The 72,089-nt window shown below is 42.8% G+C and overlaps 1 protein-coding gene across 2 annotated transcripts; it reads right to left on the bottom strand.

The window, feature by feature from the left end:
- Positions 1 to 44,357: 44,357 nt before the first annotated feature.
- LOC123401107 (nuclear-pore anchor) lies at positions 44,358 to 67,060 on the bottom strand. Of its 2 annotated transcripts, none has more exons than XM_045094830.1 (48): positions 66,588 to 67,060; positions 66,355 to 66,501; positions 65,521 to 65,619; positions 65,172 to 65,300; positions 65,003 to 65,095; positions 64,836 to 64,901; positions 63,289 to 63,378; positions 63,115 to 63,192; positions 62,866 to 63,008; positions 62,338 to 62,446; positions 62,146 to 62,238; positions 61,399 to 61,447; positions 61,167 to 61,270; positions 61,033 to 61,101; positions 59,550 to 59,684; positions 59,285 to 59,389; positions 59,046 to 59,159; positions 58,858 to 58,936; positions 58,681 to 58,724; positions 58,518 to 58,591; positions 57,947 to 58,049; positions 57,552 to 57,686; positions 57,380 to 57,478; positions 56,820 to 56,861; positions 56,694 to 56,747; positions 56,330 to 56,509; positions 56,216 to 56,257; positions 55,210 to 55,254; positions 54,876 to 54,959; positions 54,691 to 54,765; positions 54,423 to 54,607; positions 54,236 to 54,338; positions 52,052 to 52,168; positions 50,990 to 51,082; positions 50,549 to 50,701; positions 50,417 to 50,470; positions 49,764 to 49,877; positions 49,578 to 49,655; positions 49,296 to 49,445; positions 48,126 to 48,197; positions 47,400 to 47,546; positions 47,265 to 47,318; positions 47,087 to 47,174; positions 46,944 to 47,011; positions 46,769 to 46,876; positions 46,431 to 46,493; positions 46,099 to 46,270; positions 44,358 to 45,837 (listed from the first exon to the last, which is right to left on the bottom strand). In XM_045094830.1, the coding sequence occupies exons 1-48, from the start codon at positions 66,891 to 66,893 to the stop codon at positions 44,567 to 44,569; spliced, it is 6,075 nt and encodes a 2,024-aa protein (XP_044950765.1). In that variant the 5' UTR covers positions 66,894 to 67,060; the 3' UTR covers positions 44,358 to 44,566. The 2 variants fall into 2 exon arrangements, with proteins under 2 accessions (XP_044950765.1, XP_044950766.1); XM_045094831.1 differs by having other exon boundaries at positions 46,944 to 47,008.
- Positions 67,061 to 72,089: the final 5,029 nt, after the last annotated feature.

The raw sequence follows: 72,089 nt of genomic DNA, 5'->3' as shown, positions 1-72,089 counted from the left end.
TATTCTGATTCAGACTATGCTGGTGACCGTGTGGATCGCAAGTCAACCTCTGGCACATGCCATTTCCTCGGAAGATCACTAGTTTGCTGGTCCTCAAAGAAGCAGAACTGCGTATCACTCTCCACTGCCGAAGCTGAGTACATTGCTGCTGGTTCTTGCTGTGCTCAATTGCTATGGATGAAGCAAACCCTCAAAGACTACGGCATCAACATGAAGAATGTGCCTCTCTACTGTGACAATGAGAGTGCTATCAAGATTGCATACAACCCAGTACAGCACTCGAAGACCAAGCACATCCAGATTCGTCATCATTTTCTTCGGGACCATGTCCTCAAGGGCAATATCCTCATCGACCATGTGAAGACTGATGATCAACTGGCAGATATCTTCACTAAGCCCTTGGATGAGAAAAGGTTTTGCAAGTTGCGGTGTGAGCTAAATATCTTAGAGTCTTCAAATGTTTTGTAAAAACATGCACACATCCTAACACTTATGCAAAGTTGATGACTTAGATGTGCAACACGTGATGAATCAATTTTCTTCAACTGATGAAGAATGTCACTCTGAATGTGAAGAAATTAACGAAGAAATTGATTCTCAGGGCCCTACGACAATTGTACGCGGCGTCTGTAATCAACATTCTTATATGGTGGGTCACGCCACCGCCCAATGTGAAATTCCTCAAGTTGATTTTCTTCAAATGATCAATTTCCTCAAAATGTGGTTTTCTTCAAAACAGCTATTCTTCAGTGTGATGATTTATCACAAAATCTTCAAAATCACTTGATGACTTTCATTTGACTAGATAGACTGTGATTTCAAGTCCTCAACAGCATTCACTTATTGCTATTTCTTCAAGTTGATATTTTTGCTAAGTGAATGTGATCGGACCCTACATTCCCTCTATGCTATACTCATTCAGTCTATTCAATTCTTCATATGCGTTCTACTTGAAACTTTGTTCAAAATCCTCACTGCGTCCGTGTCAGCTGATGATTTTGTGACGAAAGTCTTCAAATCTTCAAAAATTGTTTCTTTAATACACAGTAACTGAACCCCACTTCCCACGATCGGATAACCACGATCTCCACTATATCCACCACACTATTCGGGAGCTACACGTGTCCTGCGGAGACGTAGAGGCAGGGGCGGTTTGGTCCGAAATTTTCGCGCTAACAGTAACTTTTGGCTATAAATATGTCCTTATCCCCCTCGGCATACTCTTCTTCGCTCCATCGCTCTCCTGCCACAGCATACACCACCGAACCATAGCGCCATCGCTGGTAGTCTCGTCGCCGGTGAGGAAGAGCTTCACTGCCTCAACTTCTCCGTCGCCGGAACCACGCCGGAGTCGGACCATCTTCGTCCGCCGCCGCTGTAGACGTCCTCTGTCGCCGGGTTAGGGTGCATTGGACACGCGACCGAAGAACTTCTCCACACACACCTTTCTGTGTTCTTCGTGCGCACCTTCCAGGGTAAATAAATCCCATTTTTACAGCAAGTTAGATCTAAAATTTTACATCTTCTATGTGAAATATGTTTTTCCTCAAGAAACGATAAGCACTTGATTCCTCAAACACTGCCTATCACCACATCATTGATGAACTATGCTAAGCATCCAAGATTTTCACGAGATTCCTCAATTGTGCGAATTTTCGGATCTATACAACTGTGGAACCCAAGAACAGTATGCTTAGGCAAATTCCTCAACCACTGGTTATATTCCTCAAACTGTCAAACTTTTTCATTTTCCTCAAATCTAAGAACGCATATGACCTCTCCAAATTCCTCGCAACTATACTTTGTTCACAGGTACACACATGTCAGCTGATGAATCTCTCGGTTCTCATCACATTAACTCATTTGCAGTGTTTCTGGAAGAAACTCTTCAAGACTCATCAGAATCCTCAAGAGTTCAAACTCATCAGCAAAATCCTCAACTGAAGAAAATGGAGGATGACAGAAAACAGAAGGGAGGAAAGAAACTTGAGCAAAACACAGCTGTGGATATCCCTGAGGATATTTACTTGGACCATTGCACGCCTGATGAAAATGAGAAAATGGTCAAGAGAAAAATACGGCTACAGAAGATAGAACGCCGATGGGCAAAGGAATGGAAGGAATACGGGTTTGTGACTCCCAAGTATGCGAAGAAATTCGCTCTGAAGCCCCCTTGCAGACGGGCCCCACTTGAGGATCATCAAGTAGCACATCCCTCAAGCTTCAAGACCATTGATGACTATCTAGATGAGAAGGAAAAGCATCTGGCTAAGCTCAAGAAGCAGGCAGAAGCTGCAGTGAGGGAATTCAATGAATCCTCGGCTGCTGCCTCAGGTGCTGCTACTTCCTCTGCCGCAGAAACCTTAGGCTCAGAAATTCCTCAAATGCAGTCTGTGCCATCAAAGCCAAGGGCTCCAAAGCCTCAACAGAAGTCTGCTCAGGCCTCAGTCACAAAACCCTCAGCTCCAAAACCCTCAGCACCAAAACCTTCAACACCAAAACCATCAGCACCAAAGCCCTAAGTACCAATCTCCTCAGTACCAAAATCCTCAGCTCCACCTCCAAAGCCTCAAGTGAAATCAGTACAGAAGCAGGTCATGAAGCCTACGACCGCCAGCTCCAGCTCCACACTCCCAGCTGCAACCAGCTCGGAGACAAAGTCTTCAACACCTCCTGCGAAGACTTTGGTAACTGCTGAACGTGCAACTCTGCCCAGCCCCAGCAAAATCATCACCGTCCCGTCTACATCGGATGACAGTGATGAATATGATGATCAAACCCTGCAAGCCATCATCAGAAACAAGCAGGAAAGAGTAGCTCAAGCATTAGGCAGTGCCATTCCTCTGGCCATGGACCCCAAGGTCCTCCTTGACTACATCAACATCTGGTATGAGGACCCAGACACTCTGCTTGATGATTTGAAACTTCCCCCTCGCATCAGCCACATGGTGGCCACTTTCATAAATGAAGCCAAGTGGAAAGAACAGCAGGCCAGGCAGACCAAAGTTGCAAAGATTAAAAAGGAGAAATTCCTAAGGCAGAATCTCCTCAAATTGACTCCTGATGCACTGGTATCAACACAAGAAGAGCTGAAGAAATTGACTGACAAGTACGCCAAGTTGTCATATCGTAAAAGCCTCAAGAGCAATTTCATCAAGCTGGCCACTAGTGTTGTTGATGACTACAACAAGAGAGCCGCACCCCCAGCACCAACTCCTCAGCCCTTGATTGAGGAGCCAACTGATGAATCTCCTCATGATGAGGAAACTCCTCAAGCTGAGGAAGTACACCAAGAGCGCCGTGTTGATGAACCGGCTATTGAAGAAATCATCATGGAAACTCCAGCTGATAAATTTGCTGCAGCTGATGAGACTGCCCCTGACCCAGTTGCTTCACCAAAGCAAGCTGATGACTCTGTTCCAACTGGTTCCTCAATACCAGCTGAAGAATCTGTCAAGAAAACCCCTTCACCAAAAGCTTCAACAGTGAAGAAGATGACTCCTTCTGCATCAGTCGTGAAAAAAACCAGGGCTGCTGAGAAGGAAGCCAAGAAGAGAATGGCCTCCTCAGCAGAAGAAGAAACAGAGGCAAAGCGCCAGAAACACTTGAAGAATCTGCTCCTCTGGACCCTGTGCCCCTGAATGTCGCTCCTTCCTATGAAATGATCATCATTGATGATCCAGCGAAAAAGGCAGATGAGGAAATGAAAGATGTCGCCTCTGAGGAACACACTGATGAGGAAATTCAGATAGACGACAGTCCTCAACCTTTCAATCCTCAAACAGACAATGTTCAAGCATCAGCTGCACCAGCTGATGAAACTGCCTGTGTCGCCAAGCCAGCTGAGGAAGAACAAACTGAAAATCCTCAAGCTGATGAAATTCAACACTCTGAGCAGAATCCTCAAGATGAGGAACAGGCTGATCCAACTCCTCCAACCGAGCAAGAAGCAGAAATTCCTCAGCCTGAAGCACAGCCAGAGCCATCTCCTCAGCCTGACGCCCAGCAAGCACCATCTCCTCAGCCTGAAGTACCAGCTGCTGAAATTCCTCACCCTGAGGAAAATGCTGAAGAGAATGCACCTGCCCAAGACAATGCATTCGTCGTGCTCAACCCAGAGACTGCTATTGTTGTCTCCCCTCCTATTCCTCAGCAAAATCTTCAGCCAGTTCAGCGTCAGCCATTCTCCAAGCGTCCAAAGTTTCAAAAGGAAAATTTCTTTGAAGAACGCATGTACTTCATCGGAGAGAACCCCTATGACAAGCCTCAAATGAGGCATCTGAAGTTTTGGACTAGGACTCAGATGAACTACTATGCCTCTGTGCTCTGTGGACGAAACAAGATATTCCAGCACAGGCATATTCCTCATGTTGAGCTTGAAGCAATACCGTGCCTGGAGCCAGTCCTCAGTGTACTCCATGATGCAGGTTTACTCCCAATGTGCTCAGACATATCTGACTGGAACAGTGAGTTAATTGTTTAGTTCTATGCCACTCTTCACATATCTGGCAACCCTGAAGACATCAACACATGGGTGTTTGATTGGATGTCCCAAAACACTCACTACAAGGCTCCTGCTACTGAACTCCTCAGAGAACTGCCAGTACCAATTCCCTCAGATGAGGCTGTGAAGCTTTATGGCGAGCGTGAGCTGCCAAATGGAATGATGGAAGTCCTCATGAAGCCTTTGGCTGAAGGAAAATCTCCAAGAACAACCTTCCTCGTCCACGAGCTCAAGTACACACCCAGGTTTGTCTACAGAATCCTCTGCAGTGTGCTCGCGCCGATCAAAGGCCATGACGATGAAGAAGATGTTGTAGGCCTCATGAAGAATATCCTCTTCAACATCATTCATGGTATTCCTATCAACATCCATGATTTCTTCTTGAGGACTTTGGCCGACAATGCTATGTGTCCTTATGATCACAAGATATATGCCCCATGGATAATGAGATTCATCAGGACAAGGACTGGCATCAACTTTCTCGCTGAGTGCCAAAACTATGTTGGTTATATGCCTCCTATCCGGGTCAACAAGAAGACTTTCGAGTCCATTGAAGGCAAAGGAAAATCTGTGATTGAAGAAGGCAGTAGGCCCCTTGATGGCCAGTTCAGAGAGCCAGAAGCTTATTCTTCATGGGATGATACTGAGACTCGTCCAGCAAGCCCCGTTCCTCCTCGCGTGCTGAATACCAGAGAGCTCCTCCTCAGTCTTCACCAGAAGGTGGATCGCAACCACAAATGGGTCAAACGTCAGTTTGGTGCCATTGTGAAAACCCTCACTGAAACACAGAACTCTGTGAAGCTCAACCATCACTATCTGCATGAGGTTTTGGATTGCACTTGGGCTACACTTGCACATCTGCAAACTCAGACTGAGCTTGAAGAAATGGACTTTGAGCGAGACTTTGAATGGTCGTGGCCTCCCAAGAAGAAGTTTAGGCCTATTCCAGTGCAAGACCTTGAAGATAGCTCCTTTTCTTCATTCCGCACTGCTGAATCTGATGAAGAACAGCTCGACACTGCTACCGGTCCAAGGAAGAAGACTACCCCCAAGAAGCATCATGGCTCTTCCTCAACCGCCAAGGAGTGAAGTCTTCACGGGCGTTAGTCCTCAGTTTGTCCCTTTTTGTCACTTGATGACAAAGGGGGAGAAACTTGAGAGTTAGTCTTCAAGCGGGATATTTTTGGGGCTAATGAACTATATTTAAGTTACAAACTCTTGGCTCTTCTGAAGTTTTTATGTAATGAGTTGTAACTTAAGCCCGATGGTACTCTAACGCTTTTGAACGTTTTTCTTCGCATGCTTATTCCTCAAGTTTTAATGCACGCATGCTGGAATTCGTCAGATACCATCTCTCATCATGCATTTTCATTTTCTTCAAATGATATGTTATATGTATGCATGATTTACAAGACTCACGGGGAGATCTCCATGATATAAATCATCAATGTGCATTTGTTGTAAAAAGCAAAATCCTCAAGATATGCACATCTTCAGGGGGAGTCTCTCTGAATCTTGATTTCAAATTCCTCAAAATGAGTATTTACACTTCATATTTTTTATCCCTGTTGAAGACTTAACCTAATTCTCATCAACCACCAAAAAGGGGGAGATTGTAAGTGCATCTAGTGCCCCTTAGTGATTTTGGTGGTTTGAAGACTTATAGGTTAAGTATCTAATGTGTTTGTGAGTGTACACAGGATCTATAAGTCATTGAGGAGTTTGAGATATTTGAAGAATATCGACCCCTAAAAATATATGTCTTCAGTTGAAGAAACTAGTCTGAAGCTGAAGAAATGAATCGCGAGGAATCTGCGATGAAATTGATATTCCTCATGGGGATACTGATATTGAGAAGTCCGGTGGTTCCTGAAGAAAATCACTCTGAAGAATTGAAGCATGAAGATTTACACTTTCTGTTTTACTTTCTTCGCATTCGAGTAATAGGAACACCGTACTGTTAAAGGGGGTCGAAGTTACACTATGGAATGAATTTCCTCATGATGCTCAACCCAAGCCTAATCCTACCAAAAGCCTCAAGTGAGGAATATGAGTGACATGAGGACTCTCACAGTTGAGGGTTCCGACCGTTTCGATAGCCACGCCAAGTCACTGGTCTTATCCACTCCAACGGTCATATTATTTAAGGGCATTAGTGTCAAATCATGTCGGGATGCTCCCAGGCTATAAATAGCCACCCCCCACAACCACTAGCTGGTTGGCTGCTCCGTTAGAAACTGACACTTGTCAAAAGAGCAACCCAAATTCCTCAGAACCTTCGAGAGTAATTCATCAGTGAGGAAATACACCACCCACAGAAACCACAAACCAAACCTAGTGATTGAGCATCACTGAAGAAGTTGTTCCTGTGTGGGACTGAAGCCTTTTACCTTTGAGGACTGTGCATCCTCCAGACGGTTAGGCGTCATGGTCTAGAGCTTTCCAGCAGTCAATTGTGGATCGCCGGGTGACCAAGTTTGTGAGGGTTTGGAAGTCTGCCCTGAAGACTTACCACGAGTGTTGGGCGAGGACTGTGTGTGCTTAGCTCAAGGAGAATACGGTAGGGACTGTGTGTCCCGGGACTGGGTGTCCTTTGGTTTCAATACCAAGCCGCTCCAAACCAGATGTACGACTGTCACAACAGTTGGAACTGGGTCATCAACGACTGTCTTCACTGAGCAACGGGTTCTAATTCCTCAACTCCTTACTTTCCTTGTATTATGTGTTGATGACTTTCACTTCGACTGTTTGAAGAATTTGTTGAATACTTTCTCTGAATTTCCTCAACCCCAAATTCTTCACGCTAGTTAATCATGATCTGTATTCTGCGTGCCTGCTCACAGTGCAATCTGTTTTCACATTCTTCACTGTGAAAAACTGCTGTTGTGAAACTTTGCACATCTGATTCTTTACTGTTTCCGCTGTAAGTTAGTCATCAGTGAGGAATTTCCACAAAAGGAATTTCCTCAGTGATGAAATTCTAAAAATCTCCTATTCACCCCCCTCTAGTCGATATAACGCACTTTCAACCTCTCCGTCTCTCTTGCTGGATCAAGAAGGCTGAGATCATCGTCGAGCTGTACGTGTGCTGAACGCGGAGGTGCGGGACGGATCGTGGGACGGTTCGTGGGACGGTTCGCGGGGCGGATCGAGGGACGTGAGGATGTTCCACTACATCAACCGCTTTCACTAACGCTTCTGCTGTGCGATCTACAAGGGTACGTAGATCGGAAATTCCCTCTCGTAGATGGACATCACCATGATAGGTCTTCGTGCGCGTAGGAAAAATTTTGTTTCCCATGCGACGTTCCCCAACAGTGGCATCATGAGCTAGGTTCATGCGTAGATGTAATCTCGAGTAGAACACAAAAGTTTTTGTGGGCGGTGATGTGCATTTTGCTGCCCTCCTTAGTCTTTTCTTGATTCTGCGGTATTGTTGGATCGAAGCGGCTCGGAGCGACATTACTCGTACGCTTACGAGAGACTGGTTTCATCGCTACGAGTAACTCCATTGCTCAAAGATGACCGGCGAGTGTCGGTTTCTCCAACTTTAGTTGAATCGGATTTGACCGAGGAGGTCCTTGGATGAGGTTAAATAGCAATTCATATATCTCCGTTGTGGTGTTTGTGTAAGTAAGATGCAATCCAACTAGATACCCATGGTCACCACGTAAAACATGCAACAACAATTAGAGGCGTCTAACTTGATTTTGCAGGGTATGCTTGTGATGTGATATGGCCAACGATGTGAGGTGATATATTGGATGTATGAGATGATCATGTTGTAATAGTTAATATCGACTTGCACGTCGATGGTACGGCAACCGGCAGGAGCCATAGGGTTGTCTTTAAACTAACGTTTGTGCTTGCAGATGTGTTTACTATATTGCTAGGACGTAGCTTTAGTAGTAATAGCATGAGTAGCACGACAACCCCGATGGCGACACGTTGATGGAGATCATGATGATGGAGATCATGGTGTGACGCTGGTGACAAGAAGATTGTGCCGGTGCTTTGGTGATGGAGATCAAGAAGCACATGATGATGGCCATATCATGTCACTTATGAATTGCATGTGATGTTAATCCTTTATGCACCTTATCTTGCTTAGAACGACGGTAGCATTATGAGGTGATCTCTCAGTAAAATTTCAAGACGAAATTGTGTTCTCCCCGACTGTGCACCGTTCGACAGTTCTTCGTTTCGAGACACCACGTGATGATCGGGTGTGATAGACTCAACGTTCACATACAACGGGTGCAAAACAGTTGCACACGCGGAACACTCGGGTTAAGCTTGACGACCCTAGCATGTGCAGACATGGCCTCGGAACACATGAGACCGAAAGGTCGAGCATGAATCGTATAGTTGATATGATTAGCATAGAGATGCTTACCACTGAAACTATTCTCGACTCACGTGATGATCGGACTTGAGATAGTGGATTTGGATCATGTACCACTCAAATGACTAGAGAGATGTACTTTTTGAGTGGGAGTTCTTAAGTAATATGATTAATTGAACTAATTGTCATGAACATAGTCTAATGGTCTTTGCGAATTATGATGTAGCTTGCGCTATAGCTCTACTATTTTTTATATGTTCCTAGAGAAAATTTAGTTGAAAGTTGATAGTAGCAAACTTTGCAGACTGAGTCCGTAAAACCGAGGATTGTCCTCGTTGCTGCGTAGAAGGATTATGTCCTTAATGCACCACTCGGTGTGCTGCACCTCGAGCGTCGTCTGTAGATGTTGTGAACATCCGACATACACGTTTCTGATGACTACACGATAGTTCAGTACAAAATACTTAATGGCTTAGAAGCAAGGCGCCGAAGACATTTTGAAACGTCACGAAACATGAGAGATGTTCTAAAGAGATGAAATTGTGATTTCATGCTTGTGCCCTTGTTAAGAGGTATGAGACCTCCGACAAGATTCTTTGTCCACGAAGTAAAGGAGAAAAGCTCAATCATTGAGCGTGTGCTCAGATTATATGAGTACGACAATCGCTTGAATCAAGTGGGAGTTGATCTTCCACATAAGATAGTGATGGTTCTCCAAAGTCACTGCCACCAAGCTGTGAGATCTTCGTGATGAACTATAACATATCAAGGATAGATACAATGATCCTTGAGCAATTCGCGATGTTTGACACTGCGAGAGTAGAAATCAAGAAGGAGCATCAATAGTTGATGGTTAGTAAAACCACTAAGTTTCGAGAAAGGCAAGGGCTAGAAGGGATACTTCATGAAACGGCAAAGCAGTTGCTGCATTAATGAAGAGACCCCAGATTAAACCCAAGCCCGGGACTAAGTGCTTCTGTTATGAGGGGAACGGTCACTGAGGCGGAGCAACTCTAGATACTTGGTAGATAAGAAGGTTGGCAAAAGTCGAAAGAAGTATATTTGATATACATGATGTTGATGTGTACTTTACTAGTACTCCTAGTAGCACGAGGGTATTGGATACAGGTTCGGTTGCTAAGTGATTAGTAACACGAAATGAAAGCTACGGCATAAACGGAGACTAGCTAAAGGCGAGGTGACGATACGTGTTGGAAGTGTTTCCAAGGTTGATATGATCAAACGTCGCACGCTCCCTCTACCATCGGGATTGGTGTTAAACCTAAATAATTGTTATTTGGTGCTTGCGTTAAGCATGAACATGATTGGATCGTGTTTATTGCAATACGATTATTCATTTAAATAGAATAATGGTTACTCTATTTTCTTGAATAATCACCTTCAATGGTTTATTGAATCTCGATCGTAGTGTCACACATGTTCATGATATTGGTGCCAAAAGATAAGAGATAATGATGATAGTGCCACTTACTTGTGGCACTGCCGCTTGAGTCATGTTGGTATAAATTGCATGAAGAGGCTCCATGCTTATGGATCTTTATACTCACTTGATTTTGAATCACTAGTGACATGCAAATCATACCACATGAGCAAGGCCTTGTTTTCATTGAGATGAAACAAGATAGTAACTTGTTGGAAGTGATACATTTTGATGTATGCAGTCCAATGGGTGTTGAGGCACGTAGTGGATATCATTATGTTCTTACTTCAATGACGATTTGAGTAGATACAAGAGTATTTACTTAATGAATCACAAGTCTGAAATATTGAAAAGTTCAATTCTGTTTCGGAGTGAAGTTCGTCGTAACAAAAGGATAAACTGCCTACGAGATGATCATAGAAATGAATATCTAAGTTACGAGCTTTGGTACGCAGTTAAGACAATGTGGAAATTGTTTCGCAGTTCATGCCACCTGGAACATCATAGTGTGATGATGTGTCTGAACGTCATAGCCACGCACTATTTGGTATGGTGCATGCTATGATGTCTCTTATCGAATTACCACTATCGTTTATGGGTTATGCATTAGATACAACCGCATTCACTTTAAATAGGGCATCGCGTATTTCCGTTGAGATGACACAATATAGACTCAGGTTTAGAGAAATATAAATTGTTGTTTCTTGAAAGTTTGGCGCTTCGACGCTTATGTGAAAAAGTTTCAGTCTGATAAGCTCGAACCCAAAACGGATAAATGCATCTTCATAAGATATCCAAAACAGTTGGATACATCTCCTATCTCAGATCCGGAAGCAAAGTGTTTGTTTCTAGAAACGGGTTCTTTCTTGAGGAAAGGTTTCTCTCGAAAGAATTGAGTGGGAGGGTGATAGAACTTGATGAGGTTATTGAACCATCACTTCGACTAGTGTGTAGCAGGGCACAGGAAGTTGTTCCTGTGGCGCCTACACCAATTGAAGTGGAAGATGATGATGGTGATCATTGAGCTTCGGATCAAGTTACTACAAACCTCGTAGGTCGACAAGGTTGCGTACTACTACAGAGTGATATGGTAACCCTGTCTTGGAGGTCATGTTGTTGAACAATAATGAACCTACGAGCTGTGGAGAAGCAATGGCGGGCCCGGATTCCGACAAATGGCTGGAGGCCATGAAATCCGAGAGAGGATCCATGTATGAAAACAAAGTGTAGACTTTGGAAGAACTACTTGATGGTCGTAGGACTATTGAGTAAAGATGGATCATTAAAAGGAAGACAAACGACGATGGTGATAAGTCACTATTAAGAAAAGCTCTACTTGTCGCAAAGATGTTTCCGACATGATCAAACAGTTGACTATGGTGAGACTTTCTCACTCGTAGCGATGCTAAAAGTCTGTTAGAATTATGTTAGTAGTTGTTGCATTATTTTTGAAATATTACACATAGGATGTCAAAACATTGTTTCCTCGACGGTTTCCTTGAGCAAACATTGTATGTGATACAACCAGAAGGTTTTGTCGATCCTAAATATATTAACAAGTATGCAAGCTCCAGCGATCCTTCAATGGACTGGTGCAAGCATCTCGGAGTTGGAATATACACTTTGATGAGATGATCAAAGATTTTGGGTTTGTACAAGGTTTATGAGAAACTTGTATTTCCAAAGAAGTGAGTGGGAGCACTATAGAATTTCTGATAAGTATATGTGGTTGACATATTGTTGATCAGAAGTAATGTAGAATTTCTGTGAAGCATAAAAGGTTGTTTGAAAGGAGTTTTTCAAAGGAATACCTGGATTGAGCTACTTGAACGTTGAGCATCAAGATCTATGGAGATAGATCAAAACGCTTAATAGAAGTTTCAACAAGATGCATGCCTTGACAAGTTTTTGAAGGAATTCAAAATAGATCAGCAAAGAAGGAGTTCTTGACTCTGTTGTAAGGTGTGAATTTGAGTAATACTCAAAACCCGACCACGGCAGAATAAAGAGAATAGACGAAGGTCGTCTTCTGTGCCTTAGCCGTAGACTCTAAAGTATGCCATGCTGAGTACCGCACCTGATGTGTGTCTTGCAGCAAGTCTGTTAAGAGGTACACAGAGTGATCCAGGATTGAATCACTGATCAGCGGTCAAAGTTATCCTTAGTAACTAAATAGACTAAGGAATTTTTCTCGATTATGGAGGTGGTTAAAGAGTTCGTCGTAAAGGGTTACGTCGATGCAAGCTTTGACACTAATACGAATAACTATGAGTAGTGAAACGGATTCGTATAGTAGAGTAGATATTTGGAGCATTTCCGAATAGAACGTAGTAGCAGCATCTATAAGATGACATAAAGATTTGTAAAGAATGCACGGATCTGAAAGTTTCAGAACCGTTGACTAAAACCTCTCTCACGAGCAAGACGTGATCAGACCCTAGAACTATATGGGTGTTGGATTCGTTGAAATCACATGGTGATGTGAACTAGATTATTGACTCTAGTGCAAGTGGGAGACTGTTGGAAATATGCCCTAGAGGCAATAATAATTAGTTATTATTATATTTCTTTGTTCATGATAATCGTTTATTATCCATGCTATAATTGTATTGATTGGAAACACAATACTTGTGTGGATACATAGACAAAACACTGTCCCTAGTAAGCCTCTAGTTGACTAGCTCGGTGATCAAAGATGGTCAAGGTTTCCTGGCCATAGGCAAGTGTTGTTACTTGATAACGGGATCACATCATTAGGAGAATCATGTGATGGACTAGACCCAAACTAATAGATGTAGCATGTTGATCGTGTCATTTTGTTGCTACTGTTTTCTGCGTGTCAAGTATTTGTTCCTATGACCATGAGATCATATAACTCACTGACACCGGAGGAATGCTTTGTGTGTATCAAATGTCGCAACATAACTGGGTGACTATAAAGATGCTCTACAGGTATCTCCGAAGGTGTTCGTTGAGTTAGTATGGATCAAGACTGGGATTTGTCACTCCGTATGACGGAGAGGTATCTCGGGGCCCACTCGGTAATACAACATCACACACAAGCCTTGCAAGCAATGTGACTTAGTGTAAGTTGCGGGATCTTGTATTACGGAACGAGTAAAGAGACTTGCCGGTAAACGAGATTGAAATAGGTATGCGGATACTGACGATCGAATCTCAGGCAAGTAACATACCGAAGGACAAAGGGAATGACATACGGGATTATATGAATCCTTGGCACTGAGGTTCAAACGATAAGATCTTCGTAGAATATGTAGGATCCAATATGGGCATCCAGGTCCCGCTATTGGATATTGATCGAGGAGTCTCTCGGGTCATGTCTACATAGTTCTCGAACCCGCAGGGTCTGCACACTTAAGGTTCAACATTGTTTTATGCGTATTTGAGTTATATGGTTGGTTACCGAATGTTGTCCGGAGTCCCGGATGAGATCACGGACGTCACGAGGGTTTCTGGAATGGTCCGGAAACGAAGATTGATATATAGGATGACCTCATTTGGTTACCGGAAGGTTTTCGTGCATTACCGGAAAAGTTTCGGGCTCATCGGTAGTGTACTGGGAGTGCCGGGAGGGGTGCCGGGGACCATCACGAGGGGTGTCACGCCCCAAGGGGTATCATGGGCTATGGGAAGAGATAAACCAGCCCCTAGTGGGCTGGAATAAGTTCCCACTAAGGCCCATAAGGTTTGAGAAGGAAAAAACACAAGGTGGAAAGAGTTTCCAAGTGGGAAGGTGGAATCCTACTCCAAGTAGGATTGGAGCAGGACTCCTCCACCTCCAATTTCAGCCAAACCTTTAGGTTTTGAGGCTGCCTCCTCCCCTCCCTCCCTCCTATATATAGTGGGGTTTTAGGGCTGATTTGAGACAACTTTTGCCACGGCAGCCCGACCACATACCTCCACGGTTTTACCTCTAGATCGCGTTTCTGCGGAGCTCGGGCGGAGCCCTGCTAAGATTAGATCACCACCAACCTCCGGAGCGCCATCATGCTGCCGGAGAACTCATCTACCTCTCCGTCTCTCTTGCTGGATCAAGAAGGCTGAGATCATCGTCGAGCTGTACGTGTGCTGAACGCGGACGTGCCGTCCGTTCGTCACTAGATCGTGGGACGGATCGCGGGACGGTTCGTGGGACGGTTCGCGGGCGGATCGAGGGATGTGAGGACGTTCCACTACATCAACCGCATTCACTAACGCTTCTGATGTGCGATCTACAAGGGTACGTAGATCGGAAATCCCCTCTCGTAGCTGGACATCACCATGATAGGTCTTCGTGCGAGTAGGAAATTTTTTGTTTCCCATGCAACGTTCCCTAACAGAAGGCTCGGCCTTTCTAGCCTGGTGTTTTGTTCCACCTTTGCCCCCTTAGTTTTCGGCTACCGGTGTTATGTTCCATAAATGAGAGCTCCTAACACGATCGGGGTTGTTATGGGGACCCCCTTGATAATTTGTTTTATATTAAAGCTGGTCTGACAAGGCCCAACTTTGGTACTACATTTGCCTAATCACCTAATAAAATTGCATAGGGACTTTCCGGACCCCGAGGATAATTTAATTAACCCCCGGACCAGTTCTCCTAATGAGTGTTGGTCCCACCTGAGCGATGTCCGACGCCCCTCTGGTCACCCAGAGGTTTAGCGATCCCGACGTCTAGCTCATCCGTCGTGTCCTGAGAACGAGATACGCGGCTCCTATCGGGATCGTCGACACGTCGGGCGGCCTTGCTGGATTAGTTTTACCTTTGACAAAATATCTTGTGCATCGGGATTCCGGTGATGCTTTGGGTAATCTCAGAGTTGAGGTTTTCCACTAGGGAATCCGACGAGATCGCGAGCTTCGTGATTGAGGATTTCTATGCGGCTTGTGGTAATTTGTGATGGACTAGTTGGAGCACCCCTGCACGGTTAAATCTTTTCGGAAAGCCGTGCCCGTGGTTATGTGGCAACGTGGAAACTTTGTTTAACACTGGTTCTAGATAACTTGAAGTTAACTTAATTAAAATATCCCAATTGTGTGCGTAACCGTGACTGTCTCTTTCGTGAGTTCTTTCTCCGATCAAGGACACGATGGGGTTATGTCTGACGTAGGTAGGTGTTCAGGATCATTCATTTGATCATCAGTAGTTCACGTCCGTTATGCGTAGATCACCCCCCTCTTTATTCTTGTACTCGTAAGTTTAGCCACCAAATATATGCTTAGCCGCTGCTGCAACCTCACCACTTAACCTTACATCACCCATTAAGCTTTGCTAGTCTTGATACCTTTGGAAATGAGATTGCCGAGTCCCCTATGGCTCACAGATTACTACAACACCAGTTGCAGGTACAGGTAAAGGTTACTTGTCGCGAGCGCATTGATTGTTCATTTGGAGTTGCTTCTTCTTCTTCATCATCATCGATCTAGGATGGGTTCCAGGCCGGCAGCCTGGGATAGCAAGGATGGACGTCGTGCTTATTTTGTCATTTGTTTTCGTCCGTAGTCGGACCCTGCTCTTACTCTTGATGATTATGTAATGTACTGATGTGACTCTGATGTAGCTTGTGGCGAGTGTAAGCCAATTCTATATATATATATATATCTTCTTTTTAGTACATGTACTTGTAACGATATCCATTCTTGCAACACGACGAGATGCGCTTCTATCCCTGACGAGGCCTTCGTGCCAAATTGAGGATAGGGTCGCATGTTGGCAGTGACAGTCACACCCCTCCCGATGGTCCCCAGTACCCTCCCAGCACTCCCGGTACATTACCGATGAGCCTAAAACTTTTCCGTGACCAAAACAGGACTTCCTATATATCAATCTTTGCCTCCATACCATTCCGGAGCTCCTCGTGACGTCTCAGATCTCATCCGGACTCCCAACAAACTTCGGTCACCAACACCTATAACTCAACTATATTGAAACGTCACCGAACCTTAAGTGTGCAGACCCTGCGGGTTCGAGAACTTTGCTGACATGACCTGAGACACTCTCCGGTCAATAACCAATAGCGGGACCTGGATGCCCATATTGTCTCCTACATATTCTACGAAGATCTTTTATCATTTGAACCTCTATGTCAAGGTTTCAGTTAATCACGTATGTTGTTCCCTTTGTCCTTCGGTATGTTACTTGCCCGAGATTCGATTGTCGGTATCTCCATACCTAGTTGAATCTCATTACCGGCAAGTCTATTTACTCGTTCCATAATAAAAGATCCCGTGACTAAATCATTAGTCACATTGCTTGCAAGGCTATGATGTTGTATTACCGAGTGGACCCCGAGATACCTCTTCGTCACACAGAGTGACAAATCCCAGCCTTGATCCACGCCAACCCAACAGACACCTTCGGAGATACCTGTAGAGCACCTTTATAGTCACCTAGTAACGTTGCGATGTTTGATACACACAAGTTATTCCTCCGGTGTCCGGGAGTTGCATGATCTCATGGTCATAGGAATAGATACATTGACATGCAGAAAACAATAGCAATAAACTGACACGATCATATGCTACGTTTATAGTTTGGGTCTTGTCCATCACATCATTCTCCTAGTGATGTGATCCCATTATCAAATGACAACACTTGTCTATGGCCAGGAAACCTTGACCATCTTTGATCAATGAGCTAGTCAACTAGAGGCTCACTAGGGATAGTGTGTTGTCTATGTATCCACACATGTATTTGAGTTTCCAATCAATACAATTCTATCATGGATAATAAACGATTATCATGAACAAGTAAATATAATAATAACCAATTTATTATTGCCTCTAGGGCATATTTCCAATAGTCCCCACTTGCACTAGAGTCAATAATCTAGTTCACATCACTATATGATTGTAATGAATCTAAGACCCATACAGTTCTGGGACTTGACCATGTCTTGCTTGTGAGAGAGGTTTTAGTCAATGGGTCTGAACCTTTCAGATCCGTGTGTGCTTTACAAATCTCTATGTCATCCTATAGATGCTGCTACCACGCGCCATTTAGAACTATTCCAAATGACTGCTCCACTATACGAATCCGATTTACTTCTCAGAGTCATCCGGATTAGTGTCAAAGCTTGCATCGACGTAACCCTTTATGACGAACTCTTTTATCACCTCCATAATCGAGAAAAATTCCTTAGTCCACTAGTTACTAAGGATAACTTTTGACCGTTATCCAGTAATCCATTCATGGATCACTTTTGTACCCCTTGACAGATTCATGGCAAGGCACACATCTGGTGCGGTACATAGCATAGCATACTATAGACCCTATGGCTAATGCATAGGGGACGACCTTCGTCCTTTCTCTTTCTTCTGTCATGGTCAAGCTTTGAGTCTTACTCAAATTCACACCTTACAATACAGTCAAGAACTCCTTCTTTAACTAATCCATTTTGAACTCCTTCAAAATCTTGTTATTGTATGTATTCATTTGAAAGTTCTATTAACCGTTTTGATCTATCTCTATAGATCTTTTGCTCAATGTCCAAGTATCTTCATTCAGGTTTTTCCTTTGAAAAACACCTTTCAAACAACCCTATATGCTTTCCAGAAATTCTACATCATTTCTGATCAAAAATATGTCAATCACATATACTAACCAGAAATTCTATAGTGCCCACTCACTTCTTTGGAAATACAAGTTTCTTACAAACTTTGTATAAAACCAAAAACTTTGATCACTCATCAAAGTACTTATTCCAACTCCGGGATGCTTGCTCCAGTCCATAGAAGGATCGCTGGAGCTTGCATACTTGTTAGCATCCTTAGTGAAAGGACGTGGATGTCGCCTAGAGGGGGGGTGAATAGGCGCTTTAAAATAATTAAGGTTTAGGCTTGAACAAATGCGGAATAAAACTAACGTTTAATATGTCAAGCACAAAACCTACAAACAACGAGGCTCACCTATGTGCACCAACAACTTATGCTAAGCAAGATAAACAACTAAGTGATAGCAAGATATATTACTATAAACAATATGTCTATCACAAAGTAAAGTGCATAAGTAAAGGGTTCGGGTAAGAGATAACCGAGGCACGGGGAGACTATGATGTATCCCCAAGTTCACACCCTTGCGGATGCTAATCTCCGTTAGAGCGGTGTGGAGGCACAATGCTCCCCAAGATGCCACTAAGGCCACCGTAATCTCCTCACGCCCTCGCACAATGCAAGATGCCGTGATTCCACTAAGGGACCCTTGAGGGCGGTCACCGAACCCGTACAAATGGCAAACCTTGGGGGCGGTCACCAAACCCGTACACGTGGCAACCCTTGGGGCGGTTACCGGTACCCGTACAAATTGCTCGGGGCTATCTCCACAACCTAATTGGAGGCCCCGACGCTTGCCCGGAGCTTCACACCACAATGATTGAGCTCCGAGACACCACCAAGCTTCTAGGATGCCAAAGCATCCACGAAGAACAATATCTAGAGTACTAAGTACCAAAGGTAGTAAGCTTCTCAACTTCTCACTTCCACGTATCACCGTGGAGAACTCAAACCGATGCAACTAATGCAATGGCAAGAACACACGAAGTGGTCAAGCCCCTCACACTCAAATCCCTCCACAACAACAAAAGCTATGGAGAAATATGAGAGGAAGAACAAGGAGCTCACAAAGAACTCCAAGATCTAGATCCAAGGGGTTCCCCTCACATAGAGGAGAAAGTGATTGGTGGAGATGTGGATCTAGATCTCCTCTCTCTTTTCCCTCAAGAACAAGCAAGAATCATTGGAGGGATTGAGAGTTAGCAAGCTCTAAGAATGTCAACAATGGAGGTAGAACAAGAGCTCAACGGGTGGATAAAGCCAAGGGGGAAGAAGACCCCCTTTATATAGTGGGGAAGGAATCAGACCGTTACCCCCACTCTCTGCCCGAGCTCCAGCGGTACTACCGCTGACTGCAGCGGTACCACCGATGGCTGCAGCGGTACCACCGCTGGGCCCCTGGTAGTGCAAAGGCACTACCACCGCCAAGAAAGTCTTCGCAAAAAGGTCCGTCCACGAACAACCGCTAGGCAGGCGGTACTAAGCTCCTGGAGCGGTACTACCGCCAGCCAGCGGTACTACCGCTCGCCACTGAAACCACCATAACTTTCGCATACGAGCTCCGAATCGAGCAAACCCGAGCTTGTTGGATTCAGGACGACAAGAGCTATCCAAACAGATATTAAAATGCCAATGATATAGAGATGTGAGTCCTCTATGAATGAATAACCGGCAAAAACTCCAACATCGAAAACATCATAGTAGATGCATATGGACTCCGTTTTCGATGAACTCGAGCTTGTCACGAAGATGACCATAAGCTCTAAAACTCACAAAGAGAAACACCAAACAAGAACCAAGAAGTATGATGCAAGGATGCAAATGGTTTGAGCTCTCAACGAACGATACGATCAAGCTACTCACTTGAGAGCCCCCCTTGATAGTACAACAATCTATCCTAACCAGAAAACCTATCAAGGGCAAACCTATACCTTGCACCTCGTCCTCTTGAGCTAGATGATGATGATCTTGGCTTCCTCAAGATGGACCACCTTTCTTGATTGCGTTGGCTTGATGAAGACTAGTTGATTGCTCCCCCATACTCACTATGCGTGAGCCACTCTTCAGCATATCTTCACAAGTCCATTGCCACCACAATGGACGGCAAGCTTCAAGCATGCTATCTTCGTGTTGATCCACTTGAACTTGCACATCGCAATCTTGATGATGATCACAACTTGACGTCATACTCCATGGGTTGTATGAGATCTTCCCTTTGACGCAAGCCCATGGAAACACACCTAACCCCCACATAGAACTCTCACGAAGACCATGGGTTAGTACACAAACACGTAATGGACAATGCTTACCATACCATGGGATCACTTGATCCCTCTCGATACATCTTGTACGCTTTGTGTGTTGATCATCTTGATTTACTCTTTGTCTGAGATCTTGATCAACCATGTGTCTCTATGACCATTCTTTGGTTATTACCTTGAATACCATCTTGGTCATCATATAAACTCCTTGAACCCAACAGATGGACTTCAAGAAGTGCCTATGAAACACACCTAACCCCCACATAGAACTCTCACGAAGACCATGGGTTAGTACACAAACACGTAATGGACAATGCTTACCATACCATGGGATCACTTGATCCCTCTTGGTACATCTTGTACGCTTTGTGTGTTGATCATCTTGATTTACTCTTTGTCTGAGATCTTGATCAACCATGTGTCTCTATGACCATTCTTTGGATAATACCTTGAATACCATCTTGGTCATCATATAAACTCCTTGAACCCAACAGATGGACTTCAAGAAGTGCCTATGGACAAATCCTATAAATGTAACTTAAGGCAACCATTAGTCCATAGGAATTGTCATCAAGTACCAAAACCACATATGGAGATATATGCTCTAACACTTAGGATCGACAAAACTTTCTGGTTGTATCTCATCCAACCTTTCCTCAAGGAAACCATCGGGGAAACAATGTTTTGACATCCATCTTCAAGATTTCATAATTGAAAAATGCACCAACTACTAACATAATTCCAACAGACTTTAGCATCACTACGGATGAGAAAGTCTCATCGTAGTCAACTCTTTAAACTTGTTGGAAACCTCTTTGCAACAAGTCGAGCTTTCTTCAATGGTGACATTCACCATCATCGTTTATCTTCCTTTTAAAGATCCATCTGTACCCAACAGTCTTGCGACCATCAAGTAGTTCTTCCAAAGTCCATGCTTTGTTTTCATACATGGATCCTCTCTCGGATTTCATGGCCTCCACCATTTGTCAGAATCCGAGCCCACCATTGCTTCTCCATAGCTCGTAGGTTCATTGTTCTCAAACAACATGACCTCCAAGACAGGGTTACCGTACCACTCTGGAGTACGTGACCTTGTCTACCTACGAGGTTTGTAGTAACTTGATCCAAAGCTTCATGATCACTATCATCAGCTTCCACTTCAATTGGTGTAGGCGCCACAGGAACAACTTCCTGCGCCCTTCTACCCACTGGTTGAAGTGACGGTTCAATACCATCATCAAGTTTCCACCATCATCCCACTCAATTCTTTCGAGAGAAACTTTTTCTCGAAAAAGGACCCGTTTCTAGAAACAAACACTTTGCTTTCGGATCTGAGATAGGAGGTATTCCCAACTATTTTGGGTATCCTATGAAGATGCCTTTATTCGCTTTGGGTTCGAGCTCATCAGGATGAAACTTTTTCAGATAAGCGCCGCAGCCCCAAACTTTTAAGAAACGACAGTTTAGGTTTCTCCAAACCATAGTTCATACGATGTCATCTCAACGGAATTAAGTGGTGCCCTATTTAAAGTGAGTGCGGTTGTCTCTAATGCCTTACCCAAAAACAATAGTGGTAATTTGATAAGAGACATCATGGTATGCACCATATCCAATAGGGTGCGGCTATGACGTTCGGACACACCATCACACCATGGTGTTCCAGGTGGCATGACTTATGAAACAATTTTCACCTTGTCTTAAATATGTACCAAACTCGCAACTCAGATATTCATCTCTACTATCATATCGTAGACATTTTATCCTCTTGTCACGACGATCTTCAACTTCACTCTGAAATTATTTGAACCTTTCAATAATTCACACTTTTGTTTCATCAAGTAAATATACCAGTATCTACTCAAATCATCTGTGATGTAAGAACATAACAATATCCACTGTGTGCCTCAGCACTCATTGGACTCCATACATCAAAATGTATTATTTCCAACAAGTCGCTTACTCGTTCCATCTCATTGAAAACGTGGCCTGAAGTCATCTTTCCCACGTGGCATGATTTGCATGTCTCAAGCGATTCAAAAATGAGTGAGTACAAAGATCCATCGGTATGGAGCTTCTTCATGCGTTTTACACCAATATGACTCAAGCGGTTGTGCCACAAGTAAGTGGTACTATCATTACGACCTTGTATCTCTTGGCATCTATATTATAAACATGTGTATCACCGCGATCGATATTCAATAAACCATTGAAGGTATTTTATTCAAGCAAATAGAATAACCATATTCTCCTTAAATGAATAATCGCATTGCAATAAACATGATCTAATCATGTTCATGCTCAACGCAAACACCAATTAACAACTATTTAAGTTCAACACTAATCATGATGGTAGAGGGAGCGTGCGATGTTTGATCACATCAACCTTGGAAACACTCCCAACACATCATCACCTCGCCTTTAGCTAGTCTCCGTTTATTCTGTAGCTTTTATTTCGAGTTACTAACACTTAGTAACCGAACCGGTATCTAATACCCTGGTGCTACTAGGAGCTCTAGTAAAGTACACATCGATATCATGTATATCCAATATACTTTTGTTGACTTTGCCAGCCTTCTCATCTACCAAGTATCTAGGGTAGTTTCGCTTCAGTGACCGTTCCCCTTATTATAGAAGCACTTAGTCTCGGGTTTCGGTTCAACCTTGGGTTTATTCACTAGAGCACCAACTAGTTTGTCATTTCATGAATTATCCCTTCTTTCCCTTGCCCTTCTTGAAACTAGTGGTTTAACTAACCATCAACAATTTATGCTCCTACTTGATTTCTACTTTCGCGGTGTCAAACATCACGAGTAGCTCAAGGATCATCATATCTAGCCCTGATATGTTATAGTTCATCACGAAGCTCTGTAGCTTGGTGGCAGTGACTTTGGAGAACTATGTCAATCACTATCTTATCTCGAAGATCAAATCCCACTCGATTCAAGCGATTGTAGTACTCCGACAATCTGAGAACATGCTCAACGATTGAGCTTTTCTCCCTTACTTCGCAGGCCAAGAAACTTGTTGGAGGTATCATACCTCTTGACGTGGCACGAGCCTGAAATCCCAATTTCAGCTCTTGGAACATCTCATATGTTCTGTGACGTTCAAAGCGTCTTCAGCGCCTCAATTCTAAGTCATTAAGTATTATGCACTGAACTATCACGTGGTCATCAAAAAAGTGTATGTCAAATGTTCGCAACATCAACAGACTACGTTGGGGTTCAGCACACCAAGCGGTGCATTAAAGACATAAGACTCTTGTGCAGCAATGAGGACAATCCTCAGTTTATGGACCCAGTCCGCATAATTGCTACTATCATCTTTCAACTAAGTTTTCTCTAGGAACATATCAAAAACAGTAGAGCTACAGCGCAAGCTACAACATAATTTGCAAAGACCTTTTGACTATGTTCATGATAATGAGTTCAATTAATCATATTACTTAAGAACTCCCACTCAAATTGGCATCCCTCCAGTCATTCGAGTGGTACATGATCCAAGTTCACTAACTCAAGTCCGATCATCACGTGAGTTGAGTTTACTTTCAATGGTGAACATCTCCATGTTGATCATATCCACTATATGACTCATGCTCGACCTTTCGGTCTCCTATGTTCCGAGGCCATGTGCGTACATGCTAGGCTCGTCAAGTTTAACCCGAGTGTTCTGCGTGTGCAACTGTTTTGCACCCGTTGTATGTGAATGTTGAGTCTATCACATCCGATCATCATGTGGTGTCTCGAAACGACGAACTGTCGCAATTGTGCACAGTCGGGGAGAACACAATTTTATCTTGAAATTTTAGTGAGGGATTACCTTATAATGCTACCGTCGTCCTAAGCAAAATAAGGTGCATAAAAGGATTAACATCACATGCAAATCATAAGTGACATGATACGGCCATGAACTTGTGCTTCTTGATCTCCATCACCAAAGCACCGACAAGATCTCCATCGTCACCGGAGCCACACCATGATCTCCATCATCATGATCTCCATCATTGTGCTGCCATCGAGGTTGTCGCACTAACTATGTTGTTACTACTAAAGCTACTACTAGCGATAAAGCAAAGCATCACCAAGCGCAACAAATAATTAAAGACAACCCTATGGCTCCTGCCGGTTTCCGTAGCATTGACGTGCACGTCTATATTTAACTATTACAACATGATCATCTCATACATCCAATATATCATATGATGTCTTTGGCCATATCACATCACATGCATACCCTGCAAAAACAAGTTAGACGCCCTCTAATTTGTTGTTGCATGTTTTACGTGGCTGCTATGGGAATCTAGTATTCGCATCTTACTTATGCGAAACCACAACGCTGATATGCAAGTTGCTATTTAACCTTCTCCAAGGACCGCCTCGGTCAAATTAGATTCAACTAAAGTTGAAGAAACATACACCCGTCAGTCATCTTTATGCAACAAGTTGCATGTTAGTCGATGAAACCGGTCTCTCGTAAGCGTATGAGTAATGTTGGTCCGGACCGCTTCAATCCAACAATACCGCTCAATCAAGAAAAGACTAAGAAGGGTAGCTGTGACATCCCGAATTAGGCTACAATAACCCCGGTAATCAAACTAGAGTAATCCCACAATAACGGTGCCATGTCACCAAAATAAAATTTTGCTAGACTTTACTTTGATCCAAACCCAGTCCAATTTCTAATTTAAAAATAAAGTCAAAGTATTAGTTCTTCAAACATAATAACAAAAATGTTCTTAATGTTACAAATAATCCATAGCTATTTATGGTGTTAAACCAAGTTTTTAAAAAGTGGTTAAAGGCCCTAAAAATATTTAAAACTCTACCATAAAGACATTTAGAATACTTTTCTAATTTTTGGGAAATGCAAACCATTTTCAAATAGATCCTAAACTTCTTATGGAGTACCAAGTATTGCAATAGTATTATTGGACCACATCCCACAATTTTTACAAAAGTCATTTGATGCAAGAATTGAATGCTTGAGAGAAACTATTAAAAAGAAAACAGAAAAGAAATAAAAATAAAAATGAAAGACCTCCCCCTCTACCTGGGCCGCCCCAGCCAAACTGGCCCACACACACCCCCCGAGCCGGCCCACTAACCAAGCGGTATAAGACCCCTGTGGTAACACTAAACCCCCCCCCCCACCACCCCCCCCCCAGCGCCACCCTCATCACTCCCTCTCCCTGAGTGCCTCTCTCCTGGCGGCGCCCCGCCTTCACTCCGAACTCGCACGGCCGCCGTCGGCCACCTCGACGTTCGCCCCCGTCGGCCACCCCCCCCCCCCCCCCCGCTCGCCCCGCTATCACTCGCCGCCCTCCTCTGCCTCCTCACGCCTACAGCCGCCCCGGCCCCGCCCTCACTGCCCCAACCCAGACCCGACAAGTGCTGCCGTCGCCGGACACCGCAACGTCGGCGCCCTCCGGCCGCCTCCACCGCCGACCGCCTCCTCCCCTGCGCTGTTGGATCTCCCCCGAGCCGTTGCTCCACTACAACGGTGGTGAGCCACCGGGGACCCCTCTATTCCTCTCTCTCCTCCCCCTCAGCTCGGGCGACCGAATCCACTCCGGCCACCCCACGTACCCACCCCGCCCCTCCGGTCGTCGCTCCCCCTCCCCCGTGTTGTCGTAACTCCGGCGAGGTGGTCGCGCCCCTCGCGGCGGCTCCGCCCCCCCCCCCCCCTCCCCCGGTTCCCCGGCCACCCCAACGTGCTAGGCATCGAGGACTCCCCAGCATCGGTGCCGGCCTGCACCCGGCCCCGCTCTAACGAGCCGCCGACCGTCCGCGGCGCTGGTCGTGGCCCCGCTCGCTTTGGCCTTGCCCATCGGGCCCTTCCTAATGATCCAGGGGGATTAGCCCCGTGTGGTCAGGTATATTTTGGGGGCAGATTTGCCCCCCCCCCCCCCCAAGAGAATGACATGTGGGGCCCATGCCCCTGTAACTAAATAAAAATAAAAATACTAAAAATAAATAAATAATAGATTAATTAGTTAACTTAATTAACTTAACTCTAAATAGTCTAATTAATTTTGTTAATTAGTTAACTGGTATGACAGGTGGGGCCCCTTTTTTAAATAGCTAATTAGGTTAAAATAAATTTGGTTAACCCATCGTGTTAATTAGAGTAACTAATTAGGATAGTTAATTAATTGGGTTAACTAAACCTAACATACTTAAGTTAAATATGTTAGTTAATTAACTATTAGTTGAGAATGGCACGTGGGTCCTACCTGCTAATTAAGTTTGTTGATTAATTATTAAATTCGGTTTTAAAAAATTGAGTATGACACATGGGACCCACTGGTCAGATTTGACCAGTCAACTGAGTTGTTCACTTCTGATGTGAGCGTGACACCATGCTGATGTCGTAAATAATTATTGAATTTAAATAATCTGTTTTAAATTCTGAATATTAATAAAACTTTAAAAATTAATATAAAATAAATTGTAAGTCAGATGAAAATAATGTATACATGAAAGTTGATCACAAAAACAAGAAGAACCCGGATACGTTATCCGTTCGTCTCTCGCGCGTCCCTAGCATAGCGAATGTGAAACTTTTCCATCCGTTTCGCCTGACCGGTAGTAGCCAGAGACCCGGGAAATATCATCTCATTATTTCCCGAATCGTCTATGACAGATGATACTGCGTTAGCTCATGCCTAGTCATGCATATTGCCACGTCATGCATCGTGTTGCACCTGTTGCTATTATTTATTTTGCCTTCCCCCCTCTTCTTACCGGTAGACCCCGAGACTGACACTGCTACCGGGTACGACTACGCCCCTGACGACCAGTCCTTTGCCGCAGAGCAACAAGGCAAGCAAACCCCCTTGATCATTCCTATATCGCCTATTCTTTCTTCCTCATGCTTGCATTAGAATTTTGCTACTGTTGTAGTTAGCTCCTATATCTGATGCATAGCCTGTTTTTGATAAACTGCTACATTATTCTTCTACACCTTAAACTGTTTAGTATAGGTGGAGCAGTCATCCCCTTTTGCCCCCTTAGTCCAGTTGCTCCCGCTTTATCGTCAAGTCTCGATCAACTGATCGACGAGCCAAGACCCGACACATCACTTACAACCCCCTTAGTTGTACGACGCTGCAGAGCTATTATCAAGTACCGGGGGTGACACCTCGTTACGTACTCCGATGTTAGCTTTGTAGTGTAGTTGATCGGTGGTGGTCCTCGGAGGGTGATTCCTCCTTCACCACCTCCGATAACGACTCTGTCGTACAATCCATCAAGTGTGGCCCATCGAGGGTGATTCCTCCCTGGCCACCTTGACAGTTACATTGTTCGGAATCCATCGAGGGTCATACCTCGGATCCCCCTTATGTTACAACCACACAATTACTTGACCGTGTTACTCAGAACATTGATGAATAAATGTTAGGTGGGTGGATTCCCGCATGAATGTGTCGATGAGTTAATTAAAATGCTAAGGATTTGGGTATTTAATCCGGGTTGGTCGGAGACCTTTTTGCACTAACCGGCTATGCGGGAGAAGTTATGGGTACTCGACGTTGTGGTATCAACTGAAACTCTTCAGACGTCGACAATGTGGCAGCGCGCGCCCGAGTGGTCTAGATTATCACCGTTCTTGTATAAGAGGTGTCACGACTGACATCGGCCGCCCACGCAACGTGCAGGAGTGCAATGGGTGATGCGCCCATGAACCTTGCGCGCTTAGGATTTAGACCGGCGGGCTGGCCTCTTTGTTGAGTCTGGGTGGGGCTGCGACGTGTCGATGTTCCGAGGCCGGGCATGACCCAGGAAAGTGTGTCCGACCAGAGTTTATCGAGCGTGACAGGAAACTTGGGGCACCCTCTCATGGATGAAAATTAACTATTCGGATAGTCGTGTCTACGATTACAGGACGACTTAGAGTTGTGCCCCGATCTTATACAACTACAATTGTTACTTAACTGGAATTTTTGTTCCGGGATTGCTTCCTCGCAGGGAGTCGAGGAAGAATCTATGGGCGTGACTTCAATTAATATTGCTGCAACAATATGACTATTAATTGTGTTACCTGCTCTATTCTCGTCTATTGCTGCAAGACCCCTGAAGATGCTAGTCTTCGATAGGACTAGCCCCCTCTCTCTATTCTCGCATTGTTGCAGTCAGTCCACATAAAACCCCTTCCTTTGATACTGATACATACTTAGCATAGTTCTGATGTCAGTCTTGCGAGTACTTTGGATGAGTACTCACCGTTGCTTTTCTCCCCCTTTTTCCCTCGATCCGTTGTTGCGACCAAATGATGGAGCCTAGGAGATGGCGTATCCCGCCGACGACGACTGCTACCCCGACGGTGATGACTACTACGTGGAGGCCGCTGACGACCATGAGTAGTTAGGAGGTTCCCATGCAGGAAGCCTCGCCTCGTTCAATCGTTGTATCTTTTGTGCTAGCCTTCTCCAAGGCATTATCATGTTGCATGTCTGTACTAAGATATTTGTTGCTTCCTGTGTTTATCAAGATTCTGTATTCTAGCCCTCGAGGCCCCTGGCTTGTAATATGAAGCTTGTAGGTTTTTATTTGTGTCTAGAGTTGTGTTGTGATATCTTCCCGTGAGTCCTTGAGCTTGGTCGTACGCATTTGCGTGTATGATTAGTGTACGATGAAATTGAGGGCGTCACAGGAGCAAATTGAACATCAACACCCACAAACTCTTTTGTGTTCTACTCGAGATATCATCTATGCATGAACCTAGCTCATGATGCCACTATTGGGGAACGTTGCATGGGAAACAAAAAATTTCCTACACACACACAATACCTATCGATGGTGATGACCATCTACGAGAGGGGAGAGTGAATCTACATACCCTTGTAGATCGCTAAGCGGAAGCGTACATAACACGGTTGATGTAGTGGAATGTCTTCGCGATTCAAATCGCAGCCCGTCCCGCGATCTCATCATGATCTGTCCCGCGATCCCATCACGATCCATTCTGATCTAGTGTCGAACGGACGGCACCTCCGCGTTCAGCACACGTAGAGCTCAATGACGATCTCCTCCTTCTTGATCCAGCAAGAGGGGCGTAGAGGTAGATGAGTTATCCAGCACGGTGGCGTGGTGGTGGTGGTGAACTAATCCAGTAGGGCTTCGTCTAAGCACTTTCAAACTAGACTAGAGGAGAAATAGGTCTAGAGGGAGAGAGAGGCAGCCGTGGCTGATTTCTGTATCTTTAAAAAAACCTCAATACCTCTAGTATATATAGGAGGAGAGGAGGGAGGCCGGCGCCCTAGGGTTTCCCCTTTGGGTCGGCCGAAGCGGAGAGGACGGGAGGAGTCCTCCTCCAATCCTAGTAGGATTAGGACTCCTTCCTTCCCACTTGGAAACTCTTTCCACCTTTGGCTTTTTGCCTTATTCCTCCACTCCAGCCACATGGGCCTTCAGGGGAGGCTTCGGCCAGCCCACCAAGGGCTGGTTTACCTCCTCACACAGCCCATGAAGCCTTTGGGTCGCCACTCCCCTCCAGGTGGTCCCCTGGTACCCTCCCGACACTCCTCGTACATTACCAATGAGCCCGAAACTTTTCCAGTGACCAAAACAGGACTTCCTATATATCAATCTTTACCTCCGGAGCTCCTCGTGACGTCTGGGATCTCATCCGGGACTCCGAACAACCATCGGTCACCAACACCTATAACTAAACTATACTGAAACATCGTCAAACCTTAAGTGTGCAGACCCTGCGGGTTCGAGAACTATGCAGACATGACCTGAGACACTCTCCGGTCAATAACCAATAGCGGGACCTGGATGCCCATATTGGCTCCTACATATTCCATGAAGATATTTTATCGGTTGAACCTCTATGTCAAGGATTTAGTTAATCCCGTATGTTGTTCCCTTTGTCCTTCGATATGTTACTTGCCCAAGATTCGATCGTCGGTATCTCCATACCTAGTTCAATCTCGTTACCGGCAAGTCTCTTTACTTGTTTTGTAATACAAGATCCCGTGACTAAGTCCTTAGTCACATTGCTTGCAAGGCTTGTTGTGGTGTTGTATCACCGAGTGGCCCCCGAGATACCTCTCCGTCACACGAAGTGACAAATCCCAGTCTTGATCCACGCCAACCCAACACACACAAGGTATTCCTTCGGTGTTTGGGAGTTGCATGATCTCATGGTCATAGGAACAGATACATTGACATGCAGAAAACAGTAGCAATAAACTGACATGATCATATGCTACGTTTATAGTTTGGGTCTTGTCCATCACATCATTCTCCTAATGATGTGATCCCGTTATCAAATGACAACACTTGTCTATGGCCAGGAAACCTTGACCATCTTTGATCAACGAGCTAGTCAACTAGAGGCTCACTAGGGACAGTGTGTTGTCTATGTATGCACACATGTATTTGAGTTTCCAATCAACATAATTCTAGCATGGATAATAAACGATTATCATGAACAAGGAAATATAATAATAAACAATTTATTATTTCCTCTAGGGCATATTTCCAACAGTGACACCGTAATCCTTTAAAGTTTGCCTCATCCATAGAAACTGAGCACAACAACTTGCAGCACCAACATATTCAGCCTCGGTGGACGAGAGAGAAACGCAATTTTGTTTCTTGGAAGACCAGCTTACAGGAGAGTGACCATGGAATTGGCAGCGTCTGGAAGTTGACTTCCTATCCACCCGGTCTCCCGGCCAATCTGAATCTGAATACCATGTGAGATCAAATGAAGCCCCTTTGGGATACCATAAGCCAAAGTTTGGGTCATGATCCAAATATCGAAAGATTCGCTTGACCGCCATGTAGTGACTTTCCTTATGTGTGGATTGAAATCGTGCACAAATTCCCACTCAACATAATATCTGGTCTAGATGCATAAAGGTAAAGCAGAGATCCAACCATATAGCGATATACCTTTTGACCCACAACTTTACCATTGTGATCGAGGTCAAGATGGCAGTTGAGAGGCATGGGAGTGTTGGCCTTGGCTGGTTTGAGATCATCCATCTTGAACCTTTTGAGCATGTCTTGGGTATATTTTGTTTGATTGATGATGGTTCCTTGACTTCGTTGCTTGACTTCGAACCTGAGGAAAAACTTCAATTCTCCCATCATAGACATCTCAAACTTCTTAGTCATTAGTGCAGCAAATTTTTCATTAAAAGCTTTGTTAGGAGAACCAAGGATAATGTCATAAACATATAGTTGGCATAAGAACAATTTCCCCTTGACCTTCTTAGTAAAAAGAGTGGGGTCAATTTTCCCCACTTCAAATCCACAATCATGTAACATCTCGGTAAGGTGCTCATACCACGCATGTGGGGCTTGTTTAAGGCCATGGAGTGCCTTATTGAGAACATACACATGATTAGGGAACTTGGGATCCTTGAACCCTGGGGGTTGTTTGACATAAACCAACTCCTTAAGGGGACCATTAAGAAATGCACTCTTCACATCCATTTGGTATAATTTTAAGTTATGATGAGAAGCAAATGCAAGAAACATGCGAATAGATTCAAGGCGAGCGACAGGAGCAAAGGTTTCACCGTAGTCGATACCCTCGACTTCTCGACTTGGGAGTATCCTTGTGGTACCAATCTTGCCTTGTTCCGAGTGACGACACCATTCACATCTTGATTGTTCTTAAAGATCCACTTTTTCCCAATGACATTGTAGTTCTCCTTTGGTCTTGGCACGTGTCGCCACACTTTGTTGCGCTCGAAGTTGTTGAGTTCTTCATGCATGGCTTCAACCCAGTCCATGTCTTCGAGAGCCTCTTGTACCTTTAGTGGTTCAATGCAAGAAACAAACGCATGATGTGCACTAAAGTTTGATAATTGACGACGAGCGGTTACCCCTCTTTGTAAGTTGTCGTAGACATTCTCCAGCACATGAGAAAGATTTTTGAGCGTTTTGGCATTCTTGGCAGCGCGTATTTCTTGAATCTCCTCAGGGGTAAGCTGAGAAGCCTGTATGAGACCTTTGCCACCTTTTTGAGTCTGCCCTTGATCTTGATATTGATTTTGTTCATGTGCTTGCTCTTGATATTAAACTTGGTCTTGATCTTGAGCTTGCTCTTGATAATGAGCATTCTCAGAGGGGTGAGAAGGATCAAGGACATCATTTGGTGCAGGACCATCTTGAGGTTGATCTTCTCCTTGATCGGGATTACGGGGATAAGGGCCTTCAGAGCATTATTCGGAAGCATGTGGGTCTTGCGTTGGTGATGGTTCCGCATGAGTGGAACATTGTCCTACTCCTTCAGCCATAAGGGGTTCCTCAACGGGCAGGAAGTATCTCACGCCCATTCTTCTTATGGCTTGGGAAGGAATTTCATCACCTACATCACAAAGACCTCTTTGCTCCACTTGGGAGCCATTATTCTCATCAAACTCCACGTTACACGTCTCCTCAATGAGTCTAAAGGACTTGTTGAGGACACGGTAATCGAGAGAGTTTGAAGCATAACCAACAAATATGCCCTCTTGAGCTCTAGGTTCAAATTTGGACAAACGAGCACCTTTCTGAAGAATCAAACACTTACAGCCAAACACCCGGAAGTACTTGAGGTTGGGCTTGTTGCCGGTAAGAATTTCATATGGAGTCTTGTTCAAGCCTTTGCGAAGGTAGAGCCGATTGGATGCATGACATGCGGTGTTGATGGCTTTTGCCCAAAAGGTATATGGAGATTTAAACTCCGCCATCATGGTTATTCCCGCATCCATCAACGTATGGTTCTTCCTTTCCGCCACACCATTTTGTTGAGGAGTGTAAGGAGTAGAGTATTGATGCTTGATTCCTTCATCACTCAGAAATTCATTTAGAGTGTAGTTCTTGAACTCGGTGCCAATGTCACTTCTGATCATCAATATCTTTGCATCGTGTTGGCATTGAGCTTCATTAGCAAAGTCGATGACGTTTTGTTGAGTCTCACTATTTCTCTTGAAAAAGTATACCCAGGTATATCTTGAGTAATCATCCACTATCACCAAGCAATACTTTCTTCCCCCAAGACTATCATAGGATGGAGGACCAAAGAGATCCATGTGGAAGAGCTCCAAGGTCCTTTTGAGTAGATGATAGTCATGAGGCAGTGAGCTGTCTCATGAATCTTTCCTTAAGTACATGCACTTCAAGCCCGATCTCTGGCAAAACTCACATTTGTTAGTCCGAGAACGTGATCCCCTTTGAGAATACTTTGCAAAGATCTCATATTGACATGGACTATCCAACAATGCCAAATCCATCCCACATCAACTTTAGTCATTAGGCAAGTCGCGGTCTGTGTGGGTTGCTCCGAAAAGTTAACCACATAGAGACCATTCTCAACATGCCCAACAAAGGCTACTTTAAGAGTCTTGCTCCACAAAAGGGCCACTGATTCAATGCCAAATAAAGTACTAAAGCCACAGGTGCAAGTTGATGAACGGAAAGTAAATTGTATGCAAGGGTCTCAACAAGCATAACCTTTTCAATGGTAAGTTCCGGAGAAAATACCACCTTGCCGAGACCTAATACCTTTGAAATAGCGTCATCACCAAAGGAGACTTGGGTGGCAATGGATGGGCCGGGATGAACGTCCACCACCAAGTCCTTGCTCCCGATCATATGATTTGTTGCTCCACTATCAAGCAACCATGACACCCCGCCGAAAGCAAACTCCTGCATAAGATCAATGCTTGGATTTAGGTACCCATTCTTTAATGGGTCCTCTTATGTTAGTAACGACGGTCTTAGGAGCCCAAATAGACCATGCAGTATACTCATCATAAGAGCCAACAAACTTGGCAAAAACATTTCCATCACTCGCATGGCACAACACATAGGAGGGGTTAAAGTCGTCGGCTGTGTTGGGTAGAGGGGTATTGCCCTTCACGGAATTACCACCCTTAGCTTGGTTCCTTTTCTTCCCATGAGTATCCTCCCCAGATTTAACAAAGGTTTCCATAAGCTGGGGAGGTTGCTTGGTCTTCTTCTTGTTGTTCTTCTTCTTGGACTTGGGTGCAAACCCAACTCCTTCCTTTGCCACCACTTCCTTTTGACTGCTCAAAAGGTCATTAAGGTTCTTTTCACCTTGGATGCATGTCACAAGGCCTTTCTCAAGCTGCTCTCTTAATTTGTAGTTCTCCTCCACAATATGTGCATGCTCACAACAAGGGTTAGTAGCATGGACATTATCAATTAAAACAAATGGAGAGCAAGTGGCTATTTCCTTAGTGAGTTTTACTTGGAGTTTAGCATGAGACTCTTTTAAAGAGACACGACCACTCTTCAAGGACTTGTGACCCTTGTCAAGTGTTGCAAGCTCTTTCTTGATTCTAACATGATCAAGCCCAAGTGCACTCTTTTTGGATCGAATCACACTAGTAAGAACAAGAGCATGATCAAGATCTTTCTTTAACTTAGCAAGGTCATCACTAGGTGACTCCTCAAGAATCAAACGAAGTCCTTTCTCTTTTTCAATAGCAATGGAAAGATCCGTAATCTCATCGGTATAGTCACGACTATGAACTTGTAGAGTAGAGATGGTATCTTCATGAGATTCAATAAGGTCATTAGCCTCACTGAGTTGTTACAAGAGAGCAACAACATGATTCTTGGATTTACCCTTGAGATTTCTCATGAATTTACCAAAGGAGTTTTCCTCCTCATCTACCTCTTCCTTTTCATCTCCGCTATCCATGGTAGCGGAAATGGAAGCTTTGATGTTGGAAGTTTGAGCATTAGATGTTACCTTGTCGGATGCCTTGGCCATCAGACACTTGGCAACGCAGTTCTCGTTGGTGGCCTTGAAGAGAGACACCTTTCTTGGAGAAGAAGATGCAATGGCCACCGTGTCCATTCCCATTGTTTCACCACTTGTCTCATCGTCATCATCCTCATCAGAGAGGTAATATTCTTGAGCCACCAACCCCTTAGGTGGCATCTTCTTGGGTAAGTTGTTCTTGTTTGGGAAAGACTTAGTCTTGTCTTTGTGAATGAGCTTGCCACCATTGTCTTCCCTCTGCTCATAGGGACAATCTTCCACAAAGCGACTCACATTGCCACAATTGTAGCAAGTTATCACGCTTTGCTTTCCCTTAGACCCGCTTGAGTTGTTCTTGGAGAAGTTGGGCCTTGAGTTTTTCTTGTTGCCCCAAAACTGCCTTGATGCGAGAGCCATATGCTCATGGTAAGCATACTTGGTGTCTTCAGGACAAGTTTCTTCTTCGTCTTCCTCATCTTACTCTAAAGCAGCTTTGGCATTCAAAGCAAGGTTGGGAGAGTCTTTTCTTGACCATTCAACTCAGGCTAGAGCATTGTTAGCGGTTTTGTTCAAAATGTTCATGGAAATAAACTCATCCAACACATCACTTGAGGACAAGGAATGAAAGTATGGCGTTTGACGGATGACGGGGGACATGGACTTGTTGAAAGGCATAATAGCCTTGAGAAACTTGCGCTTAATCCATGTGTCATCCACATCTTTTCTTCCATGATCCTGAAGAGCCACATCAAGAGTTGTAACTCTTTGATATAGCTCACGAGGGTCCTCATCCTCGATCATAGCAAATTCATCAGCCTCATCAAGAACCACTTCATAGTTTGGACCGCTGAATGCTAGAGCTTCCCTTGTACATGGAGATGATGTGCTCCCAACAATATTTGGCATGAGTGAAGGGACGCAAGTGAGGAAGGTCTTCAACAGGTACAGTTGCTTGAAGAATGAACAAGGCGGAGTGGTTGAGCTGATTGTTGGCCTCTTCTCTTGGCGTGAGATTTCTTGGATCATGTGGGTAGTATCCCTGCTCAATGATTCTCCAAAGTTGTGTTGAGCTGTGGTTCAAATGAGACTTGATACGAAAAACCCAGTTAGAAAAATCATTCTTAACAAGCTTTGGTGGAGGACCTAGATTAATAATATGCGGTGGGCGGACCGGTCCTCCATAGACCATGGGAGGAGGAAAAGAGGTAAAGGCATTTGCCCCGCTTGTTCCTTGAGGCGGTTTATCCTTTTCACTACCAGCATTTTCCTTTTCGGAATTACCTCCCGAATCCAAAGAAGTGGGATTCGCCACCAACAATGGGTTGGTAGGCGGCTTGTAAATATCAAGGAAAACCTTAAGCATGTTTTTGACTTCGATAGCCATAGAGGATTTAAATATGGACATGACTTCATTTAAGTCCTCTCGGGAGACCGAGTTTGCAGAAGCTCCCTCGGGCACCTCATCAACCCGTTCCCCATCGTCAACCATACTCTTTGGGTGGTGAAACCCTTAATAAAGAGACGAGGCTCTGATACCAATTGAAAGGATCGATGTTGTTGACTAGAGGGGGGTGAATAGGCAACTAACAAATTTTAAACTTTTCTTTGAACAAATTAGGTCTAGCAACAAATAGGTTGTCTAGATATGCAACTAGGTGAGCAACCTATATGATGCTAACAACAACAAATATAAGCAAGAAGTAAATACAAGTAAAGGTAAGAAATAACCACAAGTGGAACCGATGAAGACGAGGATGTGTTTCCGAAGTTTCTTCCTTTTGAAGGGAAGTACGTCTCTGTTGGAGCGGTGTGGAGGCACAATGCTCCCCAAGATGCCACTAAGGCCACCCTATTCTCCTCACGCCCTCACACAATGTGAGGTGTCGTGATTCAAGTAAGTGGTGCCCTTCAAGGCGGCGACTGAACCTTTACGCACAAGGTTGGGGCAATCTCCACAACTTAATTGGAGGCTCCCAACAAGACCACGAAGCTTCACCACAATGGAGTATGGCTTCGAGGTGACCTATTCCGTCTAGGGTGCTCAAACACCCAAGAGTAACAAGATCCACGAGGGATTAATGGGGGGCAGCTTTTCTCTTGGTGTAAGTGTGGGGAAGGGCCTTCTCCTCCAAACCCTAGAGAATCAACAAGAGTTGATGGCTAGGGAGGGAGATCGGGCAAGTTTGAGCTTCTGGAGCAACAATGGAGTTGCAGAGGGAAAAGGTGAAGTCTCCTCGGGCAAGAAGACCCATATTTATAGTGGGTGGGAATCTGGCCGTTACCACCCCTTTACTGGCCCAACCAAGCGGTAGTACCGTGCACTAGGGCGGTACTACCGCTCGGGCGGTACTTCCACTCAGCTAAGACGAAGGGGATAGGAAGCGAGAGAGAAAAATAAGCGGAAGTGGGCGCGGCAGTACCGCTAGAGCGGTACTACCGCTGCCCCTGAGAAGTACTTCCGCTTGGGAAAATAAAAAGGGCCCCGATACCACAGAAGAAAAACAAGCGAAAGAAGGCCCGACCCTGGCGGGAGGCAGTACCGCTGTAGCGGTACTACCGCTTGTGAACTTCCTGGGCACTTAACACAGGGCACCTCCTTTGCTCCAGAAAAGGGATGGGGAGAAGAAATGAGAGTTAGTGTTCCACCCAACTTTTCCAAACACGGATCCCCTCTAGATAGTACAGGATTAACTATGACTTGAGTCCACCAACCCTAAATCACTAGCTAAGCACCGTCTTCACTTTTACTTTGTGAGGGGAATAAAATCGTCTCGCGCCACGTGATAATTCTATGAAAGTATATCGCACACGATTAGTTCGCAAATGGTATCGTCATCAACGACCAAAATCACCTAGGAGAAATTATGCTCTTACACCAGGGCAGTACAACCGGGCTGCATATTTTAGCGGTACAACCGCCTAGCTACCGCCCAACAACCGGACCACAATAGAAGGTTGGCCAGTGGTTCCACTCACCACAACTGTTGGGCACGAATAAGTCCCAAGCGGTACAACCGCCAGGAACACCAGTTGTACCGGATATACTTAATATAGCGGTACAACCGGCCCACCCCGGCCCAACCACCGCAGTGCAACAAAACTGTGGCCGGTTGTGGACCGATGCTGGGTCGGTTCAACCGCCCAGTGTGTAGGTGGTACAACCGCCTGGGGCAGCGATGCAACCGCAGGAAGAAAATAGGAAATACCAGAACTGCCATAACTTCAACAAATGAGCTCCGAATTAAGCAAACTCAAGCTTGTTGGAGTCAGGACGACAAGAGCTATCCAACAGCGACTAGAATGATATAGAGATATGAGACCTATATGAATGAAGAACCGGCAAAAACTCCAACATCGAAAACATCATAGAAAATGCACATGAACTCCATTTTCGATGAACTCGAGCTTGTCATAAAGATTACCATAAGCTCTGAAACTCACAAAGAGAACCACCGAACAAGAACCAAGAAAGATGATGCAAGGATGCAAATGGTTTGAGATCTCAATGAATGATGCGATCAAGCTACTCACTTGAGAGCCCCCCTTGATAGTACGACAGTCTATCCTAAAATATAAAAAACTATCAAGGGCAAACATGTACCTTGCACATAGTCCACTTGAGCTAGAATATGACGATCTTGACTTCCTCAAGATGGACCATATTTCTTGTTTGCATTGGCTTGATGAAGACTAGTTGATTGCTCCCCCATCCTCACTATGTGTAAGCCACTCTTAAGCACATCTTCACAAGTCCATTGCCACCACAATGGACAGCAAGCTTCAACCAAGATATCTTCGTGATGCTCCACTTGAACTTGCACACCGTAACCTTGATGACGATCACCACTTGACGTCATCCTCCATGGGTTGTATGAGATCTTCCTCTTGACGCAAGCCCATATAAACACACCTAACCCCACATAGTACTCCCGTGAAGACATGGGTTAGTACATAAAGCGTAATGGACAATGCTTACATACCATGGGATCACTTGATCCCTCTCGATACATCTTGTACACTTTGTGTGTTGATCAACTTGATTCACTCTTTGACTTAGCCTTGATCAACCTTGTGTCTTTATGACCAATCTGTGGATAAAACCTTGAATGCCACCTTGGTCATCATATGAACTCCTTCAAACCAACACATGGACTTCAAGAAGTGCCTACGGACAAATCCTACAAATATAACTTAAGGCAACCATTAGTCCATAGGGATTGTCATCAATTACCAAAACCACATCTGGAGAAATTATGCTCTAACACTACTGTTTTCTGCAAAAACAAAAGGCTCGAAATTAGTGATGTTTGGCACAAAACCATAGAAATATGATTTATGCAACCCTAACCTTAAATGTCGATGTTTTTGCAATTCACTCTTATTTTTACGGACCTGGGAAAAGGAAAATAGGATCCTAGCTGGTGTTATTCAAAATTTGAGTTTGACCCTTGCTTAGAAGGGACGTTATTTTTGGGAGCTCGGCAATATGAAAGGGAGCTGCTACGCGTCAGCTAGTGGATCTTTTTAGAAGAGTTGCCACCTCGCGGGCGCTCAGATCTAACAGGTTGAGTGGTCGAGGGTCACCTTCTACCATTGCAATACTTGTCGTGTTGAAGTTTTTTTTGCAACATGGGTTATGTTGCAGAAAATTTTGCAACATAAATCAAGTGACAGATTACTTTTGCAACAAATGTCTTGTTGCAATTAGATTTTTTGCAACAAAGGTATCTTTGGGTTATTATTTTTTGTATCACAGCGGTAGAGGCGTTTAAGGAGAGGGTCATTAACGAGGACCCTTGTGAGGAAGGAGATGACGCAAACAATATATGGATGAAGATGGCGGCTCGCATTCCTAAAGTGGCCTTAGAGGAGTTTGGAGTGTCTAAGGAAAATAGAAGTGAAGCTAAAGATAGCTGGTGGTGGAACGATGACGTCCAGAAGGCTATCAAGGAGAAGAAAGATTGTTTCAGATGCCTATACCTGGATAGGAGTGCAGGAAACATAAAAAAGTACAAGATGGCAATGAAGGCCGCAAAGCGAGTTCTGATTAAAGCAAGGGGTTAGGTGTATGAGGACCTCTACCAGCGGTTAGACACAAAGGAAGGCGAAAGGGACATCTATAAGATGGTCGAGATCCAAGAGAGGACAATATGGGTGTTGACCAAGTCAAATGCATCACAGATGGAGCAGACCAGCTCCTGTTGAAGGATGAAGAGATTAAGCACAGATGGCGGGAGTACTTCGACAAGTTGTTCACGAGGAGAATGAGAGATCTACCATTGAACTGGATGACTCCTTTTATGATACTAGCATGCGTTTTGTGCGGCGAATCCAGGAATCAGAGGATTTGAAGAGGATGAAAGGAGGCAAGGTGTAAGTGCATCTAGTGCCCCTTAGTGATTTTGGTGGTTTGAAGACTTATAGGTTAAGTATCTAATGTGTTCTTGAGTGTACACAGGATCTATAAGTCGCTGAGCAGTTTGAAATATTCGATGAATATCGGGCCCTAAAAATGTATATATCTTCGGTTGAAGAAATTGGTCTGAAGTTGAAGAATTGAATCGCGAAGAATTTGCGATGAAATTGATATTCCTCATGAAGATATTGAAATTGAGGAATTCGGTGTATCCTGAAGAAAATCAATATGAAGACTTTAAAGCATGAAGATTTATTCTTTCTGTTTTGTTTTCTTCACACTTGAGTAATAGGAACACCGTAATGTTAAAAGGGGGTCGAGGTAACACATTGGAATGAATTTCCTCATGATGCTCAACCCAAGCCTAATCCTACCAAAAGCCTCAAGTGAGGAATATGAGAGACATGAGGACTCTCACAGTTGAGGGTCCCGACCGCTATCGATAGCCACGCCACATCATTGGTCTTATCCACACCAACGATCATATTATTTAAGGGCATTAATATCAAATCATGTCGGGATGCTCCTAGGCTATAAATAGCCGCCCCCCACAAGCATTAGCTGGTTGGCTGCTCCATTAGAAACTGACACTTGTCATAAGAGCAACCCAAATTCCTCAGAGTCTTCTAGACTAATTCATCAGTGAGGAAATACCCCAAACACCAAACCACAAACCGAAAACCAAGTGATTGAGCATCACTGAAGAAGTTGTTCCTGTGTGGGACTGAAGTCTTTTACCTTTGAGGACTGTGCATCCTCCAGACGGTTAGGCGTCATGGTCTAGAGCAATCCAGCAGTCAATTGTGGATCGCCAGGTGACCAAGTTTGTGAGGGTTTGGAAGTCTGTCCTGAAGACTTACCACGAGTGTTGGGCGAGGACTGTGTGTTCTTAGTCCAAGGAGAATACGGTAGGGATTGTGTGTCCTGGGACTGGGTGTCCTTTGGTTTCAATACCAAGCTGCTCCAAACCAGATGTACAACTGTCACAACAGTTGGAACTAGGTCATCAACCACTGTCTTCACTGTGAAACGGGTTCTATTTCTTCAACTCTCTATATTCCTCAGATTGTGTGTTGATGATTTTCACTGTCACTGTTTGAAGAATTTGCTGAAGACTTTCTCTGAAATTCCTCAACCCCAAATTCTTCACCCGAGTTAATCCTCATCTCTTTTCTGCGTGCCTGCATACTGTGCAAATTGTTTTCATATTCTTCCTCCTGAAAAACTGTTGTAGTGATACTTTGCACTCCTGATCCTTTGTTGTTTCCGTTGTAAGTTAGTCATCAGTGAGGAATTTCCTCAAAAGGAATTTCCTCGGTGATGAAATTCTAAAAATCTCCTATTCACCCCCTCTCTAGTCGATATAACGCACTTTCACAAGGCAATGGGTCCTGGTTGTACCCCATTGAGGTGTAGAGAGGCTTGTGGGACATAGCAATAGTATGGCTAAAAAAACTTTTCAACCTCATTTTTCGGGCAAACAAGATGTCAGAAGAATGGAGATGGGGTATATTAGTACCAATCTTCGAGAACAAGGGTGATGTTCAAAGTTGTACTAATTACCATGGAATTAAGATGACAAGCCATACAATGAAGTTGTGGGAGAGAGTCATTGAGCGCCGCTTAAGAAGAATGATAATCGTGACCAAACGTTAGTTTGGTTTCATGCCTGGGAGGTCGACCATGGAAACCACTTTCTTGGTACGGTAACTTATGGAAAGATACAAGGAGCAAAAGAAGGACGTGCATATGGTGTTCGGTGACTTGGTGAAGGCCTATGGTAAGATACCATGGAATGTCATGTGGTGGACCTTGGAGAAACACAAAGTCCCAACAAAGTATATTACCCGCATAAAGGAAATGTACGATAATGTTGTGACAAGTGTTCGAAGTAATGATGGCGACACTGATGACTTCTCGATTAAAATAGGACTGCACCATGCTAGGGGTCAGCCTTGAGCCCTTATCTTTTTTCCTTGGTGATGGATGAGGTCACAAGGGGTATACAAGGAGATATCCCATGGTGTATGCCCTTTGCACATGATGTGGTGTTAGTCGATGATAGCCGAACGGGGGTCAATAGAAAGTTAGAGTTATGAAGACAAACCTTGGAATCAAAAGGTTTTAGACTTAGTAGAACAAAAATCAAATACATGAGGTGCGATTTCAGTACTGCTAAGAACGACGAGGAGGAGGTTAGCCTTGATGGGCAGGTGATGCCCCAGAAGGACACCTTCCTATATCTAGGGTCCATGCTGCACGAGAACGGGGATATCGATGAAGATGCGAATCATCCAATCAAAGACGGATGGATGAAGTGGCGCCAAGCTTCTGGCATTCTTGTGAAAAGAGCATGTCACAAAAGCTAAAGGGCAAGTTATATAGGACGGCGGTTTGACCCGCAATATTGTATTGTGTAGTGTTGGCCGACTAAAAGACGACATGTGCAACAGTTACCTATGGCGGAGATGCGCATGTCAAGATGGATGTGTGGCTACACAAGGAAGGGCCGAGTCCATAATGATGATATACGAGGTAGATCTTGGATAGCACCAATTGAAGAGAAACTTGTCAAACATCGTGTGAGATGGTTTAGGCATATTCAGCGCAAAACTCCAGAAGCTCCAGTGCATAGCACACCTAAAGTGTGTTGATAATGTCAAAAGAGGTCGGGGTAAAAGAAAACTCACATAGAAGTCCGTAAAGAGAAATATGAAGGACTGAAGTATCATCAAAAAACTAGCCATGGACAAGGGTGCGCGGAAGCTTGCTATCCATCTGCGAGAACCATGAGTTGATCGCGGGATCTGATGGGTTTCACCTCTAGCCTACCCTAACTTGTTTGGAACTAAATGCTTTGTTATTGTTGTTTTTGTATTAGAGATCTTGTTACAGTTATTTTTGCAACAAAGACCATGTTACAGAAACTCGTTGTATCAAGCAGCAAGTAGCTATTTTTGCAACAAAGACCATGTTACAGAAACTCGTTGTATCAAGCAGCAAGTAGCGACTACGTCGCCCAAAGAAAGGTCGATGCTCCCACGAGACGAAGGAGCGATGGTGGTTGTAGTTACTCATGGAGTCATAGTGACGCGAACATCGGTGCTCCCCTTGGATGGCAAATGTGGTTTGAGTTCATGCGAACCGCGACTACCGACGTTCATGGTGAAGGCAGACGACAGCGACGGCACCCATGCCGACGCCCTTGTCAGCGTGCTTCAGGCGGCGAGCGTCAATGACGACGGTCCAGGCATGGTGAATAGGCGTCAGCGTGATGGGAAGCTCGAAAGGAGCACATCGACGGTTCAGGCAAGATGAATAGGCGTTAGCGTGATGGGAAGCTCGAAAGGAGCACGCCGACGCCCTCGTCGACGAGCGACAATGACGACGGTTCAGGCAAGGTGAATAGGCGTTAGCGTGATGAGAAGCTCGAAAGAAGCACAACATACTAGTTGTTCCGGCAGGGGAGATTACAGCAATGACTCAGTTGCAAAACCTAATTTAGGTAATATGTTGCTCATAATTATCTGATTGAACGCATCATTATCTGTCAAGTGATCCCAACCATTTTCCAGTAGTCGGATGAGCTTCAAAACAACAGTTTTTCATATCCGTTGCATTTTATTGACTTATTATTATTTAAACAAAGATATAAAACTAACATTAAAAAATTATTTTGAATACGGATTTAATGGTATATTTTTTGCTCCTGCCGCAATCATCCACATTGATTACAGTTATAAAATTAAATCTTAAAAAGATGAACGCACTATATTATAAAATTGAGTGAGTACAATACAATATATGCCAGTTTCTGAACACCCACAGTAACGCAAAGTTTAGCCTCATCGGCAAAAACAAATTCTAGCTGTTATTGAATTATGGGCGTGCAAAGTTCTAAATGGTTAATCCAGTTGACACGTATTTTTAGATTTGGGTGCATGCGTGCACAGAAGCCAGAACATGCGACAACTACACGAGTCCTTGAGAAACTCAGAAAAGCCACAGACTACCCCAGCAGCTGGCACGCAACGCCGCAACACCGGAACTGACCAAGTTTGTATCCTCACACGGCAATTCAAGCGCACCGTCACGGTCACGGACAATAAAAAACAGCCGCTTGGTAACATACCAATTGTAAACGGGTTGAGTTGGGCAGCATACGCCTACTCGACGGGCTGCAAGTCATGCAATGCTTTACTCGGGCAACAAAGTAGCTCAGTAGTTCATGGCAAAAAGTAGTCTATGTAGCTGGCCAAAAAGACACAACTACGAGTTTCTAGCAACGAGGACTTGAACTCTTTCTAACTCACTATTACTGGCCACCTCGCCGAGAACGTCCCCGTAGTGATCCGCGCCCACCAGCATCTCGAGAACGAGCCCTGGAAGGCTGGGTGGTTGTCCGTACAAGTCTGGTTGGTCTGCTTGTTCTCAAGTTGATTGTTCTACCCACAGTCTCTGCTCCAGTACTGGGATTCTGTTGTTCAGAAGATGCACCAGCATGGGCTGGGTTTGAAGGGGAAGGCTCACGTGCAGGGGATGCATCTGTGGTTCTGCTTGGTGATGCATCGGCTCCGCCTGATTGTGCTATTACAGGGCTTTGGTCTGGCTCCACCTCAGCACGTTCAGCGGTACCATCACCTTCTACAATCTCCTCTGACATATCTGCATCGCTCTTTGCTGCCGGCCCACCTGGAGATGCTGCCCTGAAAGCATCACCTGCTTGCTCACCAATATCCAATGGGCTACTATCTGATTGTTGTTCGGGTTCATCCGGCAACTCCCCCTCCTCCCTCTCATCTTCAGCGTCGGTGGTGGCTGTAGTAATCTGGCCCTCTTCCTTCGCATCTTCGAGTTTCTGGTCTTCATCAAATGATTCCACTACTGCCTCTGACTTAAGAGGCGCATCTTCCACAGCAGCTGCATCACTGTCCATATTAACTTCAGCATCCTGGCCTTCAATGTCCATTGATGCACCTGCATGTTCTTCCATGTCATCATTGTTACCCACTTCGTCATCCCTGATGTCCTCAACCTCTTCAACTGGCAAGGAACCCTGATCCGTACCCATCTCTTCTCCAGGCTGTTGTTGCACATCTTGGTTGTCCATCGAAATAACCATAGGAGCCTCAGTTGTTACATCTTCAGGGGCCGATTGATCAGTTTTTAACTCACTGGAACTTTGTGCAGGATCCTCCTTAGGTTTCTTTGATGGAGGATTTGCATCATTAGCCTCTCCATGTGATGCATCATCTCTCATCTGCGATGATGGCATGAGACGTTTGCGACCAGAAGGCAATACAGACACACTGCCAGAAGTTTCACGCTCCAGTGATGGGCCACCTTTTTCCTGAACTACTGTCGAACCTCGTTCTGCTGCCGTGCCACCTTTCTCCTGTACTGCAGAACCGTCTACAGCTGGTGTAGACGCATCAGCCTGGGGCTCTTCAGTTCTTTCAAGACTAGGCCGAACAAGCGCCCTTCTTGATCTACGTTGTTCGGTGCTTGGCTTGGGCAAAGAAGAAACGGCTTTCTCCTCCATCACTTTAACTTGAGCAGGCCTTGGCGGAGTAGTTACCTGCCGCCCTGAGGAAAAAGAAGATGGATTAGCTTTCATACTTATTAAAGGATGGGTAAGAAAGTTGAAATATCCCCATTGTCAACTATGATTAAGTTGCAACCCTATGCCACCAAGCAACATGCCTGGTAAGTTCGGTAGAATATTGCATTTGAAGAGAAGGACTAATGCTCACTTTTGTGATAAGTAATCATCATTTTGAGGTTATTTACTAAGCGCATGCGCCTAGTCGATTCTCGGAAAAATAGAAAAAATGAAGAGGGCAGTACCTGTTGCAGCTGCATCGACAGTAGGTGTTTCAATAGGTGGTGCCTGGCTAGTTGAACCATCTTGGAACGGGCTAGGAGACTCCTCCATTTTTTTAGCCATGAGGAAATACGACCGGAACTGCTCCTCTACTGCTGATCCAGACGGGATTTCAGATGATTGTCCAGAATAATGCTGCAGAAAATGCACATCAACTTTCAATTATGATCAGGGAAGATGCTTAAGCATAGTTGTGTTAGGTCCCTAAAATGAGCAGAGCTCCACAATTAAAGTATATATACTGTGACTTAAATAACCAACAGGAAAATAAATGAAGATCTAAGATAAACCATACCTCAATCACCTCCTTCACAGCCTGCCTGTGCTTCTCAATCGATTCCTCTATTTGCTTCTTCTCCTGTGAACGATATTTGAAAAAATCAAATGACACACTTAAAAGAACAATCAAGCCTTAAAAAATGTCCATTGACTTATAAACATTGAAGATTGTTTAGAATTTTCTTAATATATTACTTTACATCATTTTAGATAAATTCTCAACTAACAGCATACAAAAATATTTATAACAATGCTACATGGCGTGAATGACTGACGCCTGTTCATCAGGTGTTAAACTGTACAATGTGTGGCAAGCACTACCGAACAGGAAAATCCATCGAGGAAGAAATGTACCTTTGATAGATTTTGAATAGCGACAGAGAAAATATTCTCAGCCTTTTTGCGGCTCGCTTTTTCTTTCTTATGATCATCTCTCTCTTTCTCCAAGATTTTTTCAAGTGTCTGTTAATTCGTTTGAGTTAGAAGCATGAAGATATGTTTTAATGCCACTTAAGCTCAACACGCCAACCTGTATCCTGATGTCCTTCTCTTTTACGGCCTGAGCATTTGATGTTTCCAACGGCGTTTTCTGACCTGCTATAGTACATTAGGTTTACAACTATAGAAATTGCATATCTCAACTGACATGAAAGAGAAAGAACGGCAAATTACTTGATTTAAGATCTTCAATCTGCTTCAAAAGGATTTTATTTTCTTTGGTAAGATCCGCCTTCTCTCGCACCAACGAGTCAGCCTTTTTCTGCATATCATTAAATAGGGTCACATAACACATGAAAATGGCACTGAACGCTTAACCTTGCAACAAGAAAAAACTGGTTGAAATCCTAACCTTGATGTTTAAGGTAATCCTCTTCTGTCTATCAATTTCAGATTTCAGGCTAGCCTATGGAACAGAATGGTCTATTAATAAAGCTGAGAATATAAAGTCATAGTGCTGCTATCAAAAGAATTAATAAATTCAAACCTCAACGTCATTCAGCTTCTTTTCCCTAGCTCCCAATTCAGACTGACAGCCAACAAGCTTCTCATCTAAATTTCTTATGGCAACTTCCCTCTCAGAAAGAAGATTCTTTGCACGCTCAAGCTCAACTAAATTCTCTCTCAAGGTCGACTATTAGATACAAGAAATATACAATAGAAGTCAGTTGACACTACACTTAGATGGCATAGCTCGGGATTACATGGTCTGTTAGACACAAGAAATATACAATAGAAGTCTGTGGTCTGAAATTGGCTCCTTGACACTACACTTGGATGGCATAGCTCGTGATTACATGGCTAAGGTGTGTCACTACTCTAGAAAGAAGACACTGCATATGAATGGCAATTGACACTGCACACCATGTAATCATGATTTGGCTCAGAGACACCACAAAGTTGTAATCATTTGGAAGAACACTTACATCCACAAGAAAAGAAGACCCATTTTAAATTTATGACAGTATTTCAAAAAAGCATCATTACTACTTTCAGAACTGAAATGGGTTTTCGCAGCATATGATACAACACTAACAAGCGTGTGCAGCTTAAGGATAAACGGGCGGGCTGTTATGCTCTCCCAAATAGAAAATTAGTATTATTTCAAGTACTTGTGAAAGAAATGTCAAGGAGCCATTTTTCAAAAAATAAATCTAAGAAAAAGTGATATCTCAGAATTATGGCACTACAGAGAAAAAAGCAAAGCACTAACTTTGACATTTTGGAGTTCACCCTTCATGGTCTCATATGTGTTCAAATCGACACCTCTACTGTTTTCAACTAACTGCAGAAGACAGTAAAAGTTCAGAACATAACTGCAACTTCAGAAGAGTAAACTATAAATATATGATAGAACAATCAGAATGGACAGTTTATACTGGTGTCAATAATATTAGGGCATGAAGAAAACATTAAAAAATAATCATCTTAGACCATCTGAATGCGCAATACAGCATAAATGAGCACCTCGTCACTGTTTACATTTCTTCCAATACCTAACCTTTTCTGTGCCACACAGCAAGCCACAAAATCAATCAACTTCCAACACCTATGACACAAAATTGAAAACACACATTTTTACTGCTGAATACACACATGCACCACCAAGATGGCGAGCACCCATTATTCCCTTAGCAAAACACACATTTTCACTGCTGAATGCACAGTTCAATGTTGCCTGCAGAAAACTGATGTCCAGCATTGAAGGGATTTGCTGCCTCAAGTCCAAGAATAAGGGCCTGTTTGCTTGCCTCCCTGGGTAAAGCTGCCTGGACCCAGGGAGCGTCGGAAGGGTTCGATTTGGGAGGCATGGGGCTGGGATGGCTCAATGGCACAAATTTTGTTGTTGTAAGTTGAGCACTGGTCTTAGCCAAAGATAAGAAAATAACCCCACTGTGCCGCCACCACCATCAATGGCACAAATTTGTTGTTGTAAGTTGAGCACTGGTCTTAGCCAAAGATAAGAAAATAACCCACTGTGTCGCCACCATCAAGCTCAACATGCTACCTGCAGTCAAATCCAACTCCATACACTTCCCAAGTGGGCGCCAGCCGTCAGGACTGCCCCATCATGCTCAACCATCTCTCTGTTGTATTATTTGTTGTTTGAACATAGTTTTTCTTTTATTTTGATTGCCAGACTTTGAAGGTAGGTTGAATCAGGGTGACATGGCTGACTGAACTATCATCACCAAGTCCTAATGTATACATTCACTTGGACGGATATAATTTATTATATCATGAAAGTAAGCATGCATGTTCATTCACTTGGACAGATATATTCAAAATGATTAGAGAAACAATATACTGGTACTTAATTGAAAAAATTATATCTCAATATGTGTCTTGCTATACAACGGTAGCAAAATGACCAATAACATACCTCAGAAATTCTTTGGTTGAGATTTGCTATTTCAGTCTTCTTCATGTCTAGATCTTTTGCACATACTTCAGCGTATACCTGTTTCTCCAGTAGAATTTTGTTCAATCTTTCAATCTCTATTTTAGCTTTGTTAACTTCCTCACGGAATTTCTGTAGAGAGAAAATCAAGAAACGAATTACTATAGAACATCCAGATATTATCCATGCAAAAAACAAGACATTTCACAAAGCAAAATTGTGTCGGTTCTCCTCACGGAACTTCCTCACTATTATTTAGCTGACCTGGCATTCTTCAAAATTGTGTCGGTTCTCCTCTCTAAGCTGTATGTTGCTTTCACGAAGCAAATTAATTTCTCTCACCTGAGCAAAATCCATTTCAAAAACAAAAGGGAAAATGAGATACATATATATATAAGGCACCAAGAGGAAATGTGCAATGTGCTGAAAATTCACAAGGTGGAATGGCACCTGGAGTTGCAGCGACTTGAATTCTTCATCCTTGAACATTGATGATCTTGTACTATCAGCTTGACTGCGGAGCAAGTCATGTGCCTCCTTGCTGGACTTCAGTGCACTTTCCAGCTATATAAGCAACAGGATGAAGTGCATCTGATTAGAAATAACAATGACCTTATATATTTCAGCTTTAATGGCAGAAGGGATTTGCCTGGCTTCATCCACATCATACATAACTTGCCAATCATATAGCAGAAATCAAGTATAGAAGGATGGTTCTCTCTCAAAATAGACAGACAAATGGCATCACATAAAATGTGTCAACCGGTAATCATATAGCTGAAATCATGTCTAAATACTGGTTCCCACTTCACACAAACTGATTAACCCATGCCACTTAGCTTGCACAAAAAACATATATGCACAGTGAAATAACAGGGCCACATGCAATCGGTAATCATATAGCTGAAATCATGTTTAAATATTGGTTCCCATTTCACAAACAAACTGATTAAACCATGCAACTTAGCTCGCACAAAAAAAATGAACAGTGAAAGAACAGGACCGCATGCAATGATCACATCACGCATCCTGCAGCGCAGTTGTCATAGGTGGCAAGTATTTTAAACAAATAACAGTGAGCAAGAGGGGCAAACTTAACATACCTCTATCTGAAGCCGTGATTTCTCCTGCTTAAGCAATGATATTTCTGTTTCCGCCTGAAATAGTCAACTGAATAAGTACCACCCCACAAGAAATAACATAATATAGTAATATAAGCGGAATCTTCAACTCACTATTTCCTTTGATCTGCGCAAGTAGCTGACGACGCCATGCAAATCATCCTCTCCATGTGAGTCGGCTCGTTGCGATGAAAGCCCAGCAATACCCCGTTCTTGCTCAGCTAATCGAATGTGCAAAGCTTCTAATCGGTTGTGTAGAATCTTATTCTGCACGTGAAATAAAATGTTACCCAAGGTAGTCATAACAAATAACAGACAGATAACTAAACCATATGGGCATGAAACTGATCGACACTGAAATGGGTAACCAAGGAACGGCCAGAAACACACTGTCCAATAAATTACAAGAACCAATCAAATATATTTTTATTTTGGGAACAGAATACCTAGACTAAAGATAAGCAGCAGGATTTTAACAAAAAACAGCATTACTGAAGAAAAACTGCTCACATAGTGCAAGAATAATCATATTATAACAGTGGCAAGCTAAAAAACCTGATCATTTAGCTCGCTATACTTCCGAAGGGCCTCATCCTTTTCTTTCACTAACTCTATCTTTTCTTGCTCACCAGACGTTCTTAGAGCATCCTGAAAATATTACATGTTAAATTTTTTTAAGAACTAGCTAAGATTGTGCAACTAAGCAAATTACTGTTTTTATGCATCTAACTCCGCGTAATCTACAAATGCAACAGAAGAAACCGTGCAGCCAAATTCATACTATGATGTAGAGATTGTAAACATAGACAAAGGGGAGAGAATCGATTATTCTTCATGATTGGTCTGGTTAATTACTCAAAAGAACACAATATAATGAAAAAGTTCTGAACAACAACCATATCGACGTACAGGCTTGAGCAAAGAAAGAAAATGCAGAAAGCAGCGAGGGCTCAAAAGTTAAACAGCCAAACGAATAAAAACATGCCACCCATTAACCAAGAAAATGAGTCATAATTCACGCTCAGGTAGACCTGGAGTCCAGACTACCTACTACCAAAAGAATGGATCAATGTTAAGTCAATCTTGAGAAACTCTTGAGTCCATCTGCTTCACCGCAAATTACCAGTTCTGACAAAGGAGTGTTTGGCAAGCCAAGATTCCTATGGCAACCCCATACTCTTCTCAAGGAAAAAGGTAACAGCATTACAGGTACACATTATAAGCTTTTGGCTAATACACATGTATAAATAGTTAGATCAAGGCTACAAAAGTGCGTGATGCCACAACTTATACCTGTAATGCTGTTAACCCTTTTGACATCTTACAACTTATACTAGGCCTAAAGCTAAACATTAAGCAAAAAAATTCAAATTCACCAAAAGCCAAAAGGCATAAACTAATCAACCGTTTTGGCCTAACAAAGCATGAATAGTACTCCCTCCGTCCCATAATATAAGAACGTTTTTTACACTAGTGTAGTGTCAAATACGTTCTTATATTATGGGACGGAGGGAGTATGTACTCTAGCCTGACAAAATATAAATAGTATGTACTCCACAAAGCCAAAGCATGAAACAAAATAACAGAGTCCAAAGATTTTTGAGTGTCATAATTTACATTTTCAGCCTTATGTGCATCTGCTGTTTGACGGAGCATTGCCATTTCCTGCTGCAATGAAGACAGTTGCTTAGAAGTATTTGTCAGCTCCTGTATTGTTTCAGATTGCAGGATAACCTACAAGAAAGACATAGATATATATTATACCAGAATCAAAAATCAACGGCAGGTTCATTGCAGGCATTAAAGAATGGGTATGAAAGGTGAATCAATCCTGCAAACATAATTTATTTCTGCAAACTTAATTTTGCTCTTATACTTACCATAGGTTCAATTCTCGTAGCATACAAGTGAGCAATTATATGGTTTCGATTAACTATTGTTATTTATGTGAAGGTAAGGATCTTAATACACGATACTCAATAAAATCATGGTAAAACAGTCTGAAACTTAGATAACAAAAATGAGAAAGGACTTATAAACAACATGCATAGTTGTTATATGACACCAAACTGTTGCTATTAATGTTAAGGCATGTAAAGGTTAGAATATTAATACACAATATTCACAGAAATCATGGCTAAAACTGTTTGAAACTTAGATAACAATCTTGCAAACAGACTTACAAACATCATGCATGTTTTATGACACCGAATCAATAAGAGAGAATTCCTTATTTAACATCATGCTTAAATTTTATGTTCTATTTGACATCGACAAATTATTTCTTCCCTATATAACAACTCCTCTAAATTTTATGCCTTGTATAACACTTTTGTCCATTTTAAGCCTAAATGACACTTGAAAAGACCATTTTGCCCCTCATGTGGTATGCTTGTGTGCGTGCTGCTGCGTGTGTTTGTGCGCACGCATGCATGCTACTGATGGTGCGTGTGTGCTGCTGCGTGTTTGTGTGTGCGCACATGTGGTGCTGCATGGGTTGCTACGTGTTTGTGTGCGCGCACGTGCTGCTACACCACGCACCCATCTAACCCGACGTAAGAAGCACCCCAGTGCAGTCATCAGTTCAGCCGCTCTGGTTGTACCCAAGCATACATATGCCATTGGGTGTCACTAGGGCTTGCATCTATTTGGTGATCGATGTCTCGCTTTCCTTTTCTTCTCTAGCTTCTCATCCCTGTTGTGGTTTATGTGGTCTTGCGCAAACGAGACCTCATGTAGTTCTTTTAGTGTGATGAGGTGTAGGCTCACGGTACACCAGAGCTTCGATCGTGCACGTCACGTACACCAGAGCCAAAACGATCTAGCCTCTGCATGTACACCAGAGCCTCGTCCGTGCTGATTCTGCCCCTGCTGTTCAATGAAACGTGCACTAGCTTTTCTTTTTCTTTTCTTTTTGGATTTTTGGATACGTGCACTAGCAACTTTGTACTAATACGAGGTTTTTTTTGTCGCATGCATCATCTACTATTGCAACGGATATCTCATCCTCCTATGGTAATCTCATCTACTATTGCAACGGATATTGTCGCATGCATCATCGACACCGGTGGAAACTCCACGTCTCCCACCCTGTGCTGAATGTTCAAATTTTCGCTTGACGTGCGCCGCGTGTGTGTTGTGTGTGTGTGGGCCGATGTGTGTGTGTGTGGTTACGTGTGCGCACGCATTTGTGGGTCATTATGTGTGTGTGTTGAGTGTGTGCTACTGTGTGTGTTGTTGCGTGTGTATGTACTGCTGCATATGTGTTACTATCGTTGTGTGTGTGCTACTGTCCCACATGATATTGTGCGTGCTACGTATGCTGCCTCGCACACACATACCACATGAGGGGCAAAAGAGTATTTTCAGATGTCATTTAGGCTTAAAATGGACAAAAAATGTTATAAAGGGCATAAAATTTAGACTCGTTGTTATATAGGGAAGAAAAAATTGTTCAGTGTCAAATAAGGAAACGAAATTTAAGATAGTGTTAAATAAGGAATTGTTTCAATCAATAATACATGTCAAGTAGACATTGAATGGAGATGGCATATCAAACAAAGCTCAGTTAATGCAAATAACAGTTACACCAGAACCTAAAAGAGTGCCGACATGATAACATGATTGTTGGTTAATGAACAGTAGAGAACGATAGGGGGGCAAGAGCCATAATCACTGCCATTCATGGCAAACGCAACAACACAAAAGGACACTTGGTATTCTAAGCATACTCATGGACATTCATTTAGATATTCTCAAATTAAGCTTACTAAGAAATGAAAACATGAAATAGGGTAATACCTGCCGCTCGTAGTTGTCTTGTGCGCTACGCCAACGCTTACACTGCTCATCAAGAGCACTCTTTGAGGAGGCCAATTCAACTTCTAAGTTCTCAATCCGCGCTCTGTCAGAGAATTAGAAGATATGATCAACCAAATCTGGAAAGGAGCACTGCATTCATTACTTTATTGAGAGTCCAACTGCTTACACTTTCTGGGAAACTTCATTCCTCAGGATCGTAATGTCATTCATGAGAACAGTGATATCCTTCTCTTTAACTTCAATTGCACCGGCAGCTTCTTCACACTTCATTACATAGCTTTTCTCAAATTCAGATAACTTGCTTCTCAACTTCGCGATATCATCTTCCAGGCTTCTTTTGGCCATCTCGGACTACCAAAAGTAACAGAATTTCAAACACACATCCAGTAAAGTACATGAGACTTCAATAGAAAGAAAAAAATAGATTTTTATACCTCAGTTTTGTAACCCTGGTATGCCGATTCCATTTGCTTCAATGCAACTTCATTTGAGTTTGCAATTTCTTTGTACTGTACAGGAACATATATATGACTCAAATAGGTCAGGGAACAAATGTATTTATAAGTAAAGTTAATTTCATAGGAAGGCATATTGCAGTAAAATTGCAGGAGATGGGAACCTGAAGCATATAGTTTTTATTTGCTTGTGCTTCCTCCTTGAATTTTTCCAGCTCCTCTTTCAACCGGAAAAGCTCATCATTCACCTACAGGAATGAACATCAAAACACCAAATTCTTGAATAATCCACAAAATGGGCCAGTAAGAGCTGCATGAAGGTGGTAGAGTATACAGACTACAGATACAGAGGGCATAAAATATTCCAGATGCCAAGACTCGGTGCTGAACTCAAAGAGATAACACTGGCGTGGATCCATTTTTGAAGAAAAACAAGCATATCACATTGACCCTTTACCATAGTAACAATAGGTCAATAGCAGATGAAAGCTAACTCACCTCAGTTACTGCTGAGTTATCATGACCACCGTCCCTAAATATGATCTAACAAAGATAAAAGCAGGATCAGAATTTTTACAAGGAAAAAAATCAGGTGAGGCCTTATGACCTAACTTAAAAAGTAGTCAGCATTTCAAAGAAGATAACAAAAGGAAAAGTGTCCAGAATACTCCATGTTTCCTAAGTACACTTGATAAGACATTCAATAATATGGACTGATTCCTGGAGATTTTTGGCAGGCAGGCAGTTTTGTTGTAGTTCTCACAATGACCTTTTGGGGCATTCCGCCACGCACAACATGCAACCTAAACTAAGGACAATGTTTGCTCATGTATAAAACAACTGCCATAAGAAGCTCAAACTTACAAGGGCACTGTGTCCATCAAAGCATCACATAACAACTACTAAGTGTTCGGGCCTATTGCAATTTGGTCACTAGTACAGAATGGACTATTAGTCTTGTTATAAGATGATTTACTAAAGACACATTCCAGAAACCAACAGAATTAGACAAACCACAATATATAAGCAAATTTTGGCACATTAAGTTTTTTAGTATACTTTTTACGAGAGAGGCCTAATTGAAATACATTACCAAAAACAGCTGTTCGCAAAAATTTACAGGAACCTGGGCAGCCACACAAACTATAAATAAGAGACAGATCCCCTCAAAAAGAAAAATAGGAGACAGATCTAATCAGCTAGTTCACTTGAAAAAACATCAGTTGCTCCTTGGGAAACACTGGCTTTTAACCATTATAAATATAGATGTGCAAATAGCAGTCTACACTCTGTTTTCATTAGGCAGACATCACATATGCACCAAACATTCCAACAACCCAAAGTAAACAGCTCATTAATTAGGCAGACCTTCAAATATGCACACCAAATGTTGAAACTACCCAAAGTAAACAGCTCCTTATATACAGATTTTCTTATTGCGAGCTTGCAATTTTGGGTGGGTGGAAGTTTTTAACATCACAGTTTTGCACTGGCTAGTATTTACCCTTTTTGATTTGAGTTTCGCCTCCAGATCTGAACACTTTGCCTACAAAACATACAAGTCAAAACAGTCAGTGAGTGTGCTCAAAACCTTGGTAAATAATATACTTGAACAAACCTCTGCAACAGCAGCCCTCGCCTCAGCATCACTAGAAGCTTTCCATGAGCTCTGTAACTCTTGTCTCATATCCTCTACCTGCTTCATGCAGCCCTCAAAAGCATTTTTCTTGTCAAGTGTCAAGACGCGAACATGATCTCGTTGCTCTTGAACCTCCTTTTTTAGTTCAGCCCAGTCTCTCTACAAAACCGTTCAGGTTTAAAATAACCACTTACATGTAGAGTTGAATGAACAAAATCAAGCAATATATTCCTAGGCTCTGCTGATATCTTGCGATCTTAGTGTTGACAAAACAAATCCAAGGTAGTTATGAAGCTTGAAGGAGATGTGGTAATGCACCATAGCTGCTGAGATAAACTATTACCTCTAGTCGCTTGATGTACTCCTGTTGATTTCTCCTTTCCATGGACCTTGCATTCTAAATTATTCACAGGTTAACAAAGAGGCACACAAAATTCAAACATTTTCATAGATCTTAAACACAACATACCTCTTGAACCTCGTCAGTAGTATGTATTGTATCAATGGTGGCCTGCAATGCAACATATCTATTAAGAAAACGCACTGAAGATCCCTGATTACAAACAATATAAACTCACTTCAATGTTACAAAGAACATGGAACTTAATTAGATTTACTGAGAGCACAAATCAACACAAATACCAAAAATAACTTGCTATTTCATGCAAAATAAACTACTCCTCCGATCCAAATTAATTGACACAGCTTTAGTAGAACTTTATTGGAGTATATAGATTTATAACATACCACAGCATTAAATGCTAATATCAAGTTGCCCATAGGCAGGTATAATGAACGTTTGTAGAAATACAAAATTGCATCTCTAACACAAGGATAAAGGATGGTTATACAGAAAAACAGAACTTGCATGATTAACACAAGGACAAAGGATAGTGTACACACACAAAATCCCATCTTTTTTAGCAACACAATCATATCAGCGGCTAAATCGTAAAATATGCAAAACATAAGAAAGAAGTCATGAGCCCATGAGATAAATTTTGAAGTAATGGACATTGAGAAAAAAACCTGCAGACGGTGCACTCTCTCGGACAAACTGTTGACTTCGTCCAAAGATCTTCTCTCTGACTTTACTAAAATCTCTTTTTCATGCTTTAGAATAGACACCTAAAAATTGCAAACTTGTGTTAGTGTTCAAGATTTTATAACTGTTCAAGGGCTGTGATAAAATCCAACACACCTCCATTGACAGCTTCCTTGAGCTCTCCTCTAAAGCTTGCATAGAATCTGAACTTTCACGGAGTCTTTTTTCATAATCAACTACTAAATGCATCAACTCCGCATTTCTGAGTGAAACAGAATTAGCTTCCTTTCTCTGTATGACAAATACTGGATTAGGATGAGCGTACACTTAATCTTCTACTCCCTCCGTTCCTAAATATAAGTCTTTTTAGAGGCTTCACTAGGAGACTACATAAGGATGTATATAGACATACTTTGAAGTGTAGATTCACTCATTAGTCCCCTAATGAAACCTCTAAAAAGTCTTACATTTAGAAACAGAGGGAGTAGTACTAAGTAACTGGAAACTCAAGGTGTCAAACCAATGTGAGGAAAAAGTTGTGAAGAAAGAACCTGGTGATCAATCTCGGCCATGAACCCATTAAGCCGGTCTCGAGCAAAACTAGCTTCCAGCATTGCCTTGTCACGCTCAGATCGCAAAGACATCAGCTCAGTCCTAAATAGATGATAGCCAGTATTGGTCAGATATTCAATTTCCAAGTAAAGCCAGAAAGAGCAGCACATAATGAAGCTGCATAAGTAGCCATCTACAACTGTAGTGAAAAGTTGTGAGAAATGGAATCATGTGTCTGCAATTCTGCAGACCCAACTTCAACACAGTTGGCAAGTAAATATCATGACAAGCAGGTTTCCCATAGTTTTTTCTAAACAATGTTTGGACCATTTAAATATATTTTGTCTAGAAAATTACAAAGTTATGCATCACAGGTAAATCAGAATGTCCCAAGAAAGATGGGCTCAGGATAAAATTGCGCCATCTGTGCTGGAACAATCACATCCAAAGAGCTTATTGCGATGTTGCTTCCTAAGCATCAATCTTGTTGTCAATTAATAGAAAAAAAAATGTTACCTACAGCTAACATTTTTCTATAGCAACAAAGGTATGAAGGCAGCGAGGGATAACCTCAACTTGGTCAACTCTTCATCGAGTTTTCTGGCCCGCTCATAGACTTGTTCATGTGTTTTCTTCGAGATCTCCTGGTCAAGATTAAATGGAATTCAGAGTGAGAACAATCATTAGAACTACATGGAAGTACATATGCTCGGTCACTTGTTAAGAAGATCACCTGCGATCCTTCAAACAGCACCATCAGGTCCTTTCTGCCATCATCTAGGGAGGGGAAACAATGACTTCTAGTTAATACTACGTTACTAGCAGTAAGATGTACTAACTGCTTACACCACTTCCATCACCACAGCATGCCAATCTAAACTGAAATCAACATGCAAATAATAGATCGAACCTTGCAGATTAGTGGATATGTTTTCTATACTGGAACGAGTCTTCTGCTGTTCTTCACATAGTTTCCTGTACATCGCAACCTAAAAAGGTCAAATATATAAGGGATGTCACAAGCAGCTTGTGGAGGACATTTTGAAGGACAAGGAGTTTAATGTCAGAAGATATCTTGACAAGATATGTAAAACGCACAGATCTATGAAGAGATTCAATCATTATTGCTTGTTCTTCAGATTTCTTCATAACTTTTTCAACTCTTGATGCAGCGTCATCTGTGATTCTCTTCAGCTCGATTTGGAAGCTCTCCTAAAAAGAAAAAAGGGGAATATGTTTGACGTTTGCCCATGGGAATAATAGAATGGCTTGGTACTCACAAATGGAATATAAATATAAATTCAGATATACAAAGCCAAGTTAAACATCATGCATACCCTGAGCTCCACGTCCTTTTTGTCAAGATCGGTAGAGAGCATATGAACTTTATTTCGAAGTTGAACATTTTGCTGAACGAGCCCATTAATATCATTAAATGTCATCTGCCCAGATTTTTAGATGGTTACATTACAGATAGAATAAGCGTGTAAAATGATAATAAAATATACTCCCTCCGTAAAAAAATATAAGAGCGTAAGTGATCTAAATGATCTTATATTTGTTCACAGAGGGAGTAGTATTTGTAAGGATAACAAGGCTTACATGTGCATGGCTATTGTTTTCAGTATTAGACATGCCATTGCTTATGCTGGCAGAAGCAGCACCATGACCTACAATGGGAACACTAGAACCACAACGAAGCTGTACATCTTGACATTCCTTTAAAAGAACAGCAACCTACAAATAATCAGAAGGTACAACATACAATTAACGAATCATGTTTTCAAATATATAAACTATGTATCATCAATGCAATATACTATCTCCGCTCCAAAACATGAGTAGTTTGACCGTCTGAATACATACTTTGACCAACAGTTAGTCCAATAGTATGTAGTTTAAGTTACACTAAATAGACGCCATTAGATTCAAATCCAAAAGCACTTACGTATGATTATAATTGCGTGAGCACTGACTAAATAGTGTATGAGAGAGATATGTAAAGCATGAGACAGTCAAATTACGTCTTATATATATATCATATAACATACTCAACGATAAAGTAGTATATATACTACCACGTTATAGCATATCAGACGAGTGTGTAACTACACCCAGTAGTAGGATGTAGTTTCCCCATATATACTGCAGTTGTTTCACAATAGACGAGTTTGGATGACATCCACACTTTAAGTGGTGGGACGGCCATAACTAGGGCAAAGCTTGGAAACAAAAAAAAAACACCAAGCCCCGATTCCATATAGTATTTCTTTGGGTCAGAAGATACTCCAGAGTGGAGGTACTACACAGAAAATTAACTGTTAAGCACCTTCTCAGTGATAACTGATGAACTATGCATGAGACAGTCAAATTACGTATGATTATAATTGCATGAGCACTGACTAAATAGTGTATGAGAGAGATATGTAAAGCATGAAACAGTCAAATTACGTCTTATATTTTGAAATGGAACATACTCAACGATAAAGTAGTATATATACTACCACGTTATAGCATATCAGACGAGTGTGTAACTACACCCAGTAGTAGGATGTAGTTTCCCCATATATACTGCAGTTGTTTCACAATAGATGAGTTTGGATGACATCCACACTTTAAGTGGTGGGACGGCCATAACTAGGGCAAAGCTTGGAAACAAAAAAAAAACACCAAGCTCCGATTCCATATAGTATTTCTTTGGGTCAGAAGATACTCCAGAGTGGAGGTACTACACAGAAAATTAACTGTTAAGCACCTTCTCAGTGATAACTGATGAACTATGCATGTGTCGTTTGATTAGATTCAAATGGATCAGATATAGAGCAACTGGAAGACGGATGGACATTTCATAAGAGTCTCATAGATAGAGATATCAGTTATCAGGGCTGCCAATACTTCAAGATTCTCCAAATATAACTCAGCAACAATACACCCAATATTTAAATGGGATAGTTGACAATGAGATGAAAGCACAAATAATTGAGGTTAGCGCTAAAGATTTCACATACACATTATTTCAATACAGCTTTGCAATTCCAATGAATGGAAGGAATATAACTAAAAGGAATGTAGGGCTATGACTCACTTGTTTTTGCAGGTCTTCTATTTCCTTGTTAGCAATAAAATAATCGCGTTCCCACCTTTTCAACTCCGACTGGAAGACACAATAATGTTAAAGCCTCATTATAAGAAACTTAACAAGTTATGATGCATGCATACCTTTAGATTCCTTATGGTATTCTCAAAATTATCATGCTCCAACAATGCCTGCTGCAATTTGTGATCCATTAGAGCATAAGCTTCAACCATCCTCTCATGCTCAGCTGACGTGAGAAAAAGATTAAGCTTTAAATGGTGTGTCCAAATGGTTGAGCTTGTATAACAAAACAAAGTAACAAACATTGTTGCAATGCTATCATATAAGAAATCGGTACTTATACTAAAAATTCACCTCGCTCATCTAAGATGAGTTCAGCCTTCTCCTCAATTTCATGCAAGACCTGTTATACAAAAGATAATTCAGTCTCTAATAGTGAACACAATAAAGAGAAAGGATGCAGTACACAAAAGAAGTAGATTAAAAAAGGCTAATGGTTGCTTCCAGTTCCGGAAAAGGAATGATGATACAAGTAGGAGTACGTGATTATTGAGTATTAACTACATGCGCTGTGTGTGTTATGCACTTCACAGATAAATTTCCTGCTAACCACTATTAATCATAAAATAAGAAGTGTATAGGAAAAGAAAAATGTTGAACAAGAGGACATTGAGGAACTTCTTGCATTTTTTCATTTCTTACTTGATAGATGCTGTTTTAGAATGTATGCAGTAGAATTATTAAAACATGGACCACTACATACAAATATAATATACCTTTTTTACAGCACCATCGTTTCAAATTGACCGGTAACATACAAATATAATATACCTTTTTTACAGCGCCATCGCTTCAAATTACCTCCCTTTCTAGAAATCATATGTATGTACAAACTATTAGAAGAAACAAAAGTAAACATACAACATCCTGGGTTGGTTATGCTTCTCAAACACATACAGTTATCCAACTGGTTTTATAACGAAGATGTAACAGCGATGGTTGCATATAGACCAAGTGTGAGTCAACACAGTTCAGTCAAATCATGTTGAACTATGTACACAAGCTTAAATTTATAAGATATTGACAAGCACAATAATGTACCCTTTCCAGAACCGCTTCAGCGTGTCTCCTCCCAAAACTCTCGTGGCGTAAAGCATCGGTGGCTTCTTGATATTTCTCATATATTTTAGCAAGCTGATCATGTAACACAGGTTATCAAGCAACATCCGATTTGAGATATGAAAAGTGCGCAATGCTGGACAAAATATTATGAGTACAAGACATAAAACTTACACTCCAGCCATCACGAAGAAGAGAAGCAGCTAATGCAGTTCCAGAAACACCACTAGGTACTCTTGGAACTATCATTAGGTCATTCTGATTTATAGCATCAGAAAGTGACCTGCAAAACAAAGAACAAAGCGGAATTCAGATAATTGCAGAGGGTTTTAATCTATACAGTACACTTTTAAACACAACATTTACTTCTATTTTTTTTAAAGATAATTCTATGTATGAACATTGGTAAAGGTTAACATAGTAGGATGGTTTTACACTGGATGTGACACACAGCAGATACCACATTTAGAAAGATCTAGCTCAAATACTAGGAAAATCCACCTAACAGAATGCACGTTAATGAGGACACCTACATGCTCTAATAATATAAATTTAACAGATAAGAGAAGACTGACATTTCCATTTACAATGCAAGCATGAGTGCAAAATAGAAGAAAATGAACTCTTGGTGCCTATACAGTGATAGATCCTACTTCAGAGATCTTACTAGACTACAGGGTCGGGGAGTTTTAGAAACCATACATTTCTTTCATGGGTGTATCACTTAAATCAGCAGGTTCTGCTGCAATGTTGGTGAACGGTACAAGGCTCAATTCACCAGACTTTCTTGAATTTTCCAAATCAAGTTCACACTTCTGTATCTTCTGCTTTAAGTTGGCAACCTCCTGCAGGGAAAAAACAAAATAGAAAACAGAATAAGGTCCAAATCCCAACCACGGTCCACTCACAGAATCCACTGAATTGGGTATAGAAAATAATCCCCAGATATACCATTTCAAGATCACTCTTGGCCAAGGTCTCCTTCCCAAGCTTTTCCTTGTAGTCATCTTCAACTTGGGTCAAATGTGTCTGGTTTGCACAAAGATTGACTATTAAGTATAAAGAGTTTCTATCCATAAAATGGGACAAATAATTACATCCAAGGAAAATACGCAAAGGCATCACCTCCAAAGCTTTAATAACACCTTCAAGTTCCCCAGCCTTCTTTGACCATTCGTTAGAACTTTCTTTGTGAAGTTCAGCAAGTTTCATGACCTTGTTTTTTAGGGTTCAAACGAAAAGCCACTATTAGAGATGAACAGCCGTACTGTAAATGACATCATTGCTTCATAACTGCAAATGCAAATTGCCAAGGGCAAGGAGCTAGACCATATACATACAATGTAATGGGATCGTTGCAAGGTGTCAACTATACAGAATGAGTCTATATCAAGTACAATTTACAATCAAGTTGTGACAGTGGTCATATCAAAACAATTAAATTTGGCTGTCTAGTTGGCTAGAAAGGCACGCCAAGGTGGGCAAGATAATAATGGGTACTCCCTCCGATTTTATTTTATTTGCGCATAAGAGCGAGCTTGCATACCAAGGAGGCAATAGCTAAGCTTTTTTTAGACTGTTTTGCCCCTGCGCTGATGGCAAGGAAACTGCCATGCAATAAATTCGCTCGCGAATGGATTGGCCCTTCTCAGCATGCGCCCCTGGCCCGCTTTGCATGCCGCTAGATTGCCCACTAACTTCTCTCTACACATGCAACGGATTGGCTCACGCATTCAGCGGATTAGACGAAACATCGGAATAGAGGGGCAACATTAGAAGGGAGGGTTAAATGAAGGGAGCACGCAGACTATTGCAGAAAAAACTAAAAAAAATATACGCAGACAAAATAGAAACGGAGGGAGTATTAGATAAGCCAGCCATGAGTTGAACTTGTTTCTCGAAAGAAATGCACAACTTTCATGGGTCAAAATTCAAATCCAAAGGCGACTGCCAACAACTGACCTCATGCAACTTTACAGAGGGAGTAATAGATAAGCTAGCATTAACAAGTATACAGCACATGCCCCTGATATGCAATTCACAACACCAGAGGTTGGCCGATTCTTTGCCATGAAATATAACTCTAGCATCCCGTCTGGCTACGCTATGTGCAGGATAGAGCTCCATCATCATGCTCAATGCATGGTGGGACTGCAAGTAGAGGGACTTCTGCGTATTTCATGAGGAGGCCCCAGCGGTGCCAGGCCAGCTTGGCACAATCAACTATGAGACTCTCGATTGGGTCAAGGCCAGGGCTAAGAAGCTGCAAATGCTTCTGCTCTCTGACTTAGCTTAGTCATTTGTTCATGCAAATATGGTTCCCCTATATATCAATATAACAAGGTGCAATGCTTGTTGCTTTTCTCAAGAAGATAAACATACTTGGGGTTCAACTGGTTTAGACAATTTCTGTGAAGTTGAATTCCTTATACTAGAGCAAATAATCATAGAGCTGCAATGCTTTCTAAGACTGGTACTATGGCCATGCGCCAAAGCAAAATTACTATCAAAGAGCTCCACACTTTCCAAATCCTCAAAATATAAAGCAAGCAAAGCAATTTGGGAGATCATCTAGGATATCTGATAATGCTAAAAAAGCAATTGCACATCTAGATACAAGTAATAAAATGAGATAAATTCAATAGACAACGGAGGTTGAGAGGGGGGCATACAGTTGAAAGCTCAGCGCCAAGGCGTTGTTCATTAGCAGCTGCGGCATCCTTTGCTGAGAGTAACTCCTACAATCATCAAAAGATGAAATAGCAAAATTAGCTGAATTTTCTAGGGAATGGCAAAAGTTCGATGATGATAGAAATAACATAATCGTCAGAATTAATACCTTTTCCATATAGGATACTCTTTGCTCAAGCTCAGAAATCCGTTCTTTACTTCGCCTCAAGGAACTTGTAGATTCAGAAATCTCTCTTTCAAGCTGATACCCAAAAATCAGATTGGTTTTTTTTTTCATGTGTCTGTCACATCCAAGTATAAAATAAGAAGAAACTAACCTCTGCAATCTTTGCTGACATCCGACACTCCTCAGCCATGTTTGCTTTTCTTAGATCAGATAGATTCTTCACTTTTGCTTTCAGTTCCTCATCAAGCCAGAGATTATGCTTCTCAAGAAGCTCCTTCTCCTGATATAACAAAAATAAATAAGGAACACCAATTGATCCATGAAAAACAACTGTTCAAGAACCTCCTCGAATCTTAGTATAACATTATAAAAACAAAGAGCAAAAGAAGGCGATGAGGTGTACAAGATATTTATAGAGAACTGAAATAAGGCTTGGTAGAACATTATCAAGCCTTGCCTCTAAAGTTCTAAGCATTCCATAAACCGTTTTATATGTATACCTGTTCAATGCGGTTACATGTCGACTGGCAGTGAGTTAACTTAGCTTCAACCTCATTTATCCTAGCCTCTTTACCAGCAGAAGAGTCAGCCTGATTTACCTGAAAAAGCGAGAAAAACAGATCTGCCAACTTAATTTTATGCTATGAAATACAAAACAGCAAAGGTCTTTCCAAGACAGAGGAGCATGAAATCTCAATTGAGTTTTAAAAAGGCTCAGCTTGCTAAAGTGCATCGATAAAATAATGCTCATGATAGGCGCAAAAATGATATAAATATCCACACCGCCAGCAAGTTATTCCAATAAATTTACTGGTCAAAACCAGCAAGAACGCCCGCAATATGCAGTTACGTGCGCATTTCTGCATGTACATTGCACCATATGGTGCTAAGCAAACCAAATCAAATCCTCGCTCTCCCTCTCTCTTGAGGTACGCAAAAATCTATTCTAAAGCCGGACAAGTTACAGAAACAGGCTGCACTAATTAGCATTTGGGCAGAAACAAACCTATAGTTAAACTCAATAACAAAATCCTCAAGCAGCAACCAGTAACCAGTAGTCAGTCCTACCAATGTATGATGCTAAAAAATACTTTGTACTGCACACCACTATATCAGATTGCACCAAGCGACAATTTGTTCGGGGCAACCAGTAATCAGTAGTCAGTATTACCAACGTATGATGCTAAAAACTACTTTGTCATGCACACCACTATATCAGATTGCACCAAGCGACAATTTGTTCAGGTGACCCTGTACTCTGAACTCGCGCTACAACCAGTTTGTTGACTGCTGCATAATACTAGAAGAAGTGTGAGGGCGTTAGGGGAGCTCACCATCTTATCATGGTAGCTCTGAATGACGCCATCCTTCTCCCGTATCTCTGCGTCCCTCTGCTCAATCAATTCCAGCGACTGGCACTTGGACTTGTGCAGCTCCGAAATCTCCACTTTGAGACGCTCAACCTCGCCATCCTTTGCAATCTGCCACATCAGCAACAACAAGTGGTCAGTGCAGGAAGCTCGACCAAACAAAATGATCAGTCGACCAAAAAATCTAGGGTTCGTACCGCTTGGATGCGGAGCTGGTGTATCTCGGCCTGGGAGGAGGCGAGGTCGGCGGCGCGGCGTTCGGAGGCAGCGGTGAGCTCGACTGCCTCGGCCTGGTACCGATCGACCTCCGCGGAGAGGGTGGTGAAGCGCTGCTCGAGGAGGGCGCAGGTCTGCTCGGCCGCGATGGCTGCAGCGTCGGCCTCGGCGCGGACGGTGTCGACCTGATTTCGGAGCTCGCGGATGGCGGCGTCGGCCCGCTCGGCGACCGCGGCCACGTCCCCGCCGAGGAGCCGGAGCTCCTCGTCGGACATGAAGAGCGGCATCGCCGCGGGCGGGGTGGAGCGAGCGGGAGCCCTAGCCCCGCCGAGATTTCGGGGTGGCCTCCAGAAGGTTCTAGGGTTTCCCCGAGGGGATGGGAGGGAGGGAAGGGTGGTGGCGGTGCCGCAAGCGGAGGGGGTGAGCCGAGTTGAACTGGAGAATGGAGACGGACGAGACGCGAAACGGCGGAAGCGGAGGCAGCAATATACTCCGTAGATCCGGAGGACTAGTGCTAGGAGCCTGGGAGCCTGGTGACCGACCTCAGTCGCCGGGCCTGTATTTGCGACGTGGGCTGGAAACGAGCTGGCTGCTGCCGGGCTCCGTGTAACTTTTTGTCTTGTTTTTCTTTTTGTCTTGTTGGTTAATGTGAGGCATTTTCAAAAATATGGAGCGTCAAATAGGTGACTGGTGGCTTTGGGCGAGGGGCCACTTCAGGCGCGCCGAGCGGCGTGGTTTTGATACAGTAATTATCACGACCTGGGCATTGTGGAAGCAGAGAAATACCCGGGTGTTTAACAGGCCGTGGCAAATCATGAACCCTACGCAACTGTTGGGCCAAATCGGGAAGGAGGTGCAGGATCTTAGGACTACAGGGATAGGAGTAGGAGGTCTTCAACGTTTTGTGAGACAGTAGCCTTAGTTTGTTTGTATGGAGTTGGCTGGCTCGAATGTTCGCATTCTACGCTAGCGTCTTGTAAATATTCTTTCTGCCTTCTATAAAAATATGATACGCCATTGACGTACTCTCGAAAAAAAAATGACTGATACTGTAGCAAAAATAAACAGAACAAACAAAAGGGAACTCCTACCTAGCGCTCGCTGTGGCAGGGGTTGCACCCATGAACAGGCGGCCGACTAGGTCCCTGTTTGGAACCACTCAGATTATATAATCCAGTTTTTATAATTTATTCTGTCTCCAAACAAGACAGCTTATGGTGTAGATTATAAAAACTAGATGGATAGATTATTAAAAACTCATAATCTACTCTATACTAGCTAAAATCAGATTATGGATTGCTAATGACTCATTACCCTTGTAAGGTTGGAGATAATTACATTCCTACCACCGCCACTCTCCTCTTTTTTTTAAAAAACAAAGGGCAGACATGTCATTATGCAATGTAAAACCTGAATTACAGTTTATATAATCTGGCCTCCAAACATGTCCACCTAGATTATGTTTATAAACCAGATTATATAATCTATCTTCATAATCCAGATTATCATAATCTATTATGATTCCAAACAGGGCCTAGGCCGCCCCAGATTCTTTTTTCTAAAAAAATTGGATAGTTTTTTTACTGTTTCTTTTTCCCTTTTCCACGTATTTCTTTTTTTTTGGCTCATTTTTTCCTTTTTCTTCCTTTTTTAATCAAAAACAAACAAACATATAATTTATCAATCATTTTTTGAAAGCATTAATGTTTTTATATTAGATAACAAATTTGAAAGAACGAACAATTTTTTAAAGCATGAACTTTTTTGAATCTTGAAAACAAACTTTAATACCAAAAATAATTTTAAAAAATACCGAATAAATTTGGGACCGCGAACAATCTTTTTAAATCATGAATGTTTTTTGAATCTTCATAACAAATATTAAAACCAAGAACATTTTTGCAAAATAGAGAATAAACGATAAAAAAACGACGTTCATCCTTGTTATCCCACGCTGTCGGCCTGGAATCCATCCTAGATTAATGAATAATAACAAGAAGAAACTTCAAATAGCACAATCAACGCGCTCACGTCAAATTAACTCTTTACATGTACCTGCAACTGGTGTTGTAGTAATCTGTGAGCTACAGGGGACTCGGCAATCTCATTTTTTCCAAAGGTATCAAGACTAGCAAAGCTTAATATATGGGACATGGTTAAGTGGTGAGGCTGCAGCAAGCGACTAAGCATTTATTTGACGTGGCTAACTTACGACTACAAGAATAAGAGGGAGATGATCTAGCATAGCGAACGTGAACTACTATGATCAAATGAATGATCCTGAACACCTACTTACGTCAGACATAACCCCACCGCATCCTCGATCGGAGCACGAGCTCACGAAAGAGACAGTCACGATTACGCACTCAGTTGGCAAGTTTCAGTTAAGTTTACTTCAAGTTATCTAGAACCAGATGTTAAAGAAAGTTTCCACGTTGCCACATAACCGTGGGCACGACTTTCCAAAAGATTTAACCCTGCAGGAGTGCTCCAACTAGTCCATCACAAACTACCACACGCTGCGACGGAATGACCTCGATCAGGGAAACTCGTGATCTCCTCGGGTTCCTATTGGAAAACCTCAACCTCGAGATAACCCAAAGCATCCTCGGAATACCTCGCACAAGACGCTCGAGAAAGGTAAAACAAATCCAGCAAGGCCGTCCGGCGTGTCAACGAACCCGATAGGAGTCGTGTATCTCGTTCTCAAGACACGACCGGAAGGGACTAGCTACAAGTAAAACCAAACCTCGAGTTTCCTCGCGGTGGCCCCGTAGGCAGCCCATTTGGGACCAACACCATCAGCACTGCCCCCCCTGTATTATGTTGAGTTACTCCTCCGGTTCATGACGCCCTATGTTTTTCAGTAATATCAGGGTTATTATGTTGGGCAAATATAGTACCAATGTTGGGCCTTGCTAGACGACCTTTATCCTAAAACGAGAATCTAGGGGGTCCCATAACAACCCCAAGCATGTTAGTAGCGCTCATTTATGAAACATAACACCGGTAGCCGAAACTAAGGCGGCAAAGCCGGAACAAAACACCAGGCTAGAAAGGCCAAACCTTCCACCTTTTACCAAGTATATAGGTGCATTAAATTAAATAGCAACAATATGGTCAGAAATGCATTTTGGTGGCCGAGCTACCTGGGGGCCGTTATCACACCCGTGTGTCCTTGCCGTGATGACTGCCACGCGGGTATGCAGCTACCGTATTTCAGTTGAGATCGTTGTACAGTTTGCCCGTATTTGGTAGCAAATAAACAGTGGCATGTCATGTAGACGAGTCGGCACAGTCGAGCGGGCACACCTGCCACCCTCGTACAAACATGTACAGGACAGCATGCGCAGCCTATACACTGCTCGACACATCTCTTTTTTACTCGGCTACTCTATGTCTAGATTTTTTGACATATTCCTTTTTATCTGGCCAGGCTGAGAGGTAGGGAAAAGTTGCGTTGTAACTGAGGGGTCAAGCAGAAAAACGATGGTGCAATATCTGATTTTTTTGCTCGCGCACTTGAACGCACACAAAAAAAACGAGAAATGAAAAACAAGAGAAGGTCTCAAAGAAAAAAAAAACAGGATTGAAACATTGACCAAGCTAATTCAGAAAACAAGAACTACAACATTTCCACTAGACACAGCTACAACACACGATATTTTGACCATATCGATATTGCAGAATCAGGGTCTTACATGTTTTTATCTACGAAATTGGGCGCCGGTGACACATCACACAACCCAACAATGATCTATAGGGTGCTCCTTTCAATCGACAAACATCGGATGCCTTCCGTTACAAGTCTGAATTTCAAGCATAAATCACACTACATCAATCACGTAAGTCCGCTTGGGTGTGTGTGTAGGACTGCAGGTTTTCTTCCTCTAGCGACTTGCTAGGCGCCTTTTCGAAGATTATCCTTTTGCGGACATGCAGTGCTCTTGTGACCTTGACCTCTGCGGATAGAACATGACCTAGTCCTTCTAGCTGCTTGTTCGTACTGTCGGCTGGCCTCTTCTTCGACGGCACTGCAAAACTATATGAACATTGCGAGCCACTCTACGCCTGAATTGCTGGACAAAAATGTCCTAGCCCAAATCCTCCAGAATCAGTTGCAATTTCTCTTCCAGATATCCCCATACCATCACGTACAGCAGCTACCGGCTCAAATGTTGTTTTCACATTTCTCAGAAAAGAACTCTAGGTCATCCGTCGCCTGTGCAACTATACCAGGAGAAGGGGGTGAATGGTAACGAGGCAAAAAATATAAGCACCATGTGGAAATAAATGTAGAGCTATCCCATCAAACTAATATGTAATGACTCACCAACCCACACCGTGGCCAGCCCACATGTGCGACCTTCAAACCAGCCCAGTAGGAAGTAACTGAGGCACATGTATAACGAAAGCACCGCAGCCATGGCACTAGTGTATTTTGCAATTTAATAGCCAATGTATAACCACCCAAAAAACAAGCAGCACCCATCGTAATGCTATGCCCCACGGCACAGATTTCGGCCTTTAGGTAGCCCGGCCTCCAAAACGCCACACTCCAATATGGTGATATAATAAGGAACCCATGTTTCATATGGAAGCAACTGCACCTGCAACTAGCAACGCTATCCAAATGGTTAAGCAAGCGGTAACATAGTCAATCAGTGGTTTGCTAGGTTGTAGAAAGGCTGAAGGTTTTTCATGGCAATGTTGGGAGGTTGTTATTTAACACGTGGTAGGCAGCGAGCCATAAAGAAAGAAACGAGACAACTAGCATGGCTATGATAGTAGTGGTATCTAGGGAAATGATCATCTTGCCTGATATCCTGCTTGGAAGAAAATGACTCCGTGAAGCAAATGAACCGACGTAGTCGAACGGATCCTCACATTCTGACACGCTTGCGGAACTCTATCGAGACGAAGCAAACCAAAAACAAGAATCAACACACCATATTCACCACAACATATGCACGATATGATGCACACTCTAATATGATGCATGACTAGTTCAATTATGCAAGGCATGGCATGGCAATTCACAGCACGCAAACACTACACATTAAGAGAAGCTCAATATGCAACGAGTTGCATATTGATAAAACTCCATATTTAATTATTTAGTTCACTCCCGCTTATTTACACGTTAATATTAAAATGTTGTTAACATGGCAAGGGGTGAAGCACAATTAAACTACCTATCTAGGCATTTTAAATGAGGCCCGAAACGACATATAGCATCTCCGAAACGACCCCATGCGTTAACTTTGTAATCTGTCCAGATTTGTCCTAACCACATTTTATGTTTGTTAGACAGCAAAATAAAGTGTCACACGTGATTCTACTCATCGTTCTAGTCCATTTACATATATGGCTCATCTCCAACGGAGCTACACTTAATTAACTACGGACTAAACCGTTTCTATCATGTCGACACGCAAACCAATGCAAACAACATGTAAAACAATTTTAAATATGCATGAGAG

Source organism: Hordeum vulgare, chromosome 6H (genome assembly GCF_904849725.1).
Source record: "Hordeum vulgare subsp. vulgare chromosome 6H, MorexV3_pseudomolecules_assembly, whole genome shotgun sequence".
Classification (NCBI taxonomy): domain Eukaryota; kingdom Viridiplantae; phylum Streptophyta; class Magnoliopsida; order Poales; family Poaceae; genus Hordeum; species Hordeum vulgare.
This window is presented reverse-complemented; position numbering and strand designations above follow the sequence as displayed.

Excerpts from the sequence above, each read along its gene's own strand:
- LOC123401107 (XM_045094830.1), bottom strand. The coding sequence starts at position 66,893 with ATGCCGCTCTTCATGTCCGACGAGGAGCTCCGGCTCCTCGGCGGGGAC. Across the intron at positions 57,687-57,946 it reads TGGCCGAGATTGATCACCAG|AGAAAGGAAGCTAATTCTGT; the intron begins GTTCTTTCTTCA and ends TTTGTCATACAG. Across the intron at positions 46,877-46,943 it reads AGAAGGACATCAGGATACAG|ACACTTGAAAAAATCTTGGA; the intron begins GTTGGCGTGTTG and ends ACGAATTAACAG.